The sequence below is a fragment of the Pinus tabuliformis genome, chromosome 1_2 (assembly GCF_031772625.1).
Source record: "Pinus tabuliformis cultivar Carrire ecotype Pingquan chromosome 1_2, CPIR1, whole genome shotgun sequence".
In the NCBI taxonomy this organism is placed as follows: Eukaryota; Viridiplantae; Streptophyta; class Pinopsida; order Pinales; family Pinaceae; genus Pinus; species Pinus tabuliformis.
Window position 1 is genome coordinate 746770689 of NC_142298.1, and position 72089 is coordinate 746842777.

The 72089-nt window shown below is 38.2% G+C and overlaps 1 protein-coding gene across 1 annotated transcript; it reads left to right on the forward strand.

Moving 5' to 3' along the window:
- Window positions 1-36229: 36229 nt before the first annotated feature.
- LOC149207919 (protein ASPARTIC PROTEASE IN GUARD CELL 2-like) lies at window positions 36230-37995 on the forward strand. Its single transcript, XM_089393963.1, has one exon. It carries the CDS (start codon window positions 36421-36423, stop codon window positions 37918-37920), a length of 1500 nt encoding a protein of 499 aa, XP_089250089.1. The 5' UTR covers window positions 36230-36420; the 3' UTR covers window positions 37921-37995.
- Window positions 37996-72089: the final 34094 nt, after the last annotated feature.

Sequence of the window (72089 nt, forward strand, 5' to 3'; positions counted from 1 at the left end):
TTCCTCAACTCATTTAGGGAAGGATATAGATCTACTACTGATAGGGAAGGAGACAACAATAGCTGAAGACAAACCACTTCATATAAACATTAATCATTGTCATTGTCATTATCGTTACATTTTTTTATCAATATATTTAATTTATTATTGTACTTAATTTCTTTAATAATAATTTATCAATGAAACTGTAAGGGATTTTTTCCTATATAATTAATTTTTCTTGATTCATTTGAATCTATTAATAAATTGATTTAATGAATTATACATTAATAACAATTAATTTTTGAATACTTTTTAAATTATTTTTTCCATGGAAAACAAAATAATTATATTCAAAAGATGAATGTATAGGTTATAGTATAAAAAGGACTGACTAGGCCTTACAACTTTCACCTAATGAGATATACAGCTTGAGTGGGCCTAATGGTTAACACCATGTGTTTCCTCCTAAGAGGCCATAGGTTCAAAACCAAATGGGGGTAGAGTATGTATGCCTATGTAGACTTAGCAGTCAAAACATTGTGCAGAGGTGGGTCCCTTGTCCCACAAACAAGGGGGTTTCATACACTAATTTGGTGTTTGTCTTGGTCGTGACCTTAAAATTAGATAATAATAATAATAATAATAATAATTTCATGTTATTAGTCATAAAAATATCCCATAGGCCCTTAGAAAATACTACAAGCTAACCACGCAATAAAATAAGGCCACTTATAATATCATCACCTTGATTATGGAGGAAAAATTTTGTCAATCAATGACTATTACAAAGAAGAAATAAAAAGCAATGACTATAAAAAAAAACAAAAAAAAGCAATGACCATAACTTCATATTCATAAAATTATGGACTTGTCCATTGATTAATTCTATCATCCCAAAGGAGGCTAAGGAATTCAAAAAGATTCTTTAGAAAGGTCATCATCCTTCAAGTTTAATTCCTTGTATATATGCTTAAAAGAAAGGAAATAAAAAGACATGAAAGGTCATGGTATGATATGTAATGGAGAGACAAGAAGTAAAGTTCCCATCAAAATGATCTTATAAGCCTATTAAATAATAAGTTAAAATTCACCATGAACTTGAAGCATTTTGATGCCTTTATCATGTGCAAGCTCAGGAAAAGTCCAAAGAACCATAAATTTAACCTTATTGTTAAACCTTACTCAAACAATATATTACATGAAGATAATGACACTGAGGGAGAAATAGGACGACTCTTACACCGCAATTTAGAGGATGGCCCTAGCTTGGACCATCAAACATTTCCTAGGGAATTTATCCACCTAAATAGTTATTGTTGTGTTGTGTTATATTCTTTCCACGACTAGCCCATGTAGTTAACTAGGGGGTTAGACGGGGGGCGGAGCCCACCCTTCATTGTGCCAATTGTGTAGTAGGGGGATCATAGGGGGTTTGAAGGGTGTAGGTAACCCCACTCTATGGGGTCCGGGGCAGCACCCTGGAAAATTTTGGTTTTGGACCCTATGTTAGGTTGGGCGGACCCACCTATGGTTTTGTGCATGATTTTTGCACATGGTTTTGGTCGCGATGGTTTTTGGATGCTTCGGCATGTATAAATATGTATTGTAACATTAAAATGAACATAATGAAAAATCAAGCTAGTAGTCCCGGTTTTGGGATCCAGGGGAAAATCTCTGTGTATATGTGTTTTATGTGTTATGCTCTCGCATTGTTTATTTTATGTGTTTTAGAATTCGTATGCAGGTAATTTCTGTATGGGGTTAAAACCTACATTTGGTATCAAAGCTGTTTTGGCTTCAAGAGGACGCCTTTGTTGTTGAGGGGTTTTGCTCAGGCCTATGGTAGACCCTGTTCAGTGGGAGATCTGCGAGATCGATTCTGGTGGTGAAAGAAGATGGCAAGCAGTGGAAAGATAGAGATCGAGAAATTTAATGGTCAGAGTTTTGAGTTGTGGAAACTCAAGATGGAGGATTTATTTGTGGATAAAGATCAGTGGATCGCAATAGATCGGGGTACTAAACCAACGGGAGTGTCCGATGAAGAAAGGAAGAAGTTGGATCGGAAGGCAAAGAGCACAATACGATTGTGTGTCTCAGATTCAGTATTGCTGAATGTATCAGGGGAAGCTACGACAAAGGCTTTGTGGGACAAGTTAGGGACTTTGTAGAAATATAAGTCTTTGGTGAATAAATTGTTCCTGCAGAAAAAGTTGTATAACCTGAGGATGAAAGATGGAGATTCGGTGATAGAGCATATAAACGCATTTAATAATGTGGTAAGTCAGTTAGCTTCCGTTGATACTAAAATTTCAGATGAAGATAAGTGCATCAGTTTGTTGTGTTCTCTACTAGATTTTTGGGATCGTCTGGTTATTGCAATAGGTAGCAATGCAACTGCCTTGTAGTTTGATGAAATAGTCTCATACTTGCTGACGGAGGAGATGAGACGAAAAATATGGAGAGCCAGAATGGTTATGCCTTGTTTGTATGAGGATGGTCCCAGAACATAAACAAAAATAAGTCAACGAGTGGGAGATCTAAATTTAGAGGGAGATATAAATCTCCAAGAAAACCTATAAAAGTGGTGTGCTAGAAATGTGGAAAGGAAGGGCACTACAAAAGGGACTGTAAATCTAAAGCTCCTGACAAAGGAAAGGGATCTGATGATGCTCCTTCTGCAGAGGCGAAAACCACCTCAAATGAAGGTGTGGATGTGTACTTGGCTTCTTCAAGTACACATGTAGATCATGAGGCATGGTTGATTGACTCAGGTGCATCCTTTCACTTCACTCCCCATAGAGAGTGGTTCTGCAAGTATGAGAAATACGATGATGGTGATGTCTTCTTAGGAGATGAGAGGAAGGCTAGAATCATTGGTCGTGGAAAAGTAAATTTGAAGTTGCAAGGTGGAAGGGTTAGAACACTTCCGGGTGTTCTACATATTCCTGCATTGGCCAGAAATCTGATTTCTGTAAGCAAGTTGGATGATGCAGGTGTAAAAACAGTGTTCGAGAAGGATACTTGCAAGATGATTCGGGGAGCACTAGTATTGATGTGAGGAGTTCGGATTGGAACTCTGTATAAGATGCAAGGTAGCACGGTTTTTGATGGGTGCAACAGTTCTGTGGTTCTTGAAAGTGGAGCAAAAATCTAGTGGTCTCTGGAGAGAAGACCATGTTGTGGCATTAAAGGCTTGGACATATTGGAGAGAAGGGCCTTCGAATACTTCATGGTAAAGGTATGGTAGAAGGTATGAGTAATATCTCTCTGGATTTTGATTTCTATGAAAATTTTGTATATGGGAAGCAGAATCAGGTGAGTTTCCCCTCTGGTGGTAAGAGGGTGAAACAGATATTAGAGCTTGTGCACAGTGATGTGTTTGGACCTATGAAGGTTCCATCATTGGGTAAGTCTGTGTACTATGCATCATTTATAGATGACTTCTCAAGGAATACATGGATATATCCTTAAGAAGATCTGAAGTCTTTGACAGGTTTAAAGAATTTAAGGTTCTGGTGGAAAACCAAACAGAGAAGAAGATAAAGGTGCTAAGGACAAATAACGGTGGAGAGTTTTACAGTAAGGAATTTGAAGAATTCTGTAAGAAGTGTGGTATAGCATGGTAGAAGACTACTCCATATACACCTCAGAAAAATGGAGTTGCAAAAAGAATGAACAAGACGTTGATGGAAAGGGCAAGAAGCATGCTCAGTGGTGGCGGGTTAGGACAGAAATTCTGGGTAGAGGCAGTGGAGACAACATGTTACTTGGTCAATAGATCACCTTCATCAGAATTGGAGGATAAAACTCCACAAGAGGTTTGGACTGGTAAGAAACCCTCTCTTTCACATCTAAGGGTATTTGGATGTGATGCATATATACATGTTCCAAAGGAGAAATGAACCAAGTTGGATAGTAAATATGAAAAGTGCATCTTTATTGGGTATAAGGATGGTTTAAAGGGTTATAAGCTTTGGAACCCAGTAACAAGGAAGGTTATGTACAACCGAGATGTGGTGTTCAAAGAGGTAAAATATGTTATTAAACATGAAGTCCAACCAAAGGAACTTGAAAAGATAGAGTTTGAGCTAAAGGAGGAAGAATCAGACTCTACAACAAAGGAGGAATCAAAAGATGAAGAGCCACAAACTCTGGCTGTGAGAAGATCAGTTCGAGAAAGAAGGCAGCCAGAAAGGTATAGTCCATTTGCTTTCTGTTCAAATTTTGCTTTATCTATTACTGATGATGACCCCAGAATTGTGAAGGAAGCAGTAGATTCAGAGGATGGAAAACTCTTGAAAGAGGCAATGATTGAAGAAATGACATCTTTGCACAAAAATGAGGCTTGGGATCTGGTGGAGTTGTTGACTGGAAGGAAACCCATTGGCAGCAAATGGGTGTTCAAGAAGAAGACAAATGCAGAAGGAAAGATGGAGAAATACAAAGCTTGGTTGGTAGCAAAAGGTTATTCCCAGGTGTCGGGAATTGATTTTGGTGATATTTTTTCTCCTGTTGCCAAGGTAACTTCTATTAGATTACTTTTATATGTTGCTGCTGCTTTTGATTTTGAGGTAGAACAGATGGATGTGAAGACAACATTTATTCACAGGGATCTGGAAGAGGGGATCTGCACGAAGCAACCTAAAGACTTTGTAGTGAAGGGTAAGAAAGAACTGGTATGCAAGTTAAAGAAGTCCCTGTATGGGTTAAAACAGTCACCAAGGATGTGGTATCAGAAATTTGATACATTTATAAGGGGACTTGGCTTCACCAGAAGCAAAGTAGATCACTGTGTGTATTTTAAATTAATTGGTGACCGTGTTATTTATCTGGTCTTGTATGTGGATGATATGTTACTAGTTGGAAATGACAAAGAAATTATCCAGGATTTGAAGACCCATTTGTCCTCCAAATTCGACATGAAAGATCTTGGTGCTGTAAACTATATTTGGGCATGGAAATTAAAAGAGACTGGGAAAAGAGGAAGCTCTGGTTAAACCAGAGGAAGTATGTCGAGATAATACTACATAGGTTTAATATGCAGGATAGTAAACCGGTGAAGGTTCCTATTCTTGTAGGTGTAAAGTTATCTACTGAACAGTGTCCCAAGACATAATAAGAGGAAGAGGACATGTCTCCTGTTCCATATGCAAGTGCAGTCAGTAGCCTGATGTATGCAATGGTCTGCACTAGACCATACATTGCACATGTAGTGGGAGTATTGAGCATGTTTATGTCAAAACCAGGAAAGGATCATTGGACAATAGTGAAGTGGGTTTTCAGGTATTTATGTGGCACTAGTGATTATGGTTCATGCTACCAAGGAAGACCAGGATTGGACAGAGTGTTGGATACTCGTGGCTTTGTTGATGCAGACTGGGCTGGAGATCTGGATCAGAGAAGATCTACAAGTGGGTATGTGTTTAACCTATTTGGAGTTGCAGTCAGTTGGATGAGTAAGAAACAATATGTAGTGGCACTATCAACTACAGAGGCAGAATACATGGCAGCCACTCATGCAAGCAAGGAAGCAGTTTGGTTGCAGAGATTGTGTTCAAGTATGGGTTTAGTACAGGAAGCTATGAGGATAGACTGTGACAGCCAAAGTGCAACTTTCTTGGGAAAGAACCCTGCATATCATTCAAAGACAAAGAACATTGATGTTCAGTATTACTTTGTGAGGGATATGATAGAAGACAAAAAGGCGTTGGTGGTAAAGGTGGACACTTTGAAGAATACTGCAGATGCATTGACAAAATCTGTGAGCTCTGAGAAGTTCTCTTGGTGTAGAGAAACAATGGGTGTTGCAAGGCTGGATAAATGACTAAGCTCTCTTGTGGCCCCCTGTGGAAAGAAAACAATAAGTGGGAGAATGTTGGGTTGTTTTATATTCTTTCCACGACTAGCCCACGTAGTTAACTAGGGGGTTAGAGGGGGGGCGAAGCTGCCCCTTTGTTGTGCCAATTACGTAGCGGGGGGGTCACAGGGGGTTTGAGGGGTGTAGGTAACCCCACCCTATGTTAGGTTGGGTGGACCCACCTATGGTTTTGTGCATGATTTTCACATATGGTTTTGGATGCTATGGTTTCTGGTCCATGGTTTTGGACATGATGGCTTTCGGTCCATGGTATTAGATGCTTTGACATGTATAAATATGTATTGTAACATTGAAAGGAACATAATGAAAAATCGAGCTAGTAGTCTCGGTTTTGGGATCTAGGGGAAAATCTTCGTGTATATGTGTTTTATGTGTTATGCTCTCGCATTGTTTATTTTATGTGTTTTAGAATTCGTATCCAGGTAATTTATGTATGGGGTTAAAACCTACAGTTATGATAAGGAAACATTGCATCTTACTTTTGGGCTCAACCATTTGTTCGTAGCTAATATAATAATTGAAGTTTTTGTATCTTCTAGGGGAATTTAAAAGCTTACAAAAATGCTAGAGTTCCTATCTCGTCAAATGAAGAACAAAAAAAACACCAAGAATTTTCAACTAGAGAAGCAACCTTACATAAAATACATTCCCACATACACTCACTAAGAGTGAAAGGAATTTTTATTGAACTCTTAAAAAGAAAACAACTTAACAGTGTAAGGAAATGAAATAAAGATATGAGAGGAGGAATTCTCATGGGACTTACAGAATGCGTGATGACTAGGATCAAACCATCCCCTCTTTACACCATTATACTAGACTAGCAAATTGTTGTTCAAAGAAAGCCATAAACATATGTTGCATTTCAATGGGAAATGAAACTTCCAAAGAGAGATTCACTATTGCTACACATAATCAAAGAATTGTGATTTGCACCAAGCTAGCCCCACAAATAATATCAACCTCATCTTCCTTTAAGTTAATAAATTTTAAATCTAGCTTGGTTACATATTCCTCCATTCCTCTGCTTCTTTGTAACACCCCCTCCCACCCCCTAGTTCCTTCTAGGATGAATGGGAGGTATTACTTTATCCTAACCTAAAATCTATGGTCTCATTATAGAAATGGGGTATAATAAAATTCCTACTTCATCAAAGCTTGTGGAATTAACTTTGGATTACACCACCATACTCAACTAGTCAAGTGATTTTCGAAATCACCCAACTACTAAACCAAACATGGCCATCAGAATTACCACAAAAAACCAAATTTGAACAACTAGACATGATCAATTAAAATGACTCACCCAGTTGACTTACTATGACCATATAGGATCAGTTGAAATGTCACAACCAAATGAATTACCATGGATAGAGAGGATCAGTTGAAGTAACCCAACCAGTCAACTTACCATGACTAGCTGACCTAACACAAGTAGCTGACTTGACATGACTAGTCAATCCCCTAATCTGGGTCGATGAAAAATTAATGCTGACAATGAGTTGAAACCCTCGTCTAGGATGACAATCAGTAATATTAATTCATATAATTGAATAAAACCGTCATAATGTCGGTCTAGGATAACAACATTAAATATGTCCCACTCTCTTTAGGAACCCCTACTTTACATTGACATCTTTATACATGTAAGTAACGAAAAAGTCACAACATCGTAGGTTGGTAACCTCGCATGAATTGGGTGCCCCAAAAATTTGGGTCTACCCATAATGGTTCCCATGCTGGCTATTGAGCACTCATCATGGAAATACAAAAACTTCCTAGTGATGAACAAGGGGTGACTCATTGTAACCACCCCTCTCACATTTACCCAAATTCACTGACCTATCATGGTAAAGATGAGAGGAAGAGCTACTATGACCTTACCTGACCTCCTAGATCCAATTAATGAAGTGGGGCTAACTACTGATGAAAAAATAACAACTCACCACATCTTACAGGGGCTACAAGTCACTCAGAGGTTGAAAACCCACCCCAGGTGGTCAAACCCTGAGCTATACCTTTTTTTCTAATCTTTAGGGCCATAACTGCACCCTCAACAAGTCATCGATGTGGTAGGGAGCCTCCAACTACATGCACAAGGTTGCATCCATGTGGTTGCAACCCAATTTCTCCAATTCAGAGGGTGCGGTCCCAAATTCTGAGCCTAGATTCCAGGTCAGCCTCCAAACCACTTCCCAAAACTCAGTGAGACTTTCCAAAATTATAATTGACATCAAGACAAATCCATTCATACAAAACTTGATCAAATACTTGACCTATCCAAGCCTAACCATTATAGTCCTTTTGTCAAACATATAATGAAATGTAATCTACAAGTCATGAATGCATATACGAACATAGGGGTCTAAAACTTATCTGAGAATCACCAAGAAGGTCTAATGCCCTCTCATAATAGCTGCAATAAAATTTGTTAGCTCATGCATTCATTAACCATTCATCAAATAATCAGAATATATCAAGAGACATAGACAATATACATCATATAAACAACATATTAACCTGAAAATGAACAACATACAAACCAGGATAGAATAACCATCAAAGTCACATAATCTCAAGTACAAATACTCATAAAATACAATACAAAAACATCTCTTATTAACATATGCACAATCCAACCAAGTCAGAGACTTCCACGTACCACCTGACCATGGATTGGGTTAACCAAATCTCTCTTTCAGCCAATCACCCCCATGCTATATTCCAAGCATGAATGTTGGATCTCATGGAATAAACCAAGTAGAACCAAACCAAGACTTCTAGAGGCCAAACCACCTCAACCCTCAACTAGTGATTCCACCTCACTAGCGAACATCACCAACAGCATCCATATCGGTCTCTATCCAAGTTGTCCAGGGTTCCAGGAACTAGTAACTCAACCCACAACCTTACAAGGCTCCAAATTGTTTGTCCAACCTAGGCTCCAGAACTAGTAACTCAACCCAAATTTTCCCAAGGCTCTAGATCGTTTGTTCCACCCACAACCATAAGGAAATATGAGCACCAACTAGAAAACAATCAAGTGTAGAAACCCACAACACCATGGTTATCCAGGAAATGACAAGGTAAGGATAAAACCATTCTCAATCTAAGAAATCCTCTACGCCAATGATAAATCATAACCAAATAATCACATGCATATACCATGCATTTATAAATTAGCAAGGAAATCACAGATGCAACTTGTTACCTGCAAAACAATCCAGTTGTAGTTACTGATCCACTTGTTCCCTTACACTTTCCTGCTTTTCTTTTCTTTCTTTCTTCAAATCCAAAGTATGCCAAAATGCTCCAAGAGTGCTCCAAGAAAAATCTAAGTGTGTAAGATTATGAGAGAATGAGAGAATATAGAGAGAGCTCCAAAACTGAACTGGAAAAATCTAAACCAACAAAACCATTGAACTGATCCTCATAAGCCATTTTATTATTGAGGCCTCTGTTTTCTTCAATTTCCACTATTTTTCCTTCAATTTTTCTCACATGCAATTATGTGACCTTTCACCTTCCTTTTCTCCTATTTTCCATTATTTTGGTAAATAAATGTCAACTAATGCCACTTTTCCATTTTCCAATGCCTTTTCCAATTTCCTTAGCCATTAATTAATTGTCAGTGATACCCCATCATTATGTTTTTCCCAACATTCAGCTTGGAATACATGTCCCATGACATTGGTTTATTTTTTCCTTTATTAACTCTATTACATGAATTTTTAACCCTAGGTTGTTATAGACCCCTTGCCCTTAGGGGAACATAGTCCTTGGTGTTCAATGACACCTATGACTAACAATACTGCTGAAACCAAAACATACTTCTCATGAAGCTTTATAACACAATTCAATGTAGTATTTACAATGAACATCCTGCTGAAAATAATAACTAACAACAACATGACAACATAACAACCATACCACTTATTGGAGCTTGATAACACAACTCATTGCGGTATTTACAATAACAACCACACACACATATATATACCAAAACTCCTTTTCCTCAACCGACAAACAATGAAGGATACATAGCCCACATTTGAACAGACATATCCCATGTAGCTTCATTGGGCCCAAAGTGCATCCACTCCACTTTAACTTACTTTATTTCTTGATTCTAGAGCATGGGCATCTTTCGCTACAAAATGCATTGACGTTCTGGCTAGAATTCTCCTTCTGGATCCACTTGCAATACAAACCAAGCAATCACATTATCAACATCTTTCACGTATGTCTTCATAAATGACACATGGAAAACATCATATAATTTAATTGTCGGAGGCAGTGCAAGTCTGTAGGCAATTAGTCCAATCCTCTCAAGGATCTCTAAAGGCCCACAATACTGAGGTGCCAACTCGTCACATGACCCAATCCTCAAGGAGATCTTCTCGAGATTGATGCGCAAGTACACATGTTCCCCAACCTAAAACTCCTTAAATTTTTGTGTTGTTCTACATAACTCTTCTTCCTATCCTGTGTTGCATTTAGATTCTTCTTGATAACTTGCATTTCATGTTCCATTTATGCCAACATGTCTGGTCCAATCAATAGCCTATTCATTGGATCACTCCAGCTGATAGGAGTATTACAACTCCGCCCATAAAGTGCCTCAAATAGACTCATCCTCAATGACTCTGTTACCCATTATTATAAGCAAACTCAACTAGTGGAAGGTACTCCTCCCACCTCCTCTGCTGGTGTATATCATACATCCTCGACATGTCCTCCAAAATCCTATTGACAGTCTTTTTTTGTCCATTCATCTGCAGATGATAAGTTGTTAAAAAGGTCAACTCTATACCCAAGCCTACAAATAACTCCTTCCAAAACCTAGAAGTGAACTTTGCATCTTTATCTAACACAATATTTGTAGGAATATCATGCAATCTCACTATATCCCTAATGAACACCTGAGATACCTCACTAGAGGAATTCGTAGACTTCACTAGAATGAAGGGATCTAAATTTTTCAACTTGTCAACCAAAACCATAACAAAATCATGCTTTATAGATGTCCTTAGAAAACCTGTAATGAAATCCATGGAAATGACATCCCATTTCCACTTTGGAATCGAAATCTGCTGCAATAAACCACCTAGATGCTTACACTATGCTTTTACCTGCTTACAATCTAAGCACAAAACAATGAAATATTCCACCTCTTTCTTCAATATTGGCTACTGGTATAACCTCTTAACCACTGTCAATGTCTTTTGATATCCCGGATGACCTGAATATGGATTGACATGAAATTCTCACAAGATAGGCTTCTTGAGCTCATTGTTGTCTGGCACATAGATCTTGTCCCTAAATCTGACCAAACCATCTATCGTGAGATGATAATCCACATCTTGTTCACTTTTACCCTGCTGCTCTAACCCGTGCCTAAGCTACTAGTATCTTCCATCTCATTGTCCTCCCTACAAGATTTGATCCTGTAAATCTATCCCATATGAACTCATAGTTGCAATATGATTTACCTACACTCTCCTACTAAGAGCATCAACAACCTTATTCTATTTTCCATTAGTGTACTGATCTCAAAGTCAAAGTCATTGATCAACCATCAAGCTTCCCTAGAGTTCATATTAGGTTGGTAAAAAAAGAATCTCAACCCACTGTGATCACCCATAAAAATGAACCTCATGTCAAGAATATATTGCCTCCACATATTTAATGTATGTATGATAATTGCCGACTCAAGATCATGTGCCACATAGTTTTGGTCATGCTCATTCAGTTTCTTTGACAAGTAGCATACTACCTTCCCTTCCTGCATCAAAAATCCACCAAGTCCTCTCTTGCAATAATCTATACACACCACAAACTCTTTATCTAGATTTTCAATATTCAAGATCGAAGAATTTGTAAGCAACTGCTTCAACTTCTCAAAACTCGCTACACATTCCTCTATCCGTTCAAATTTCCTTCCCTTTCTCTACAAGTATGTAATATGATAGGAAATCCATGAGAAGTTCCTAACGAACCTCCTATAGTAACCTGCTAATCCCATGAATGATATGACCTCATCCACATTTCTAGGAGCTGCCCATTCCATGATAGCTCTGATCTTTTCCAAATCCAATACTATGCCTTCCTTGGAAACAAAATGTCCCAAGTAATGTACCTTTGTCTAAAAGTAACTACATTTATGAAGCTTGGAATGTGTTATCCCCTGCTTTGACCTCAGGCTGAAAGAAGGCTATTCCCAGGGTAACCACAAACCATGCTTAACCTTGTAGCTAGCCCTACAAGGCTAGGAGAGGGCTCTCTCCTTCCGAATCTCATTCAAGATGACTGGATTAGGTGAAGATTTTAGGCTAGGTATAGTAGCTCAGGGGTTTGATTTGAAATTTGTTGGTGTTTGCTGGATCAGATGGAGCTGAGCAGTTTAGGTTTGGGGAAATTAGGTCAAAATGCAGGGTGTTCTATGGGGCAAGGTAGGTATAGCCTTTAGCACTTGAAATTAAGTGAGGTGAGGTGTCTAAGACTAGTGAGGAGCTGAGGAGGGCATGTGACAATCATGGATCCTTCTCACATAGTAGAAAACATAGAATATTGAATGATTTCCCAAGGTAGAGCACTGCAAATAATGGATTCTACCTATCTATCTTGATATCATTCAATTAGAGGCAATGAAATATATGATGGCATACATAAAATATGTAAAAAACTAATAACAAAAGAAGAAATTATGCTAAAACACCATACCACAGGGATTCCATAAAAATAGCTGCAATTCCTATTAATTTCCTTGCCAAACTACTTACAATGGTGTACAATCAAGCTCAGAGCATCCAAGTGAGTCCAACCTCACCAAATGACCAAGAAAACACATAATATAGACATCTAAACTACTCATCCTGACCTTCAGGGGTCGAATCCATGAGAAGAGGGGTTGTTTCAACCATTTCCCAACAAAGAACTGGAATATAGACTGTCAAACAACTTGCCTCTAAAAGAGGGGAAACTTATTCATTTGCCTCAAAACCACCTCTAACTAATGAATCTACCCTCTAGCACTATTTTACCATTACATTTACATTCCATGTCATAAATTACATCAATGAAATCATCCATAAGGAGAGAGAAAACAAATGCATAGTCAAAATAGGCGAATTTTGGCTTCTTGAGCAAAACGGACCAAAAGCGCAGCGCCACTGGCCAAAAATGCAGCGCCAATTTCAGGTCACTTTTGGAGGCCTTTCCCTTTGCCAAATTGAACCCATGATAGCTCATTGGAAAGGTATTCAAGTCTACTTTCTGGAACACCTAGAATTTTGGAATTGGAGGTAATTTTCCCCCTCAAAACTTGAATCTCCCAAGACTGCTTCTGTGTGTCCAAAAAGAGTGAGAGACGTCATTTTTTGGTAGTTTTTGGACCTTTTGGTGACTCAGATTTGCTCCAAAACTTCTAAAAATTTCCAGGTAGCATGTTCTCATCCTCTAAATCCAAAAATGTCAACCATTCCTCCATATAAGGCCTCTGGCCCTACACTTCTGGGCAAAATTCCTGTGTTACAAATTTCAAAAATTGTAAAACTACAAAAACTACCCAAAACTTGCCCAAATTTGGCATGGTACACCACCATCAACTACTTTGATGGGCTAGGGAGGCTTCAGAAAATAACTTCAACCTATCTTGCTCTTTTTTTCTTTCCAAAGCTCTCCTTAGCCTAGCCTTTAACTTCCTAATCCTTATGTTACATATTCTGTTGTGGGTCATGTAATGATATTCCATATGCTGGAGCATCTTCTTGTCCCTGTTGGCCTTCTCAATTAGTCTCTCAAGGTGTATGTTGACCCTCTCAAGCCAAATTTCCCTATCATTTTCAATCTTTTGCTCAATAGGGGTAAATGTGACATGAGTCTCTTTAGCCTTTTGCGTTTTTGCTTTACCTCTTTGCTTCTTTGTCACTTTGCCTCTTTGCATCTTTGTCTTTAGTATTTCAAACTCCATGAGAACTTGTTTGTCACTCAACTATTTGTTTCCCTGTTCCAAGTATCTAATGATGAACTTGGCTCTCTCTAAGTTATCTGACAAAGCTTGTATTTGAGCCTCCCTTTCTTTTTTGATGATGTCTTTGATGGTTTCTTCATCCTGGGCCTCCAAGTCAATGATATCATCTCCATGATGAGTATAGTTTTGTTGGGGATCCTCATTCTCAATCAAGTCAAAATATTTTCCTCCTCATCACCAAGATCTTCCTCCTGCACTTTTTCCTTGCCTTTGCTCAACTGCTCAACATGTACCTGTTTTGTTGATGTAGAAGGCAAAGCCCCTTCCACACCTTGTGGAGTAAACACTTGCCTAACAGCTGCAAAAAGTCTCCTTGTGCCTCTCTGATATGTTAAGTACACTGGCACCTCAGCAGTTTTGGTTTCCTTGACCTCTTCCCTTGTTTCTCCATGGTTAGAAGGCCCACCTTCTTCTTGATGCATTGGTGAAGGGATCTGTGGGTCTCCCAAGGAATGTTAAGAAGATTGAGATGGTGAAGAACAATGATTTTGATCAAAGAGTAATGGTAGATGTTGTTCAATTGCTGAGGGTATGGCTTCCTTTGCACAATGTGAGCTATTTGTCAATATTTCTAAATAAGAAATATGGGAGATTCGTCATCCTTACCCTCATGAAGTGCATGAGGACTCAGATATGGTAAGAATACAATCAGTAGAATCTGCCTTCACAAGTGAAATACTTGATGATAATCTTCATCAAGGGAGAATACCTGTTCTCCAAAAATTTAAAAGCGAAAAGCCTCTTCACCTGGTTTTTGTATTAAGGCTTGATGTAAGGCTCATAATAATCCTCATCAAGGTCCTAAACCTTGTACCATTTTCCACCAACATTAGGGATTCTAGTGGCCTCTGAAATGACAGTTGGTGATATAGTGAAGGTTACTTCGGCCAATGTCACCTCATTGTTATGTAAATGATCCACAAAAAATCTGGCCAATTCATGGTGAAATTGAACTCTTTCCACTAGTTCACAAAACTCAAAACATGCTTGGTGTCTGAAGCAAGAAACTGCAAATGGGCATGCCTGCAATTCTCTCAAACTGATGGGCTCCTCTCTGATGATTTTTCCTCCTTTATGAGGCTTCCTCTGTTGCCTATACCTCTCCACAAAACTATCACTGAAATTCTCCTCCTCATTTTCAAAATCATTGTCTCTATCCATGATTTGGATGACCTTAGTTTTCACAATTTGGGATAGGTAGTAGGTGCAGTGGTTTGGGAGAAATAGATATAAATGAGGCTATGGGCAATGGCTTGGATGAATGAGTGAAAATGAAGGTGTGGGCAGAATGTATGAGGGAGGGGGTTTGGGGAATGATAAGTGAGTGATAGAGTGTGATAGCAATAGTGGGAATGGTTTTAGCTTAGGAAGTGAGTGGTAGGAAAACTAGGGTTTATAGTGGTGTTTAAGGTTTTCATTCAAGAGAGCAAAACCCTAAAATTTCTTGACAAACACAAACTTAAGTAGCGAGAGGGACACAATACTTAATTGGGAACCTTTAAAAGGGAGGAAATTAGCATGAATCGGCAGTTGGGTGTGTTTTTGGGCTTTGCTGGTCAAAGCGCAGTGCCACTACTCAAAAGTGCAATGCCCGTGTAAATTTGCACTGGGAAAATCTGCCAAAAGCGTAGCGCTGGTCTCCAAAAGTGCAATGCCACTTCAAGGAAACTTTTTACTACCTTCCCGGTGTCCAAATTGGGCATGGAATAGCTCGTTGTAAATCTTGTCAAGTCTGCTTTCCAGAACATCTTGAATTTTTCAATTTGAAGCTTATTTTCCTGTCAAAAGTCCAATCTCCCAAGACTGGTCAAAATGTGGAGAATGAGGCTGACAAAATGCAGAGTGTTGTTTCAGTCAATGTTCAGAGGTCTTCCTGAACTCCAAATTGAGCTCATGATAGCTCATTGGAAATCTATTTATGTCTAGTTATCAGTTGACTCATCAAGCAAGTCATTTGGTAATTCCATCTAGGAGAAAAATTGATTTTACCAAGGTCACTCCAGAGGTGCAACAACCCTCTTGAGGCAAATGATGTTTTTGACATTTCTCCAAAACCATGAAACTTGTGTAAAAACTGAAAGAGGTTTTTCTTATTGGGTCAATGATGGACAAAAACCTCTCTCACGTTTGTCAAATTCATCTTTTCTTGCTCAGAAACATAGTTTGAAGAAAAACCATCCCTTATGTGGGGTGAATGACTTGTTCCTTGGAATGACTTCTCGACAAATGATGGAGACCTAATGTTTGATGATATGAAATGGCCTCATACCTTCTTTTATCTCTCATGCATCCTCTGCTCAGATATCTCTGCTCCCATAGCCAACTCTAGCTCAGTGGAAGAGGAATTTAGGGTTTTAGTGCTTGTTTCTCTTTTGCTTTTGCAGGTGAATTGGGGCTCATGATGACTTGATTTTTACAGTGGCGGGTGCTTGGAAACATCATTAGATGCTTAGGAGTAGCTGGGAACCAATATTACATATGAAAAGATAAAATTACATCATAAATGAAGATAAAAACAAAATACTTTGTTTTCACCTCAAAACAAGTTTCTGAGGTGAGAACTACATTAGGCTTTCAAAATAATAAATTATGACTTTGCTAATCGTTATTGGCCTCCTCATGTCCTTGCTGATCATTATTGGCACATAATTATTGAATTTGACCATGATGGAACCCTAAAGCCTAATGATACCAAACCTTAAGACTTAATGAAATATATTGCAGAATGAACTTGAACCATGACTGAAATATATGACAGAGGATCTGAAATTACAGATCACGAGGGAAAAATAGAATTAAACCCTATCATCAGTGAATCCATGACCTAATGGAATGCAAAATCATCAGTATGGGACTCTTATTATGAAATGCAAAAGAGTAGATTTTGATCACTGATGGCAGTGTGAAGACACTGACACTAACAGAATGCAACTAATGCTCTCTTAGTAATCTCAATACTATTGCTAAGTGTTCGACATGTACTTCGTCATTCTTAGAATATATCAATATGTCATAAATGAATACAATCACAAACTTGTCTAGATAAGGACGCAACACACTATTCATCAAACACATGAAAGTAAATGGATCATTAGTCAAACCAAAAGGAACCACAATAAAATCTTAATGCCCATATTTGGTCTGGAAAGAAGTCTTATATATGTCCTATTCTTTGATGCATACCTGATGATATCTTGATCTCAAGTCAATCTTTGACAACATTGTTTCTTCCTTCAACTAGTCAAATAAGTGATCAATTCGTGTCAAAGGGTACCTATTACTAATCGTCACCTTATTCAACTACCTATAATCAATGCATAACTTGAGAGTACCATCCTTCTTCACAAATAACACAGGTGCACCCCAAGGTGACACAATTGGCCTTATGTATCCATTTTCAAGCATCTCCTTAAACTATAACTTTAGTTCCATTGACTCCAAAGTGCTCATTATGTAAGGTGCCTTCTATGTTGGTGTTTCTCCTAGCATCAACTCAACAGAAAATTCCACTTCCCTGTGAGGTGGTAACTCTGAAATATCTGCTGGAAACACATCCTAAAATTGCTACAAAACTAGATACCTCTTCAAGCCTTTAGCATCCTCAACATCCTCACCTTTGTCACTAGAAATATGAATTGCAAACAATACACATCATTTACTACTACTACACTTGGCCTGCATAGATTTAACCATCCTCATTGATGTGGGATTATTCTTACCCTATAAGATTCTCTTCTCTCCATCATTATCTAGACACTCAATACCCTTATCATAGAAATCTACCTTAGTCCTGTGAATGTACAACCAATCCATACCCAACAACATACTGTAAGATCTCAATGAAAGCACATTTAGATGTGTCGATGTAGACATACTTTTAAGCTCAAATGACAAGATCTTAGCCATTGATGAACTATTTTCTTATCCCACTCTCCTTTATTCTTCTCATTACTTTTCTAATCATGCTTAGACTCAGTCTTTCGCTTCAATTGTTCATAACAGTGCTTTAACTTTTTGATGGATTCCTACAATGATCTAGGCTTATCAAACTCAATTTTTTCTTTGAATAATACCAGGAACCCACTGATGAATTTCTGAATCTTTTCTTTTTCCTCCTTAAGATAAGACACATATCTCAACAACTCTAAGAATATGCTAGTATATTCCTCATTGGTCATAGATCCTGTTGTACCTTAAGAAACTAATTTCCTGGTTGTATAGAAATTGTGCTTAAGACATTAATAATTACAAAGATTGTCACTTGTTTGTCACTCAATTATATATTATGTTCTCAAATGAAGGACCTGGGAAATCTGGTTCTTGATCCTCAATACTTAGGTGACATGATAACATCATAATGCCATTTGATTGTTGAATATAAATGATGAATGAAGAAAGATTGAATAAGTCATAGACAATATGTTGTTTAACACAGGATCCACTATCTGTGACACTGGGAGAAGTTATAGATAATATGTTGTTTTATATAAAAACTACTATCGGTAACTTAGAAGAATTGCATAAATGGGAACTTCAAGTATAGGAGTGCTCTTTAAGGAATTTAATTTTATTTACATACGAAAATAAAGACCTGCAACTTCAATTACTATACTCAAAGGAAGAAAACATAAGATGACACATAACAGAGAAGACACAAAATCATACCCAACAACATATGGAAAACTTTTGATTCTTCATTAATCAACAGTTGTATCAGGAATTCAGTAGCTTAGTCTCCAGGTTCTTCAAAATTCGAACCCCTTCTTTCTAAATTTACCTCTTTTTATACATTACAAGATAGTTGGTGATCACCAAAACTGTCAAACTGCTTAATTATTTTCCTAACTGTCTAGAGTAAAAATTATTACAAAACATTACACAGAGGGTAAAAGACACCTCATTCTAAAGAATATAGAATAACAGGAAGTAACAGAAGTTAGACAATAATGATAACTGCTAGCTTTTTGGCTCTGTTGTTCGGCTGCTGAGTTTCTCTATAGAAGCTTTAATAATGATTAAACCATTTTAATTATAATAAACTTTGACAAAACCCCGTGCATGAACCTAGGCTTACGTATGTATCGGGCACGTTTTGATTGGCCAAAACACAAGAAAACCTGGCCAATCACCTTCCTTTGGAGTTTTAGTCATTCACCGCTAATTCTAATTGTCTCACTTAAATATCGAAATCGACTATTTTACGCGAAACATTAGTTTGCCACAAAACTGAAAAGATTTAAAAAAAAAATTCATAAACCTGTTGGGTCTGCCTTAGTTGTGCATGAGCCATCTGATCATTCATTCAATCAACGGTCTGATCCTCTAGAACTCACAAGATTTTAAACTCATTTGAAATAAATCTTATCGAGTCCACTAGTTCAACGCTCCGTTGACTCCTATACGGACTCGATGGGAAATATATATCACCAGTTAATACTCTATCGGGTCCGACTTTAGTGTTGAAACCTAAGCGTTTCTTCGTCCGATATCTATTGGATCCCTTCTTTTTGGATGGATGGTTGAGATTGACCTGGACTTCAGCAAGCTTGAACTACATTTGATATACCGTCATGTCCGATAAGTTGTCACCCAATTACCGTTGGATCTGTGGCTTGTTGATCAACGGCCCAGATCTTCTCACAGGTTTACATTCAACGTCAACCTGTCAATCAAACAAAATACTTCATTTCTTTTAGACTTTGCGGGGGTAAAGCATATAAGGGAACTACATTGAGAATGAACCCCTGCAATGACTCTAGGCCACACGTTGTGTTCAACCATGCTCACGTCGCGGTCAACTGTGGGGGTTGAGCCTTAATTAACCTTCAGGATTATTGTTTTCCCACAGCACACCTCATCATACTCATCAAGCTATCGCTTGACCACGCCCCTTAAACCTGCATGGCCTTTAAACAATGGTTTAATTTTTCATTTCTTTTGATTTTTCTTTCACTTCGTGATAAAACTCAAAATAAGGCTTAAATCACAATATAAGCTACAACAGATCCCATCTTCAACTCTTAGATTTCATTTTCCCTGTCATCATAATATATCTCAGATTGATACTTCTTCTTGAAAATTCTCTTGAACTCACTCCAAGTCAACTCCTCTTCCCAAATTCCTTACATTCTTTACATCTTCCCACGAGATGTTTGCTTTTCCTTTAACACTGAAAGTAGCTATCTCGAATTTCATATTCTCTTAGTAAACATGCAATTTGAAAAACTTATTCATTCTAAGCAATTAGGCTTCTCCATCCTCTAACTTCTTCATTTATCCATCAAATGTGGGAGCCTTTTCTTTCTTGAACTCCTACAGTAAGCATTATTTCTCACTCCTCCTATACATATGGTGACAATGATGATGATGTTGTCTCTCTGAACCAGATCTAGAATAAATCCATGGTCATTACCCCTCCTATCAAGTGTGTCCAAGAACCTACCATATCTAATTGTATCATCCTTGTCAAACTTGTATATTGATTGAGACCTACTGCCATATACCCCATTGTCCATGACTGATCCTAAGTGGTCCATGTCTTAGCAAATTTGATCAACTTTGAAGGATGATTGTATTAACCTCTACTTGCTTCTCCTATTACCTAGCAAGTATTTCTCGTGACTGAATGAATCTGTCATTATCTACCTCAAAACTTCTGATCTTTGCTTTCAAAATTCTCAATGTATCTGGTATGTCAGGGGAGTACTCATCACCATGTTGTTCATCTTATCTATAGGGAAAGTCATGTGAACTGTAGTCCACCATTTTGGTTGTCATCTTTGATTCTCTACTTCTTACAAACATACCATTTCAAATAACCAAATATATACACGATCAAACATACCTGAGTGAAGTTCAAGGGAGGTTATCTCATCTCCACAGTCAATCTAGATTAGCATGACACATGTATATATAATAAAATCAACACATCAATTGTCTCAACATCAACATCGTCAAATTCTACAAGATGACACTGCTACACCAATGACTATCACAATGCATGCATAATGAACACATAGACAATGGACATGCATGCATGACAAATACATTCCGCCCATCTAGTCAAAGTGTTTGAACCTGGGAGCTCTAGTACCAATCAATTGGTATTAGATATCACCCAAAGAGCACAGAACCAACTCTCATACCAACCTGTAACCACCCCTCCCACATTACCCAAATTCACCATCTTGTCGGGTTCAATATGAGAGGAAGAGCTACTATGACCTGACCCAAACTCTTAGATCCAATTAAGGAAGTGCGGCCAACTATTGACAACAAACTGACAACTAACCACATCCTACAAGGGGTATAGATCACTCAGAGGCTAAATAACGACTCTATGTGGCCAAATCCTAAGTTATGCCTATTTTTCTTATCCTTGAGCCCATAACTGCACCCACAATAAGGCATCCATGCGGTTGGGAGCATCCAACCACATGCACAACACTGCATCCATGTGGTTGCAACCTAATTTCTCTAATTGAGAGGGTGTGATCCCAGATTCTGAGCCTAAATTCTGGGTTGGCCTCCAGACCTTTCCTTCATTTTCCCTCACATGCAATTCTATGACCTTTCACCTTCCTTTTATTCTATTTTCCATTATTTTCATAATAAATGCCAATTAATTCCACTTTGCCTTTTGCCAATTTATTTATCCATTTATTAATAACCAATGGTACCCCATCACTATGTTTTACCTAATAATCAGCCTAGAATATATGTCCCATGATCTTGGTGTTATTTTTTCCTTTATTAACTTTATTACATGAACCTTAACCCAGGGTTGTTACACTCATCGACTCAACTTGAACCTCAATTGAACATAAAATTCGAGTTCCATTTAGCAGACTTAAATTGAACCAACGTTAGTTTTCCCCAATGTCAACTTGTGCCTAGCCTCCTTCCATGACCATCTGGCAATGTAACAAACCAACCCTCTCAGCCAAACATTGAATTTACTTTCTCATTGAATGGATCCCTATTGATGAGATCTGACTAATATACCATGTGATGCATTATACTCAGTCCTACTCAAAAAAGACCTTCATGGTCTCAAAAATGCCAAGAGTTGAAATATTTATATCTGTCCAACTAATTGAATTCACACATTGTAACAAATTATTCAACAACATTATGTAGTCATACATGGTTAAAATAATAGTTGTGTTCTTCATGAATGCAATAACTAACAAAAATTCCTTCAAGCCCCCTCTTAATCATGAGAGTTATACATATACATAAAACTTCTGACCATAGATAGACAAGAATAACATAGTCCTCTATTAGCATTACTGACAGACACACACACATACACACATATGACATAGAAACAATACTCATATTTTTAATGAATCAAGTACACAAGTAAGAAACTTATCTTATTATCTTCAAATGACTCGTAAATAAGAGCGGGACTTCAGCTCTCCACCCAACCATAGACTAATTTCACTTCAATCTTTCTTACATTCAACCACCCTCAAGCTGGATTCAAAGTCTAAGGAGGTAAAATTTTTAGGAGTTCTCAACTATTCATACCTCGCAAGGGTTAATTTCTCATGTGATATCTCTCTATATCTCCCAACTAAAAACCATCGTGACCTCAACCAATCACACAACAACTAATAGGTCTCAAGAAAGGCACAAAGGGTCTTAGTTCAAATTTGGAAATGGGTGACATAAGCACAATGGGAGGTTTATCAATTGGATTAGCTATGGTATAATGACTAAAGAGAATACTCATCCAGGTAGTTTATCAGTGGGTTCTAACTCAAGCACTATCAACCCCAGGGCTACACTTGATGTTTACTAGCCCCAACTAGTGCCAGAGTGCCTCAACCTAGCCAGTTGTTTCTCAACCAAACAATTTCCCAGTGGTTTATCATCCATAATGAAAACCATTGTTCAGGTGGTCTATTAGTGAGCCCTCATGGGTTTATCAACTCAATAAGTGCCTAAGTGTCTCCAATCCACTGAAATATTTGCGACGTGCATAACACAAGAACCTACATTGGCCTTAGTAAAAAAAACATAAGGACATACACAGGTACAACATAGGACTCTGTAAACTTGGGGAATTTATTTCTCGAGTGTAGAACATAGGTTCTCAGGAAGTCTGTATCTTCTAGGTAGCCACACCAGCTACTAGAGTCACTATGTGTTCTTCCTACTATTATGGGGAACTGTCTCTCAATACATGAGCATCCATCCAATAATTCACCCCCATCCTCAAATTCTCGACTTCCAATTATCAGCTCCTAATGGTAATGATCAACAATCGGTCCCCTCTTGTCTCCGCACCAAGATTTTCTTGCACAATTTTTTTCTTGCGTGTTGACCCTGTTAGCAAGATTCATAATAGTAAGTATGTTGACTCTTCCTCCACTCAAGAGGCCCACATCCTCCTTTCAGTGATTGCATAATAGTTTCATTAAACCAACAAATATTTAGGTGATGAAATAGATGTAAGGTTTGGGTTTACAAGAAATATCCTCCTCCTTAGTCGTCTGAATCTATGTCCACTTCTCAGCCAGTCACTGTTTTACAATTCCACATAATTTACGTGAATTAGAATTCATAATGATATTTTCCTGAGGGTTAGCTATAGGGTTTTTCACACTCTCTTCCAATCAAGCCAAGGTTCTCAACCAACTTCCAACCTACATGACCAAGCACATGACAGTACTACACTTTAGCATATTCTAAACAATGAATCCTACCTTCATTTAGTGATTAGATCAAAACCCTAAAGAGCCTGAAATTTCCCTTAACTACTATCCAAGGATCCTCCTTTATCTTACCTATTTGGCCATTACCAATACTCCAAAACAACTAGTCATGAACAAGAGGAAAATATTTGTCCAAATCCTTCAACATGATAGAACCTTTTGAGGGATTCCTAGAACACCTCTACCAATATTTTATTGACTAATTTTGTAAGCACTTGGGTCACATCACCTTTCCTGATGGGGCCTCATTATGAATGAGCCTCCACAAACTTCTAGCTACCTTCTTCACAAAAATAATTATATTTCTTATACCCCAATCCCCCTACAATTTTGGAGTATCTAACTCGCTCAACTTAACAAAATTAATCCTCATATTATGTGAACCTGACCTAGGATAAAATACTTATTACATTTTAGACAATGGAGGTTTGAAAGGTAAAAATGCTCTCAAGGTCCAATTTATGTAGAACCACGCTCCCAACAATGGAAATGAGTCTACTAACCCTCAATGCAATTCTCACCTCAACGTTATTGAGAATCCACAACTAATGTACAACCATGAACCCATTAGGCTAATGAAAAAAGCCAAGATATTTGAAGCCAAGATCTATATTTTTCAAAAGAAATGAAAATAAGACATGTAAAATCCATAAATATAACATATCATTCGAACATTTCAAATAAAGCAAGTTCAATATAACTATGTTTGTTGGGATGAATGATTGTTATCCTCTCTTGATAAGTTCAATTTTGACAAATGAAAATAATAATCATTTATATTTATTTATGTATCTTTTATCACACTTATAGTAACAAAATGTGTTTAGAACATAATAGAAATATACAAAAAAAAAATTATGAAAATGAAAAATAAAGTTAATCATCATAACAATATTTTTTAACATTATATGTGGATGCACACTATCAAAAATACCAAAGATGATGTCTAGATCTTTTCGCAAAAAAGGAATAATAAACATATAGAATCCTTAAATATAACATGTGATTTGAATAATTCAATTAAACAAGTCCAATTACAACTATGTTTATTCGGAGGAATGATAGTTATCCTCCCTACACAAGTTCAATTTTGACAAATCAAAATAACAATTATCTATATTTATTTATGTATCTTTTATCACATAAACAATAACCAAATGAATTTATAGCATAATATAAATACATAATAAACTAAATTGAAAAAATAAAATTATGAAAATGAAAAATAAATTAATCATTATAACAATTTTTTTAACACTAAATGTGGATGCACACTATAAAATATATGTAACAAACTTTTATGTATCCCTCTAGTCAAATTGGAGGCCTAAAAATTGAATGAGAATAAAAGCTTATCTATAAATCACCTCTTAGCATAGAAGATCTCACACTAACAAAGGTCATTCACATAACATGAATCATCAAACATACCAAAATAATTGAGTGGCATATTATCCATGGTTTTAGTTGTCCTTTTGATGTCAAAAGTAAGAAAAAATTGTTAGATTCTATCCTTGCATACTTGGGAATATGTGACATGTGGAAGCTCCCTAGTAGTGAGGGAGCTGTACTATAGGGTCCCACTTTTGGAGATTGATTCCCAAACTAATGATTTATCACTATGGCTACTCCCAAACCATTTCCTAAGCTTATCACCACAATTTAGAATGTTTCAATTCACCTTCTATACTTCTTACAATGTTAGAACACTTTGAAATGAATTTATAGATAGGAGCATTTATTACCTAAACGAATTCAATAAAGAAAAAGAAAGTACCACAATTATTAATATTTATATAAGTTAAAAATTCTTTCATTATGATTACATCAATGATATTTTTTCCAATAGCAAGGTCTTCTTTTTTCGCTAAAGCAAGAGTCGATCCTTCTATTATCTTGTCACTAAAAATATGTTACATAGAATACAACGCACCCAAAGAGGAAGAGGGCTAAAAAATTTAGCAAACACTTCAATCTTTGGGAAAAGGGTCAACTACTCGAAAAGCGGGCCTAGGGCCCGAGAAAAAACTGAACACCCTGCCTTTTTCGCCCTAACCATGATCCGAGATCAAGCATTCGAGGAGCAAAATAAAACAAGAGAAAAACGTAACAAAAGCATGAGGACCTACCTAAACCTTTAAGCGGACTCGAAGAGGGGTAAAAAGATCACATAATAAAGAAATTGAGTCTGTTGGGGGTCTCCCGGACCCACTAACCTACTTATCGAACTTAAGCCGTTGATCTAGAGCATTATGATCCAACGGCTGAGAAGAATATCGGGCAGAGTAGAAGAAAGAGGAATACCTACTCGATGAAGGCAGTATTCACTCTCCCCCAAGAGCCATGTGTTGAACGCTAAGTGGCATTGGGTTCATTTCTGAAAAACCACTTCAGGTATTGAGGCCGCCCGATAACCCAGAAACTGCTTAACCGCCCAAAAACCCGAAGATGTGGAAAAAGGTCCACTTAATAAAGATTTCAGGTCCATTGAGACCTAGACCCACTAACTTGCTCCTCGTACTTGAGCCATTGATCTGCAGCTACAGGATCCCACAGCTGAGGACAATATCGAGTGGAGAAGAAGCAAGAGGAATACCTGCCCGATGAAGGCAGTATTCTCTCTCCTCCGATAGCCATGTGTTGAATGCTAAGTGGCATCAAGTCATTTCTAAAAAACAACTTCGGGTTTTGAGGGCGCCCAATGACCCGGAAACCGCTTTGACACCCAAAACCCCGGGAGTCAAGGGAACCACGAAAACCACGGGATTGCACCACCTATCTGAGCTGATTCCACTCCACTTTGGGTAGATTGTCACAATTTTCCAGTATACTCGCTTGCTATCCAATCTCCCTGCAAAACTAATTAGAAGGCGATCTGTGTTGTCCCTCTGCGAGAACCAAATAAGCCAAATCTCAGGTAGACTTTCTGTCGAACACCTATCGTCCATATGATTAAAGCTCAACTGGCAGATTCTCCTTCTTATGCTGATAATGTTCCCTGTCTGTGATGGCCAAAGTGGAGCATCCCTCTTGCAGTTGTCCTACAGGAACCGTCTCCCACAAGCAGCACTTATTATCTCCTATGCATCTCACTCCTTCGTTAGCTAACCAGTCCACTACTCTGTTGGCATCTCTGTGCACATGGAAAAAGCTGAGAGTTCTTAGAATTCTTAGGTGCGATTGAATCCGATGATAAACTTGCAATAGTCTCCAATGTCTCAAGACTTTGTCTGGTGCAGTGCCCATGCCTAGTCGCTTGACTGAATTAATTATTAATTACGAGTCAGCCTCAATGATTGTATTAGGTAAATTGAGCTCAATCAGAATCTCTAAGCATTGCTCCATGGCCATGAGTTCAGCCATATTGTTAGTCTCTCTCCCTAGATGACTGTGAAAAATGACTTTTATATTTCCCTCTTCATCTCTTATGACTCCTCCATACCTAGCATCCCCAGGGTTACCTTTTGATGCTCTGTCTATATTGAATTTTAAAAAGCCATGGGGAGGGGGTTGCCAGAAAGCCCGTCCTTTTGATTTGTTCTTTACTGTCTTATTAATGTTCTGAGGGATATGTGACTGGAGTCCCAACAGTTCCAGAATGTGAGCGTCCCGATGACCCGAGGGTTTCTCCAGAGGTTTCTTCTGAAGGGAATTGACCGTTTCTTTGAGATGTTTTAGGATTTGTGCTATGATGCTTTGAACTGATCCAGATTTATCTTTGAAGATCCTGTTGTTGCATTCTTTCCAAATATCCCAGATCAAGAATCCTGGAATCAGATCCCAGGTTGTGTTTACTGTTTCATTATCCGAGAAGTCCTTCCTCCAATTCTTTAAAGTACCAGTGATGTCATTTTCATTTTTTTCTGTGTCCTTGAAGATGTAGACCACCCAATTCCATAAGGTTGCGGTGAAATAGCATAGGTTGCGAAGGTGATCCATAGTTTCTTCCTGCAGGCCACATAGTTGGCACCTTGAAGGACCAACAAAACCTCTCTTTCTGAGATTGTCCCAAGTTAGAATCTTTTTGTGTTGAACCAGCCACCTGAACAGTTTAATCTTCATCCATTGTGGGTTGTTCCATAGGTATTTCCAAGTCTTCTCTGGGCTTAGGTAGTTAAGTCCTGTGGCTATTCTTTTGGCTTCTTTGAGGTTGAAGATTCCCTCATTGTTTCTACCCCATCTTAGTATATCATTCGAGGTTGAAGTTAAAATTTGTCTCTTTTCCACAATAGCTTCTAGAATTTCAGCCTGGGTCTTCAACAAGGTTTCTTCACTATAAACCAGTATCTTCCAACTTCTCCATTTACCGGTGTCCCTTGACTGATCCCAAAAGTCGCTTACTTTTTTCAGTCCTTTGTTAAGGGTATCATTTTTTATGATATCCAATTCTTCTCTACAAAGGTTATTCTCCTGCTGCCGGTCGTCCTCCAAGAACCAGGCAATATTCCCATTTGTTATCTCCTAGAAACTATGTTTCTAAACTAAGGCTATGTTCTCCCATGCCTTGTTCCAAATGTAAGAACCTCTGATGTGCTCAGTCATTCTGATGTGGTCCATCTCTTGCCAGTCCATTGCATATTTTTGTTTCCAGAGTTTAGCCCAGGGGTTTCTTATTTCTTTTAGCCATCTCCACCAAAGTTTTTCCCCCAAAACTTTGCTTAGAATGTCCGGGTCATGGAGACTCAAACCACCATGGGTTTTGGGTTTACAGAGCTTCTCCCATGCTACCAGAGCCCATTTCTTTTTCTCTTCCCCCCTTACCCCCAAGAAAATCCCTTTGGATATTGTCTGATCTACTGTAAGACTCCTGTTGATGCCGGAAGGGATGATAACATGTAGATTGGAATGGTTTGAAGAACTGTCTTTGTGAGAACTTTTCGCCCTGCTAAATTCAAGGATCTGCTTATCCACATGTTGACTTTGCCCTTAAATTTATTGGTTACCGCCTCCCAGACATCCTTGCTCAACGGTTTGTCAGCAAGGGGTATTCCCAAATATTTTGAGGGAAGATTATCTCTTTGAAAGCCAAGAATTCTAGAAAGATTTCTCTGGATTGAAATATCAGTGTTGAAAAAGAAAACTTTAGATTTTGAGAGGCTTACCTCAATACCAGCTACCATCGCAAACACATTCAAGATTTGTTTGAAATCCTTGGCTTCTTTGACTGTAGGAGTGCCCTGTAGCATGGTATCGTCCACAAATTGTTGATGAATCAATGCGTCTCCATTCTGAGTGAGTCTGAGACCCTGGATTCGTCCCTCCTCCTTGGTTGAGATGATTACTCTGCCCAATCCTTCCATCATGAGAATGAAGAGGAAGGGGGAGAGAGTATCTCCTTTTCTGAGGCCCCTCGATGGCCTGAAGGTTCTGGATGGAGAGCCATTAAGAAGAATCGAACAACTGGCAGTGGTAACAAGAGCCATGACCCATCTTATCCAGTTATGGTCAAAACCATATGCTTTAAGAACTTCCCTGATATAAGACCAGCTTAGCTTATCGTAAGCTTTCTCTATGTCTACTTGTATTATCATACTTTCTTGCTTATTGGTCTTGAGGGAATGCACCACTTTGTGAGCTTGAATGATATTATTGAGAATTTTTCTGCCTTCCACATAGCTAGTCTGTTCCTCTAACACTAGTGTTGGAAGAAGGGGTTTAAGTCTGTTAGAAATTACATTGGAAATGATTTTGTACACCACATTGGATAAAGCTATGGGTCTAAATCTGTCTGTAGTCATGGCTTTCTCCTGTTTGGGGATTAAGGCTATGAAGGATTCATTAAGCGCTCTTAGAACTGTTTTTGATTTTCTTGAGTCCTCCACCACATCCAGAATGTCATGTTTGACTATTTCCCATCATGTCTTGAAGAAGTCTATATTGAAACCATCTGGGCCTGGAGCTTTCCCATTGGGCATCTCTTTGATTGTTACAATGACCTCTTCCTCCATCATTGGCTTATTTAGATTTAGAGTTGTCTTCCCTAGTTGCCAGTTTTGGAATATGCTGAGCAAACCTTTTAGTAAAATGATTTTTGTCATTCATGGTCTCCTCTGCAATACTTTGAAAATTTTGAACTAGTACCTCTTCCATTTCCTTGTGAGTGCTTTGCTCCTTTCCTTGAGAAACTTTAAGTTTTGTGATCCAATTATGTTCCCTGTGTTCCATGGTAGACTTGTGAAAGAACCTAGTATTTCTCTCCCCTTCCTTAATCCACTACACTCTGGATTTCTGTCTCCAGCAAATTTCCTCCTGCTGGCATCTGTTGTCCCGTTCTTGTTTTCTTTTACTCCCTAGTCCTCTAATATTCCAGGTTGTAAGCTTCATAATGATGGTTTTGTAAAAGAGTAGTTGGTGAGATCTTTCATCTTACCTGAATTGATCATGAGTTTTCCACATTCTGTCAGCAGTTCATTCTGTATCTTTCTTCCTCTTTTCATTCCTGGTTGTTTGGTGGAGTGTCCAGATATGATCTCCATTGATTTAGCCCCTCTGTTCTCCTGGCTATCGTGGTTCCTTTTGACTCCTGCAGCCTTTGTAAGTGACCTTCAGAGGAATAGCTGTTGTACTCTGTCAAACTCCTCTTGTGGTAGAAAGTCCATTCCTTTGTTGATTCCTTGTTCTAGAAACTTTTCTAGTTCAAGGTTCTCCCTCTCAAGGATCTCCTTCACTTGGGGTCATCTCCTGATCCTTTTCCAGTTCCATAGTGCTTGGTATGTCCTCCGTACCTCCTTCACTTGGGGTCATCTCCTGATCCTTTTCCAGTTCCATAGTGCTTGGTATGTCCTCCTGTTGTCCATTGTATTCATGTATGATTTCCATGCCATCCTCTTCTTTTTCCTTCTTTAGTTTATAGTCCTCTGGTTTCTTGTGCATTCCAGTTTCTCCTCCCTCTTCTTCTAAAAGTTTGAAACTATTATGACTTGTTGTCTTACTGTCGTTAGGTTTCTTTTGGGTCTTTTTCCCCCTCCTTTCCCTTTGCCTCCCACTTTGGTAAAACCTTCAGGGTCTTTTCCTTTGTTTCTTTTCAGATAGTCCTCCCTTTTGTTGAGTGCGCAGTCTCTGAAGAGGTGCCCATGTTCATGACATTTATAGCATCTGAATGGGATGTGTTCATAGTCAACTGTCTGCACCCATTCCTCGTCATAATCTTCTAGGATGACTTCATCCAGGAGTGCTCTTGATAAGTCCATCTCTACATATATGCAAGCAAAGGAGGTATATTTTCCTCGCATAGTCGCCTCTGATATCTTTATAAAATGTCCTAATTTGTTGCCTATAGCTTTTAAAAATTCTGGGAGCCAATAATCTAGAGATAAGGATTATAATCTAATCCATACTGGGACCGATGTGAACGTTTCTCACTCTGGAACAAAGTTCATCACCCAAGGTCTCATATAAAGGCCTGCGGCAGCATAGAAGTATGGTCCTCCTTCGAAAACTTTGTCTTTGTCCTCTATGTTTATGAAAACCACAGTGAAGAAGCCCTTGGAACCAAGATGTAGAGTTATTTCTCCCTTTGGTTTCCAGTTGTTTCTTATCCAAGTATATAGTGCTTTCTCCGTGGGCCATATGCCCATAAACTTGAAAATGATCGCATAAGTCGTCATATGATCTCTGTGCACTTATAGTGCAGGATCATTTAAAACCACTCGAGGTTTTATGTTAGCCTTGGGCTTGCAGGGTCCTGTTGTTGACATTTTCTCAGTTCTCTAACCGCTATCGCCAAGATTTGTTTCCTTCCTATCTTCCGTGTGGGTCCCTTCCTTTTCATGGGTCTTGCTACTTCCCGGCTTGTGAGTTGAGTTTGTCTTTTTCTCTGCTGCCGGTGGTATCTTGAAATTGTTCAGACTCGCCTCTTTGCTTCTATTCGACACCACGTTACTGTAGGAGGGAGTGGAGCTCCCTCCTCCAAGCCCCTCCATCATTACCGGCTCACTTCTTTTCCCTTGTTCAAAACCCTAGTATCTCAGAGCTCCTGGTTCGTTCCCCGTTCCAACAAAATATTAAATGATTGGGTTTTCCCAAAAGCAAGGTCTTCAACATCACTGAAGTCAATTAGATTTTGTAAGTAAGATTTTTTTTAAACCAAATAATTTATAAAATCGAGTAAAGCTATGTTTTAGATTAGTAGAGGAATCAAAAGTTAGAGGGAAATAATTTTCATCATCAACCTTTTTTTTTGTCACAAATAAATTTATTACGGTTAAACCTATTTTATTTTTAGATTAGTGGAGGAATCAAAAGTTAGAGGGAAATAATTTTCATCATCAACCTTTTCTTATCACAGATAAATTTATTAACGGTTAAACCTATTTTATTTTTAAAATTTTATGACTATTTAATTCATATTTATGATGTTAAAAGAATAGTCATTACTATTTAATTAATATTTATGTAATTTCTATAATATTTCTACATCATATTAATTGGATATTTGATATTATAAATATATATATATATATATTTTGTTATTTTTTCCATCTTTCAATAGTTAAGAAAAACCTCAATATCTCTAATTCACATACTTTTAAATATATGGTGGGTCATTCTAAAAGAACTACTATCCACCCTATCTTTTTTTAATTAGAGAATTTTATATTATAATTTAAGTATTTAATTATCACTTTACACATTATGAAAGTGCCTCTATTTTTAAGTAAACTATTATTTCTAGGACAGAATACACACTATACCCCATCTGGTTTTGAATATGTGACTTCTTAGAAGGAAACACATACTCTTAACCATTAAGTTCACTCTTAAGAATGAGATATGGAGCATTAAAATTTAAATTAAAATAATAAGTTTTGAAATATCTTTTAATCCACTCAATCTTATTTTATCTCATAAAGAATATTACAACTCCAAACTTGACAACTGTGAAATTAACTATGATAAATTTGTATTAAATATTTTTTTCATATCTTAGATAGTTGATTATTTTTATATTTACTTTGGAGAGCCTAATAAGTTTTACTTGTGAGAAGACATCTATACAGGGGCATTATCATCTATACAGGGGCATTATCATCATAGCTAATTGGAAGATAATTTTTTCATAAATCTAAGTATCATAATTGGTGTTTAGTTTAGTTAATAATAATGGTGATGAAATCTCCAAATTTCTTATGAAAAATTCAATAATTGTTGTAAAGAAAATAATATCAATGATTTTTGTAAAAAAAAATTAATATCATCCATTAAAAAAAAAAGAAAAAGAAAAAAGAAAAGAAGAGAAGACAACGATAAATTTTACTGTATTCATCTCAATATATGTGTCTATATCTAAACCTTAGTATACTTTAGTTGTATAAATATTAAGAAAAATAAAAAAAAAATGCCACTCTTTCTAACAAATATACTATAATTAATATTCATTTTCCATACTTTGCTAAATTTTCTTTATTCATTTTCCATACTTTGCTAAATTTTCTTTATGAATAACATTTTCCCTTAAGTTTAAAAAAAAAACACTAAATTTTCCTTTCTACCTCTAACATCCAATAACTCTAAAAGTGAAAGTGGGAAAGTAAAAATAATTAATATTCATTTTCCATACTTTGCTAAATTTTCTTTATTCATTTTCCATACTTTGCTAAATTTTCTTTATGAATAACATTTTCCCTTAAGTTTAAAAAAAAAACACTAAATTTTCCTTTCTACCTCTAACATCCAATAACTCTAAAAGTGAAAGTGGGAAAGTAAAAATTTATAAAGTGAAAGTGGGAAAGTAAAAATTTATAACATATTGATTCAACAATTTTGTCAAATTACTTGAAATCTTTAAAAAATTTATGAAAATTTAAATAACTTTTTGTAATGAAAATATTAACGTCAATAATGAATCTTATCATATTCATATTAATGTATACTTCTTCTTTCTAAATATTATTATATTTTATTTATATAAATATTATTATATTTTATTTATATAAATATATGGAAGGGTTGGAAAAAGGATGGCATTTCTTTTAATATTAAAATTACAATTAGTATTTATTTATCATATTATTTTTTTCACAATAATGTTTATTTAAATTTTAAAAACATTCTCTTTAATATTTAAAACTTGATATTTTTTTAGCATAAAAAAAGTGAAATTCAATAATTCTAAGTATAAAAAGATTAAATCCGCTCGAAGGGGATTTACTCGCTACTCGCCAACTTATCTGGTCGGGCCTAATCCCAAGGACATCAAGGAGATTTGACCCTGTGACCTACCAATTAGAAAGGCATTTAGTAATGAGAACTTGACTAATTGAGTTATCCCTTGGGGCTTATCATTTTTATTATTATTCTTTTGTCATTCAAAATGGCTTTCATTAGATTTTCAAAATAGCATAGCATACAAAAATGATCTCAGCAGTCTCCCCTCTCTCATTCCGACTAGACTTTTTGAGATTGGGGATTGGAGAATACCAGGGAAGGCAGTTTTCATACATTATTTCTGGAGGGCATTGTGGCCTTAGCATACTAGGAGTAACACAAAAAGAGACCTGAACTGGCAACAACATATCAAGGAGGGGGATGGGTGGGCATTACATGGGGAGCTACAAAGCAACCAACATAATCATGAATATGGAAGTCAATGTGTTCCAATCGTGCTTGCAAGCTGCGAAGGTGGTCATTTGTTCGACAATGATTACACCAGAGGTTGTCCAAATGCTCCAGAATTGCATTTTTTCTATATTGGATATCAGTAAGATAGGACATTATCTCATTACGGTCTTCGTACCTATGGTCCCTAAGGATGTCAATGTCAAGTTGAATGTGTCTTAGCTACTCTGCAATGGATTCCATGGAAGCAGGAGCCACAAGGTTGCTTTGTGAGCTCATTGGAGAGATAGCCTCAACGTCCTCTATTTCCCGGCAAGCCTAGTTGGCCGAGGATGAATTGTGACCTAGGTCGGAATGCCGAGCATGGGCATGCGACCCCTCCCTCGGTGAGGACAACCTTGTTGGTGGGGCATGTTGAAATTGACAGAGGTTGACGACTAGCTACAGGGAGAGTCCATAGATAGTCCTTTGTTTAACCTGCAAAAAATACAATAATGCCCAATACCACGAAACCATTGCCCTGAACGAATATGAACCACCAAACCGACACCACAACCAAAGGGGTTGATCGGGCAAGAGTTCACCCAGATCAGAGAGCGAGGTAGAGCAACTCTCGTATACAACCCCGAAGCTTGGTGCAAACAGAGAACACAACCCCAATTACAAAAGAGGAGAATATTGTTAGCTTCGAACCAGAGAGGAGACCCAAGCCAATAGCACAATTTATGAGAGACATGAATAATACCCACACATCTATGAAGACGAGAAAGAGCTCTCATGGACGGGGGTGGTACCAAAAGTTGCCGCAGGTGCGAAGAGGGAATATAGCTTGTGAAGGCGTGGAAACTATACCAAACCACCACTGTCCGGGTGCCTGGATCCCAAGGGAAGACAAGAAGACAAGACCCAACCCACACCCGAAAATTGCAGTTGTCGTCTACACTCCTCAACCAAGGCCGAAACCCCAGTAATGCGCGATAGACCCAAACCTTAACACCTTCACTCTCCTTTCAACCCAAATTCATTGCCCAACCAAATTGAAGCGCACTGCTAACCAACTTTGAATTTAACCACAAATTGCATAAGGGAGATTATTACACAGAGGGAATGACTGCAAAGATGATGCATGAGATGATGCATGAGGAAGAATTAATACCCAAGTACAGGAGAAACAAGCCTTAATGGCCTTGCACAAGAAACCTGTACATCTTCGTGATCACCCATTGGAGGCTTATCATTTTTATTGCTATTCTCCATTTAAGTGATTTTTATAACAATTAAAAAATATTTCATTTATTTATGAGTGATTTCATATAATAAAAAGAATAATATTCTAAATCAATCCAAAACTTAAATAAAAACTTATAAACTTCTCGAATTTTGTTAATCCAATTAGATATGTGAAAGATTAGTAGGTGATGCACGTTACTTTTTTCTATAGTTTATTATATAAATTATTAGTAAGTGATGTACGTTATTCATACGCGTGCAAATGCATAGCAACCCATTGAGAATTGAGCATGCAAGGCACCTGATTAAGAGCATGAGTGAATTAACCAGACGAGGGAAGGTACAGGAAAATATGTATCTCTCACCAAATATTTTTTGCCCAACCTATTACGCTTTTTCAAACCACTACTTAATGTGAGACAGAAATATTTGTCTCGACTTGTGAAGTGATTACAGCCTTTGCCCAATAAAATTGTATTATTGAATGTAGCACCACTGTGAAACACATTGAACATTCCATATATGACATTCAGTTGAGCAATAGTTATTATTTGTCCCATCTGAGCATTTAATTCTCTCTTATTTATTTTTCCCGTGAACTTAGTCGTTAAAACGTTTTTTTCTCCATATGTTAGGTGAATGTGTTAGCTACAAACATGGGGTGGCAATGACATAGACTGATGATAATTTGCAAAAGAAACGACAAAGGAATGGCTGGGTTGGGAAAGTGGAAGGTAAGGAGAGGAATTCAGGGGGTGACAATGATAAATTCAATGGATGAGCAGCCATTAATTCCAGGCCAAGGAGTGGGAGGGTGGAGAAAGGATTTCAAATTGAAGTGTTTCTAATGTAATTCCTCATATCTCGGGTCTCTGATCACCGCACTAAATAGATCCACATTCTCGTAATTCGTTTATTCACCTGTCGTCACAGATCTGACACACTCCCCCACGCTCAGTTGGCTTCACCCTTGCAGCTTCCATTCTTACATTATCGCGCACACAAACGACAAGGAGATGGAGTTGCTTCGAATTGCAGTCGCTTTAGTTCCGTATTTGTTCTTGTTGTGTATACAGTTGCTTTTGTTCCTCCAATCTGCAGAGTCGAGACCAATTTCTGCCCCCGAGCTGCCGGAGTATCATTCTCTGGATGTAGCGGCTTGGCTCATTGAGACCAAGATGGCGCCCGCGCCGGGCGGAGTTGAATATGAAAAAGGAGAGACGAAACCGAGGACAGCCTGGAGCGTGCAAGTGATCCACAGGGATAGTCTATTGGTCAAGGACGCCACCAACGCTACGGCGTCCTACGAGCGCCGGTTGGAGGAAAAGCTGAGGCGGGACGCCAGACGGGTCCGTGCGCTTGAGCAACGGATAGAGAGGAAACTCAGATTGAAGAAGAACCCGGCGGGGAGATACGAGAACGTGGCTGAAACCACTGCCGAGTTCGGGAGCGAGGTCGTGTCGGGGTTGACGCAGGGGAGCGGCGAATACTTTACTCGTATAGGTGTTGGGACGCCGACAACGGAGCAATTCATGGTGCTCGACACGGGCAGCGACGTGGTCTGGATTCAGTGCGAACCGTGCAGCGAGTGCTACTCGCAGGTGGATCCCATATTCAACCCCGCTTTCTCCGCTTCCTTCTCCACCGTCGGCTGTGACTCCGCCGTCTGTAGCCAACTCGGTGCCTACAATTGTCACGGTGGCGGCTGCCAATACAAGGTCTCTTACGGCGACGGCTCTTACACCATCGGGAGCTTCGCCACCGAGATGTTGACATTCGGCGCCACGTCTGTCCGCAATGTCGCCATCGGCTGCGGCCACGACAACGTCGGTCTCTTCACTGGGGCCGCCGGGTTGCTCGGCCTAGGAGCCGGGCCGCTCTCCTTCCCCGGGCAGCTTGGCACGCAGACGGGACGCGCCTTCTCCTACTGCCTTGTCGACCGGCCGTCAGAATCCTCCAGTACTCTCGAATTCGGCCCGGAATCCGTTCCGGTCGAGTCTATTTTTACTCCCCTGCAGACGAATCCCTTTCTTCCAACTTTCTACTACGTCTCCCTCGTCGCGATCAGTGTCGGTGGCGTGCTCCTCGACTCAGTTCCATCCGACGTCTTCCGCATCGACGAAACATCGGGTCGCGGAGGGTTCATCATCGACTCCGGCACCGCCGTCACGCGCCTTCCGACAGCCGCCTACAACGCCGCGAGGGATGCCTTCGTCGCGGGCACCCAACAACTTCCGAGAGCCGAGGGCGTCTCCATCTTCGACACCTGCTACGACCTGTCGGGCCGGGCATACGTGATGGTTCCAACCGTGGGGTTCCTTTTTTCCAACGGGGCAACCTTAATTCTTCCGGCTAAAAACTTTATGATACCAGTGGATCTAACGGGCACATTTTGCTTTGCCTTTGCGCCAGCCACCTCAGATCTCTCTATCATGGGGAATATTCAGCAGCAGGGCGTTCGTGTTTCCTTCGATTCCGCCAACTCTCTCATTGGTTTCGCTCCCCACCAGTGTTGATAATGGCTTTCTCACACCCTGCTTAGCCTGCAACATACTATTAAATAAAGAATAGCGTGCATATTTATATGTCCGCAAACGCATGCGTTACATTAATTTAGATTTGTCTCGTCCGTAATTTATCGTAAAACGATGTTACAGTCCAAATCCAGTCTGCAAGTTTTCGTTCGTTCGGGCAGGAATGCGATTATTAGCTCGTAAAGCCAATTGCTTCGATTGATTTTAAGGCGCCAGTCCCTTTCAAAAAACAGAACCTCTGGTCTTGCTGGCAGAAGTAGTTTCAAAATGTAGAACTTTCTTGTCTGGTTAGGAAGATCAAGTTTCAAAATGTAGAACTTTCTTGTCTGGTTAGGAAGATCAATACGGACGGCAATTTAAGAGGTCATGAAACCTTATTTGTGAAGGTGTCAAATATATATCTATATATAAATCACTTCTTTCTACCGTGGAAAAACATAATATTTAAATCAGTTATTGATAATTCGATCTTACCTACCGTTGGCATGGGAAACATCTGGTATTGCTTTTTATATACAGATCTCAGTATTTTCCACTCTCGTGGATTATAGTGTCTGAAACTTGTGGAATCGGTTACACGGGTTAGGAAAAGGTCATTCTCATTTTACGATGATATTTTAAATGGGTTAGGAAAAGGTCATTCTCATTTTACGATGAGATATTTTAATGTCATATTACGATGATAAATTAATGTCTATATTATGTGACCCTGACCTTAGAAAATGGATATTTACCTTCTTAATTTTGGACAGAATACTTATTTGAATTGAGACGATGGAGTTCCAAAAGATCGAAATGCTTTTGAGTTCCAATTCATGTAGAACCACTCTCAATAGATGGAAAGGATTCTAGTAACCCACACGTTAACCTTTTTGAGAATCCACAACCAAGGTACAACTCTGAAGGTTTAGATCTTTCCACATGAAAAGAAAAAAGATATCTAAAATCTTTGAATAATATACATTTAAAATCCTTAAATATATTATGTGATTTGAATCATTTAAAAAAAATAAAGTCGAATTATAACTATAGTGTTTGTTTGGAAGGAATAATTGTTATTTTCTTTACACACGTTAATGTTAATAAATGAAAATAATATTTATTTATATATTTTTTATCACGCTTATAGTAGCTAAAATCATAGCAAGAACTATTTTAGTGTGGGGCAAGAAACGATCCCAATGAGCTCATTAGCTTTATGTTTAGTCCTTGGTGAGCACTCTATCTACAACAGAAAAGTAAGTCTCTCAAGGGTGCCCATCTTCAAAACTTTTCTTAGCAGTTCTTCATCTGCAGAATTGAAGCAGATTTCAAATATAATCCCAACTGCATAAATCCATAGCAATATCAGGCACAACTAACAAACTTCTAGCAACAATGGGTATGGTTAGGTCATGGCCAAATATGGAAGACTAGCCTTCTGAAATGACGGATAGTGCCTCCAAAACCACCAAAGATTATTGTACCATGTTTGTGTCCACACTAGGAAGAATCTCAATCAAATGAGGGACGACACCTACTTTGGCCATATTGGCTCTGTTTTTATGCATGGTACACAGAGGAAATAATTCCTTCCTCTTGAAACAACTTTAATAATTTTTTTGTGATTCCTTCTCTTGATCTAATTACTCTAGCATAATTTCTATCATTTTCCAATTTTCCACAATAGATGTTGTGTCCATTCTAGTTTTGAGAGTGTATTTTTCCAACACCCATTCTAGAGTGACAAGCACAGAAGGTCTAAGGAAACCTGTTTCGCTAGATATATCATCCATATAAAAGTTACCATATGTTGCAAACTACAAACAAGAAATGTTTTGCATAGAAACACTTTAACAATGAGAAAATTATTTTACATCTAAAGAAAATTAAAAATTGCTTGCAAATTAAATTAAATTAAATAGTCCATACATGAAAAGACAACACAAAAAATGCTTAAGAAGGAAAATATATGGAAAATTTGGATGAAAATAAAAAAAGTTCATAAATTCTAGAAAATACTAATAAAAACAAAACCTCCATCCAAATAAAGAACCTACTTAAAAGTTTCTAGCATATTTCGAAATATATAAAAAGCATGTTCATGTTACAAAAAAATATTTGTAACAATAAAAAATTATAAACAAAATCTCCATTCAAATAATAAACCTACTTAAAAGTTGCTAGCAAATTTCAAAAGATATAAAAAACATGTTCATGTTACAAAAAAAATATTTGTAACAATAAAAAAAACTATAAACAAAATCTCCATTCAAATAATGCACCTACTTAAAAGTTGCTAGCAAATTTCAAAATATATAAAAAACATGTTCATGTTACAAAAAAAATATTTGTAACAATAAAAAAAAAACTATAAAGAAATAAAATAAAATAAAATAAACTGAAAATTAGATAAAGAGGATCCATGATTAAATTATTTAATTTTAAACAATGAGTTAAATAACTGAAAATTAAATGAAGAATTTCAAAGATTAAATTATTTATTAAATAAAACATGACAAAAATATTATTTTGTTAAGAAAAGGTTTGCAAAGCAATAATATAAATCCAAATGTAGGAATATTAGAAAATAATGCTTGCAGATAAAGATATATGGGGCTAACCGCCCGGCCCCGTCCGTGGTTATGTTGATGGGGTGGGCGTTAGCCCCAACCCCGGGTGTATGACCCATGTGGCCCAAAATTTCTGCCATAGGGGTCATTGGGCTTTTAAAGCGTTCAATAATTTGCACCCGAAACAATGCAAATCTCGTCGGCGCTAGGTGAAAATGTCGTTTGGTGGTTCCTTGAAAGGAGAAATTCGTAGAACAGTTATGTTAGGATATTCCGACACATAGGAAATAGTTAAGTATAACTAGGTCTAGTGTAGAGTTAGGTAAAGTGTGTTTCTTTACTATGTATATTTGTAACTTACAATCCGACGGTCATGATATGTTCTAGACATGAAGTGATCCCATAGTTCATTCTCTCCTTGGTATTACCGACATTTGATCTGTGGCTTAACACCCGATTGGTCCATGATCTCTATTTAAAGAGCATGGATGGTCATTTGCAGAGTGATCGATTATGAGAGAAGCTTATGTAAATTTTCTTTCTTTTATTAATAAATTGCCTAAAGTGGCCATGTTGGCTCAGCTGTGGGTTTTTTCCCTCTTTTAGGGTTTTAACCACGTCAAGAATACTGGTGTATTGATATATGATCTATTTGTGAGAAATGTCCTTTGGTGTTCTATCTGAGAAACTTACCCTGTAAATTCCTACATGGTATCAGAGCTATTTGAGGGCTGCATCCATTGAGTTGAAAAGTGTGCAACAAGAAATGCTTGTTTAAAATGCAACAAGATGATGGAGCTTAGTGGAAAGGAGTCGCCTTCACTAAGTGGTCCTGCAGGCAAGTTTTGGCGCAAAGTCTATTTTTAGACTATGTCTATTTTTAGACATATGGATCATGGTCTATGAGTTGCAGTTTGTTGTTTATGGATGATTGGTCATGTTGGGAAAAATAGATGAACTTCTATTTTTGGATCACAGCAGGAGTGATCAGAGTCTATTTTTAGACTGCTAGTCAAAAATAGAAAAGTCAAATATTATTGTCTCATAATAATGTTTAGACTATAAACTTTATCTTGTTAGATTTTAAGCTTCTGTGGAAGTTATTTGTAGTTTCATGATGGAATTCAAATGCAACATAATGTTCCATATACTCCACAACAAAATGGTGTGGCTGAAAGAAAGAATCAAACCTTAAAGGAAATGGTTAATTGTATGCTTCAATCTAAAGGACTTAGTCTTAATTTCTGGGCAGAAGAAATTAACTATGAAAATCACATAGTAAATCGAACTCCTACTAAGGTTTTAAACAATATCACTCCAAACGAAGCATGGAGCTCAATTAAACTAGATGTAAGTCACTTTCATGTTTTTGGAAGTGAACCATGGGCCCATATTCCTGATGAGAAACACAAATCCTTAGAACCTAAGAGTGAAAAATCTATTTTTGTTGGATATTCCAAAGATGTCAAAGGATATGGACGTTTTTCACCCAAGTCCAAAAATGTTATCATTAGCAGAGATGTAAAGTTTTCTGAAAATATATCAGCCTATGAGCCTAGTTCAGTGGATGTGCCACCTCTCTCTATCCCTTCTACTTCTGAAAATATTTCTTCTTCAGATGATGAAAACGAGGATGAAAATCCTCCCCCACCTTCTCAGGATCCTCCTTCAACTCCTCAGCTTCCAAAATGGGTCCGTGCTACTCGGGATGTAGCAGGTGATCCTACAGATCAGTGATGTACACGTTCTTAGTTCGATAGAGCCTCTTCTTTACTGGCTCAAGCTTCGACGAATTGTGATCCTAACACCTTTGCAGATGCTTCAGGCCATCCAAATTGGGACACAACTATGAATGAATAATATTGTTCATTATTGGAAAATGATACATGGGATATTGTTCCTCTTCCAAAGAGACAAAGACTTGTTAGATGCAAATGAGTTTACAGAACCAAGTTTGGACCAGATGGAAAAGTTGATAAGCATAAAGCTTGTCTTGTTGCTAAGGGTTTTTCACAATTTGAAGGCATTGACTATACTAAATCCTTCTCCCCTGTTGCCAAAATGAACTCTGTCCGCTTTGTTCTTTCCCTTGCTGCCTCTTTCAAATGGGAAGTCCATCAGATGGATGTTAAATCTGCCTTTTTGCATGGGGAATTGCATGAAGAAATCTATATGGAACAACCTCCTAGCTTTATACAAACAGACTGCAGCCTTGTATGTCGGCTTAAGAAATCCCTTTATGGTCTCAAGCAAGACCCTCGGGCTTGGTATGCCAAAATGGATAGCTTTCTTTTAGATATTGGCTTTTCTAGGTGTCATTCTGACAATACTGTCTACACCAAGAAAGTGGGTAAGTGTATTATCATTCATGTTCTTTATGTTGATGATATTATCCTTACTGGTAGTGATCCCAACCTTATAAACCATGTGAAGTCGAGCCTTAAAAATAATTTTGAAATGACAGACTTAGGACACTTGCACTATTTTCTTGGTCTTCAAGTCTTGCAAACCAAGGAAGGTATTTCCCTTTCCCAGTCCAAGTATGCATGTGATCTTCTACGCCATTTTCACATGGAAGAATGTAGGCCAACCCCTTCTCCCTTTCAGTCTGGAGCCAAACTTTCAGTCACTTGTACTTCCCCTAAAGTTGATGCTACCTTATACCGTTAGCGTGTAGGAAAACTTTTGTATCTGACCCTTACTCGTCCCGACCTTTCCTTTGTTGTTGGCGTTATTGCTCGGTTTATGTAAAACCCGCATGAAAGTCATTGGAAAGCAACTAAAATAATACTTCATTATGTTCGATGTACAGTTCAGTTTGGGATTCATTACAGTGCAGAATAATCTCCTCTATTGGTTGATTTCACTAATTCTGATTAGGCTAGTGACCCTGATGATCGGAAGTCTACTGCAGGTTATGTCTTCACTCTTGGTTCTGGACCTATTACATGGGCTTGCAAGAAACAAAGTGCCATTTCTCTTTCTTCAAAAGAAGCAGAGTATCATGGCACCATAGAAGTTAGTAAGGAAGCCTTGTGGCTTCGTTAGATCCTGCCAGAGTTTGGCTTTCAGCAGCAGCATCCAACTACACTTTGGTGTGATAATCAAAGTGCCATTCAACTATGCAAAGATCCAGTCCAACATCAGCACAAAAAACATATTGAACTACACATGCACTTCATCAAAAAGCTCATTCATGACCATGTTCTTGAAGTGCAATATTGTTCCACCAATGATCAAGTTGTAGCCATGTTTACAAAGGTTCTCACAAAGGCAAAGTTCAATAAACATCGATTTATGGTTGGAGTTTAGGAAGTTGTCACTAGGGGGGGTAGGCTCTAATGACTCATTCCTTCTCCTATTGTGTCATATTTGTACATCCTTCAATCCTATCCCAAGTTGTTCTTAAGGGGGGATGTTAGGATATTCCAACACATAGGAAATAGTTAAGTATAACTTGGTCTAGTGTAGAGTTAGGTAAAGTGTGTTTCTTTACTATGTACATTTGTAACTTACAATCTGATAGTCATGATATGTTCTAGACATGAAGTGATCCGACGGTTCATTCTCTCCTTGGTATTACAGACACTTGATCCATGGATTAACACCCAATTGGTCCATGATCTCTATTTAAAGAGCATGGAGGGTCATTTGTAGGGTGATCGTTCATGAGAGAAGCTTATGTAAAATTTCTTTCTTTTATTAATAAATTACCTAAAGTGGTTGTGTTGGCTCAGACCGTGGATTGTTTCCCTCTTTGAGGGTTTTAACCACATCAAGAATACTGGTGTGTTGATCTGTGATTTGTTTGTGAGCGGTGTCCTTTGGTGTTCTATCTGAGGAACTTACCCTATAAATTCCTACAAGTTAGCAGGAAATTCCAGTTTGTAGGGCAGTCAGTAGAAAAACTTCTCTAGAGAATAACTTTCTTAGTTTTTGACCAAATTAAGCCCAATAAGAGCCCAACTTTGGGTTTTCTACTATTCTGGAGCCATTTGGGACATTATTTTTACATTTTGAGCATTGTAATTCCATGAAATTGTTGAGAAATGGCAACAAGATATTCTAGTTTAATTTGTCCTTGAATTAAACTGAGAATTAAAATCGAATTCTATTTGCATAACAACTTGTAAATAGTTAATTATGTTTAATTAACTTAATTAGCTTAGGAACTTCAAGTTGGAAGTCTTTTTGTAGTAATGTATATGTTCTCCCTAAGTTTTAGGGGTCCAATATGAGTTTAATTTTGAGTTGTAATTAGATCACTTAGTTTACTGAGTCATGTTCAGTTAAATTAGTTCCAAAATATTTGTGGAAGTAATAGAGAGTTAACAGTCAGTTGATGCACTGGTGCATCCACAAGTGTCACTCTAGTTAGTTGAAGATTCCCCCATCATAAACTCATGCATGTTGATTATGAGAAAGACCTAGTTGAGACTGGAGTGTAGGGACAATGTACTATCAATTGTATTATTTACTGCAGTGTAAATATCATACATGCAACAGAGATTGATCCTATGTTTGGATTGCACAGTTTTGGAAGCATGACTTTTCTTTAAATACAGTCTATTCATCCTAGTAATTATGCAATAGATTAGGGGCTTGGAGAGCTACTGAATAGGCTAAGGATTTTGCTTGAGCTAGCTTGTGAGTTGAGAGAGTTGAGCATACTTGTGCGGAATTGTTATAGTGAGAACAAGCTCTGTATATTCACTCACATTTTTTATATATGAAATATAGATAGCGGGGTTTTGAGAAGTGGCTTTCCCCAGCAAAACTTATTGTGTTATGTGCCATTGATTTATCTTCTTCTTGTTCATATTGTTTTCATAAATTTAATGACTTTCGCTAGTTGAAAGTAGAAGTAGATTCTTGTCTTTTTCTTTAGTACATTACATGAGCTTGTGAATCTACAAGATTTTCTACATGGTATCGGAGTTGATAAAAAAATAATAGAGGAGATTTCAAAGTTTTGAGTTTTGGGTTATAGGTGAAATTGGAATTTGCAATACATACTTCAAGATCGACATATGGCGTTCTACGGTTTGCGGCTTGAGTATGCCTTAGAAGGAAACTCAAATTTTATAGTCTTGAGGGACATAATGGAGGTTGTGCTAGAGGATAATGGCTTGAAGGAATTTGTTGATCAAGACATCCCTAAGCTAGCAGTATCAAATGCACATAATCTAGCCCAATGGAAGAAGTGTGTGGCGAAGGCGAGGCAGATAATCGTTAAGGGAGTTCGAGACGACATTGTCTTGAGTCTCCATGGTGAGGAAACTTTGTATGCTATGTAGAAAGCATTGATAGACTTGTATCAGAACAACAACAACCAAAGGAAATTGGCATTGAAGGACAAAATTCAAAAATCAAAATGGAGAAAGGCAAGCGTATTCCAAAATACTTGACCAAGTTCACTCAATATTGTGATGAAATTGGAAGTGTTGAAATCATAGTTACCGAGGATGATATGGTGAGTCTTTCTCTTCTACGACTCCCAAAGAGTTGCCATTGTTATCAAGACTCTGTCAATGGTCAGGAAGTTGCCATATTGGGAATGACTATGGTCATATTTGATGCAGGAGGAGAACAGGAGGAACACTAGGGATGGCTCTTCATTAAAGACTGACGATGAAGAGAACTATGCCTTAGTGATTAAGGCAAATAAGGGGAAAGGGAAAGCTTCCCATTCCAAATCAGATTCTTATCATGGAGGTAAGAAGAATGACATGAGGAAAGTCAAGTGCTTTCATTATCATAAGCTGGGCCAATTTGCTACAAATTGTCCACTCAAGAAGTCCTCAGGAGGAGCGACGGGTGAGGCTTTGGCCTCTCAATTTGAGTTGGACTTTTCCCTCATTGCATCCATGGTGAGATCAATGATGGGAAGTGTATGGTACTTAGACGATGGAGCTTCATCCATATGACTGGCGAAAAAGAGTTATTTATTGGCCTGGAGGAGAAATATCTCCATATGCATATCGAGATGGGTGACAACAGGAAATATAGTGTTACTAGATTGGGCATGATTACTTTTCAGACGGAGCATGGGGCTCCATTCACCTTGACGAATGTTATGTATGTGCTCAGGCTGAAGAAGAACTTGGTATCTGTTGCCATGCTTGAGGATAGAGGCTATGTTGTGATCTTCTCGAAATGGAAGGTGTTCCTTCGTCACATAGCCACGGGTCAAGTAAAGAAGATAGGGATTCTGGTGAAGAATCTCTATAAGTTGGAGGTAGAGGAGTGTGTTTCTTTGAGCACAAAAGTATAAAGGGTGCAAAGCCAAGATGTTGGCTATTTGTGGCACAGGCGATTGGGCCACTTGCATCATGGGGCTTTGAATATATTGCAGTAGATCTCTACCGGTCTTGCCAAAGGTACGCTTGAGCAAGTTGATACATGCAAAGGGTGTACTTTGGGAAAAATACACCAAGTATTCCTTTCACGACAGAGAGGGTCGAGCAAAGGACATTCTAGAGAAAGTCCCTTGAGATGCGTGTGGACCATTCTCGACAGCATCCACGGCTAAACATAGGTATTATGTTATATTTGTTGATGACTTTTCTCGAAAATGCTAGATATTTTTCATATAGAAAAAGGATCAAACTTTCAAAAAGTTTTCTGAGTTTAAAGTGTTGGTGGAGAAAGAATCAGGCAAGAAGGTTAAAGATCTATGAAGTGATAACGGTGGTGAGTTTGTCTCAAATGAGTTTAAGAACTTCTATGCAACGGAAGGGATTAAATGGGAGTTGACGACACCTCATAACCCTCACCAGAATGGGGTGGCCAAGAGGAAGAATAGAAGGATAGTAGGGGTAGTGAGGGTGATTTTGCATGATCAGGGCCTACCACTACACTTGTGGGCTGAGGCACACAACACAAAATTTTATGTTAAGAACCGTAGCCCACATCGGATACTTGAGATGAACACACCAGAGGAGGCTTATTCCGGTAAGAGGCTAGATGTTGGTCACGTCAATATTTTTGGGTCATCTATATATTTCCATGTGACCAAAGATGCCTGAAAGAAGCTTGAGCTGATAATAAAGTTGGGGATATTTGTGGGGTACATTGATACACCTCACAACTATTTGGTGTACTTGTCGACCAACAGGATGATAGTGGTTCGTAGAGATGTCAAATTTGAGGAGGAGAAGGCCCATGTGAGTTTTCCTTGAGAGGGATCTTGAGCTACATGTGGATGAGGAGTTTTTAGCTCCTAAGGTTGAGGAGCCTCAAATTGATGTGGAGCAACCACATGCAGAGGATCTGGGAGTGGAGACATCTACTCAGGCAGAGTCTTCTAGAGAAGAAAGAAAGCACACTAGAGAGGCTGACATATTGCTAGATGATGCATGGGAAAATGTATCTAGTTCACCTGAGGGGTACACTAGATACATGGCTCTTATGGGTGAATGTGTTGTAACAGATTCATCTTCCTTTAAGGAAGCAGTGTAGCAGCCAGTTGGGTTGTTGTTATGGTGGAAGAGTATGACTCCATAGTTCGTAACAGTATTTGGGATGGGGTTCCGAGACCGAAGGACAAGTCAATGGTGAGCTCTCGTTGGCTTTACAAGGTAAAAAAAGTTGCAAATGGTAGTGTGGAGAAGCATAAGGCAAGATTTATGGCCCGTGGCCTTTCACAGGTAGAGGGGATTGACTATGATGAGACCTTTCCTCCTATTACAAGGTACTCTTCAATCAGATCTATATTGGCACTATTAAAACAGATGGGTTGGAAGATACATCATATGGATGTGAAGACAACCTTCCTTAATGGCGTGATTGAGGAAGAGGTGTACATAGAGTAGCCTGAAGGTTTTGAGACCTTTGACCATGAGTCACATGTGTTCCGACTCAAGAGAGCATTGTATGGGCTAAAGCAATCACCTTGTGCTTGGTACACCAGGATAGATAGCTACTTCACCGAGTTTTGCTTCACGTAGAGTGAAGTGGATGTGAACCTGTACCACATAGTGGTGGAAGGTAAACTGTTGATCATTATACTTTATGTTGATGATCTCATACTGATAGGTGATGATCAGCTGATCAAGTCTTGCAAGGAGGACCTTGCAAGAGAGTTTGAGATGAAGGACATGGGGCTTATGCATTACTTTCTTGGCATGGAGGTATGGCAGGGAGATGAGGAGTTGTTTCTGTCTCAAGGCAAGTATTCCAACAAGATACTCAAGAGATTTCGCATGGAGAGCAACAAACCCATGGAGACTCCTCTATCAGGTAATTAGAGGAAGGAGGATGATACTTCAAGGGAAGTAGTGGAAGATATTGTTTACAGGAAGCTTGTGGGTTAACCCATTTACTTCGTGAACACACAAATGGATATGGGCTATGCAGTTAACCAACTTAGTGAAGTGATGGTTAGGCCTACCAAGCTGTATTAGAAGGCAACAAAGCATGTGTTGATAGACCTCAGGGGCACTTCGTAGTATGGATTATGGTACAGACGGATAGAGGAAGTGAAGCTTCAAGGCTTCACTGATGCAGATTAGGCAGGGAGTCCATCTGACTAGAAGAGCACATCAGGAGGGATCTTCAGTATTGGGTCAGCGACAGTTTCTTGGTACAACAGGAAATAGAGATTAGTTGCACTTAGTTCAGCAGAGGCAGAGTACATGGTTGCGAGTCAGGCAGCATGTGAGGCCATCTAGATGAGGAAGATCTTGGTTGGTTTGTTTATTCAGTAGATGGATCCAACTGTGATTTATTGCGATAATCAGAGTTGTATCAAACTCTCTGAAAATCTAGTTTTTCATGATAGGTCCAAGCACATTGATATCTGATATCATCATCTCATAGATTGTGTATTGAGGTGGATTGTGTTGTTAGAGTACAATCCCACGAAGGAGCAAGATGCTGACATTTTGACAAAGGAATTGTCAAGATGTAAATTCGAGTTTCATAGAGACAAGATTGGGGTAGTTGATAATCCCTTTCTTTTTGGGAGGGAGTGTTGAGAAATGGCAACAAGAAATTCCAGTTTAATTTTTCCTTGAATTAAACTGAGAATTAAAATCGAATTCTATTCTCATAGTAACTTGTAAATAGTTAATTAAGTTTAATTAACTTAATTAGTTTAGGGATGTCGAGTTGTAAGTCTTTCTATAGTCATGTATACGTTCTCCCTAAGTTTTATGGGTCTAGGATGAGTTTACTTGTGAGTTGTAATTATATCACTCATTTTACTGAGTTATGTTCAATTAAACTAGCTCCAAACTATTTGTGGAACTAATAGAGAGTTAGCAGTCAGATGGTGCACTAGCACATGCACAAGATTCACTCTAGTTAACTGAATATTCCCTCATCAAAAACTCATGGATGTCGATTATGAGAAAGACCTAGTTGAGACTAGAGTGTAGGGACAATGTACTATCAATTGTATTATTTACTAGAGTGTAAATATCATGCATGCATCAGAGATTGCACAATTTTGGAAGCATGAATTCGCTTTAAATATGAGCTATTCATGCTAGGAATTACGCAATAGATTAGGGGCTTGGAGAGTTGCCAAATAGGCTAAGGATTTGGCTTGAGCTAGCTTGTGATTTAAGAGAGTTAAGCATGCTTGTGTGGAATTGTTCTAGTGAGAACAAGCTTTGTATCTTCACTCATATTTCTTATATATGCAATACAGATAGCGGTGTTTTGAGTAGTGTCTTTCCCCAGGAAAAATTATTGTGTTATGTGCCATTGATTTATCTTCTTCTTGTTCATATTCTTTTCATCGATCTATTCACTTTCGCTGGTTGAAAGTGGAAGTAGATTCTTATTTCTTGCTTTAGTACATTGCATGAGCTTGTGAATCTACAGTATTTTCTACAGAAATCACATCTTTGAGCAGCTAATGAAAGAGGATCAACATTAGAACATGGACCAGGAGATGTAGCCGAGGAGGGGTGAACTCCTTTATAATTTTGTTATCTTGTGTTTTTATGTATGGTATATTTGTCGTTGTTTTTTTGCTGAAAACTAAGTTTAAAAGCCATTAATTTATGTACTTTTGCAAATTGATCCATTGCCTAAAAGATATAAAATTTACTTGAAAATTTTAAATAAACCTTCAATTTTGTAATACAAATTAGTTTGGTATCAGAGCTCAAGGTTATTTTGAAGGTTTGATTTTCTTTGCAAGTGTTTTCTGATGCTTACAAGGTTGAAGCTAAAAAGAGGAGTGCTTGTAGAGCCAAATCCTCAAGTGGGTTCAAGGAAGCCAAACATATCTCAAGCTTCACCAATCATGGCACATGAAGAAGGTCATGAAGGGATGTATGAGGATGAGAAAACTTTTAAAAAAGCTTTCTTTGAAATGTTTGAAATGGTGAAATTTCTATATGAAGAGAGGAATACAAGTTGCAAGGAGAGATCTCAAACCCTCCAAAAGGTAATGGAGGAAATGGTGACAAACCTCCACCTCCACCTTTTTCTTCACCACCATCTTTACCCTCATCTTCTTCTACTTCAACCCCTTCACATACTCCTCCAAGAACTCCAAAGGGACATGGTAAAACTTCTTTGTTAAACCTTGATGTAAAATTTCAATTGCCTATGTACAATGGGGAAGTAGATTCTAAGAAATTGGATAATTAGGTTCGTCAACTTGAAGTTTATTGCAGGATTCAACAAATTGATGATGATTCAACTAAAATTAAGCTTTCTTCTCTAAGGTTGGAAAGTGCGGAAATCATTTGGTGGGAGGGCAAAACTGAAGAGGATATCAGGAAAAGTGGTAAGATTATTTCCTCTTGAAAAGATTTTGTAGTTCCATCAAGAAGACAATTTCAAAGGGACAAAGAGTATCAATATAGTCTAGATGTGTTAAAGGAAAAGATGACGACTATACCTATTTTGGTGTTTCCCAATTGGAAGAAATAATTTCATGTTCACGTGGATGCCTCCTGTATTGTGTTGGGTGCGGTATTGACCTAGCCAGGGGAAGGCGAGATAGATCACCCTATAGCCTTTGCGAGCTAGAAAATTTCAAAGGATGAGAAGAATTATTCAACTACAAAGCACGAAGCATTGGAAATGGTCTACGCATTGCAGAAGTTTCGACATTATTTATTGGGAACACATTTCAAAATGTATACAGATCACTCCACTCTCAAGTACCTGGTCAACAAGATTGTGTTGGTGGGGAATATCTGTAGATGGTTATTGTTGTTTCAAGAATATGATTTTGAAGTGATTGTAAAGCTTGGACAGTTGAATGCGAGACCATATCATTTATCCCATATTGAGATAGATAAAGAGCCAACTAGTTTAAAAGAAGGGTTTCCAGATGCGCATCTCTTTGTTATATGGGTCGCAGATGATCACTTTGCTAATATAATGTAGTTTCCAGCTATTGTAAAAACCCCAGAAAGGTATTCTACTTAGTAGAAGAAGGAATTGGTGGTCGGCGCTGCCGATTTTTCTGTGATTGCGAGACACTTGTATAAGATGGGTGCTGATGAAATACTTTGCCGCTACATTCTGGAGTTTGAATGATCTAGTATCCTCACCGAAGCACATGGAGAAGTGGCAGGAGGACAATATGCAGGTAGAGCGACCGCGCAAAAGATTCTGCACGTAGGATTATGGTGGCCAACACTACAAAAGTATTCTAAGGCATATTGCAAGGCATGTGATGCATGCCAGAGGATGGGAAATCCATCACGAAGGGATGAATTGCCCTTGAATCCTCAGATTTCATTACAGGTATTTGACAAATGGACAATTGACTTTGTGGGTCCAATACAGCCACCAAGGAAAAATACTGCCACGCAATATGTTATTACTGCGATTGAATACTTGATGAGGTGGGCATAAGCAGAATGGGTGAAGGACTGTAGTGTTGCTACAACCGTGAAGTTCTTATTTGAGTATGTCTTGACAAGGTTTGGGTGTCCTAAGATACTGATGAGTGACAGGGATACACACTTTCTTAATGAAACTATTGTCGCGATGCTCGAAGAATTTTAGGTTTATCATCAAAAGAGTATGGCCTATCATCCTTAGGAAAATGATATGGTTTAAGTATTCAATAAAATCTTGGAGAATGCATTGACGAAGGTCTGCAATGCGCAGAGAAAAAACTAGAATGTGCGCATACCAGTGTTCCTATGGGCATATAGGACAATTTTTAAGAAGTTGACTGGACAAACCCCATTCAGACTAGTCTATGGGATAGAGGTTATGATGCCTATGGAGTATATTGCGTCAAGATTGCAAATTGCAATATTAGTTGACATGGAAAACAATGAAACTATGGAGGAACGCCTCATGCAGTTGATGGAATTAGAAGAAAACCTATTTCTAGCTGGGTTTCACCAGCAGAAGCAGAAGGAGCACGGGAAGGCCTGGTGTGATACACATATTAAGCTGCACGGCTTCAAGGTAAATGATTTAGTGCTACTATATGATATAAAGTTCATGAAGTTCTCTCGGAAGTTTCAAATGCATTGGTTGGGGCCCTATGTAGTCAAGGAAATTACATATGGTGGCGCAGTTTAGCTAGCGAAGTTGAATGGGGAAATATTTCTGGGAAGAGTCAATGGGATTCAAATGAAGTTATATCAAGGGGATCCTGCCCTTGCACAATCACTATATGATAGTAGGACAATCTTAGTACTCCAGGCAGCTGCGAGGGAGTATGGGACTATAAACTACATTACGAAGACTGAAAAAATGAAATAATGTGGATGTGTGAGGGGAGCCAGAAGTGCACTAGGAGGTGTTGCACCAAAAGTGTTGCACCATGGAGGATGGTTCCACACAGATGAGTCTAAAACTAGCCATTGGATGCAATGTAGATGATTGGATGGCAAAAATCCTACTAGGAGGAGCAAGTAGGCTACATTTATGGCGTAAATATTTGGCAATCTACTGCTAAAGATGTATTTATGAGTAGAAATTAGAGGGAACGGTCATATTTGAATTTGAAATTCCCTACATATCTGGCATGCTGGCCTACATTTGAACAAAATGCTTTCATAAAATTCAATGCCCTCTCTGTATGTCTAAGAACGATTTGGAGGAACTTCTGTCGCAGCAGAGTTCGCAAACTTGGCTCAGTGGAGTTGTAAGATCTTCCTTGAGAAAATGATTGATCCCGAAGAAGTCATTGTCTCTGAAGCCACTATCTCTAATGTCGTAGCCCCTGAAATTATGTCAACAATGGAAACTACACCACATATTCCTATGGCGCCGAGGTTGCCTAGGCTTAAACCATCCGCTACTAAGGAGAAACAAAATAAACCATAGGCTGTATCGGTGAGGCAAACACCAAAAAAGAACTCTATGGAGGTTCGACAGAAAGGGAAGATGGATAAGTCGAAACAACCATATGGAACCTTGGATCTTGACATAGAGGAGCCTCGCGATGGGGTTGAAGAGTTGGATGCTGAGGAGGGCAATCCTATCACTAGGCTCTCGAAATATATCCCCTCATGAAAGGGCAAAGCGAAGGTCTTGAAAGATCCTGATTCTAGCAAGTTTATGGTCTCTGCACCACTATTATCAGAGAAAGTGACATTTGAAGGCACACTATTAGGGTGCATCCCTGCACTCAAAATGGAGGATTGGGATCTAGCTGACCATGAGAAATTCCTGCACATGGCGACAAACATATATTTGGTAAAGATATACTATGAGGAGACCGAAGTCATGTGACTAGAGACTATGAAGTGGGTCGCAGGGGTTAGAAAAGTTGAGTTGTTGAATATGTTGTGGGTACCAAACTTTAGCCGAACCACTATCAACACTGTGTGTGTATGCCAATTCCTTACACTAGTTCATGATGGGTGCCTTTGGTTGGGAGAGCCCATCCCCATCACAGATATGTTGATCCACCGTATCACAAGGTTTCCCTACCAAGGGGTGGATCCCGCCAAGGAGTTTGGAGGCAAGAGTAAAAAGAAACAAATCACAAACAAAATGAAGTGTGAGTATGGCTTAGTGAAGAAGTCGCATGGATACTCTATATGTTCCATCACTGATAGGGCGGTGCAATTTGTTGCCAATATATTAGCTTGTAATATTATGAGAAAGTGTCGCTCGGATGAGGTGTCGGCACTAGTCATTTCCTTGGCTGCACAATGCGCGAAGGGGGTGTAGTACAACTAGGCACAGTATCTCTGCAAAGAGTTTATGTTGAATTGTCACGAAGCATAGGATGAAGAAAAAGCATTCCATTATCCCTTACTGTTGTTATTTATTTCCCTCATTGCATGGAAGCTCCCATAGGAATGCCAATTCCCTACACAGGAAGATGATTTACTGGAGGTCACAAAGTTCACTTTGCTATGGGCAATGAAGGACCCAGAGAGGGCCATGGAGACAAAAGTATTATGGGTGCTGGTCGAGATGGACCTTTGCACTATGATCAACCAAAGGCCAAGGCTGTCACCAACATTGTTTAGGAAATTGGAGGCCTCCGAGGACTTTAAAGAGGATTTTCATAACATATCCATATGTGCAAGGCGTGATCCTAAGAAAGTATCATACAAGTTTCCATACCTATTCACAGATTCATATGCACAGGAAGTCGTGGGAAAATGGTCAAGTGACTAGCGGTAGCCATCAGATCTTGGCACAGGAACCAACACGGTCAGGGAAAATTCCTCTGCGCAGGCCACAACAGTGTAGAAGAAAAAGGAAGTTGCACAGGATGCTACTCGAGAGAAAACAATACAAAAAATGAAAGAGGCTGAGCAAGCCGCAACCCAAGAAAAAGTAGCACGACAAAAGAAGGAGTTGCTAATAAGGTAGCCACTGACAAGGAGCATGCCACAAAGGAGGCCACACTAGAAGTTGAGGAGTCTTTTTATCAACATACTGCGGACAAGGAAGGCTCCAAGGAGGAAGGAGGCGGTGGCGAGGAGCAGAGAACTCCCTTTAAATTGTAGAAGAGGACCAAGGAGACGACTTATGGACCCAGCAAGAAGAAGAAAGCGGATAAGCATGCACATGTGGATCCAATGGTCCTCATTAAGGGTGACTTGGATGATATCAGAGACAAGGTCTACGACACAATGACAGAGTTGTGGACACAGTGCGAGCATCAATACATGCAAACGCTGGGGAGCATGCATAAGTATCTACATGAGTTTCAAATTCAAACAGGTCGAATTCAGCCAAGCGTGGGATAGGTGAGCGAGATTCAAATGAGCCTGCATCAAGCAAGCATGTCGATGCTAGACACAGATAGAACTCTGGACCTCAGAGTTATTCCTTTACCAGATGGTTCACTATGCGTAGAAGCAGATGAAGCAAACACCCAACTCAGACAGATAAAAGATGTGGGTGTCAACTTAGTCATGCTACCTATTCAGACCCTCCACGTGCTTCATTAGGGGGTATAAGATGAGCTCAGGATCAGGGAGCAACGTGCACTATCATTTATCAACAAATTCAAGATGAATAATGAGCATATTTTAGCAAAAAAGGCTCATACGCTGAAGGAAAAGGAAGATTCGGCCGTGCAAAGCCATAACTTGGAGGAAGCAATTACGCAAGCATGTCAGATACTGTCAGAACTTCACATTCCAGACGATGCTGCAGTAGCAGTGAAAATTCGGTACTTGGCTGCAATAGTTAAAGAATTAAAGGATGAGGTCAGTCGAGTAACATTTAAGTTCCAAATGAATATCTTAGAGCTCAAGTTGAAATTGAAGCCAACAAATCTGCTAGAAGTCAGGGAACAATGCAGAGTAGCTATTAGGGAAGGTATGACCACTTTGGATGCAGTCATCACAGTCTGCACACTGATGTTCGAGCAGGTAATGGAACTATGGACGAATCTGTAGGAGGACCCAAACCTGCAGAAACTTAGAACAGATATCAGTGAGCTGCAACAACAGTTTGATGAACTCAGGGTGACTTCACGCACTTTGGCACCAGTCCAACACTTCGCTCACCTAATAGAAGGAAAACAACTTCAAATTCAAATTGAGGAGCTGCAAAGGAAAGAGGTTGTCTTAAAGGCCAGAATACAACCATGGACAAAGGAAGCAAGTCATCTTACTCTGTCAATCCAAGAAAAATTGAAGACACTCTAGTAGACTCAATGGACGATGTGCCTCGCGATGGAGGGGTCGAATACAACAAAGCTGGTAGAGGAAGTGCAACAGGTCGTGATGTAAGGTTCTACTGACGTAGTTGTGTTGAAGATGGAGTTCAACAACCTTCGTGACAAGATAGAGGTGCCAACTAAGTGACGCAAGGGTGAGTCACCCACTTTGTGTTGGGGGCCCGTTGGGATGGGGTCCTTAGGGTCAATTTTGTTAATTTTTGAGTCAATTTTGTATTATCTTTTATAGAAAATGTAAAGTCTCCACGAAATATGGAAGCAGAACATGAAGCTAGTAGGAGTGAAAGGGGATTTAGTCCCTTACTTGGGTAGGTAATAGAGTTGTTTTTAGACTTGCCCATGGTTCACGAACCATGGTATTGTAAAGAAAAGGCTATATAAAGTTGATTCATAGCGAGTCTTAGAGGAGAATTGAACTAGAAGAATCATTGTAAGAGCAAGGTGCTAAGCCAAGAACAGTCTGTTTCTTGTACTTAGGTGAAAGGGGAAGGCTCCTACAGCTGAGTGTGCAGAAACCTTGGTAAGTCTGCAAGTTGAGTGCGCGGACCCTTGCAGATGAGTATGCAGGGATAAAGAGTATTTATCTCAACGTTTACACTTAATAAAGATTGTTTTGGGCTAAAAATGATGCATATTTGTCCTTTTATTTCCTTCTGCTAATTTTATATACATTCGCTCTGTAATATGTTTTATATGAATGAATGCTTATTTATTGCGTGAACCTAGTAGATCTATAATATTTATGCATAATAAGTACAAATAAGTACCTTCACGAAGATCTAGACGTCACTTAGTTAGGTTTGCAGTAGTTGTCTATTCAAAAGGGATAAAATTGCCCGAAGGTAGATCTGAGCCGTAGAACTTCAGGAACCTATCACACAGGCCTTTGGATGCACAAACCTGGTTCTAGCATCCCCCAATACTACTTCGAGTGAGACTGCAACTTGTGCTATATGGGTTGTTTCCGAAAGGGCTAGCAGGTTATGGTTTTGTTGGTTGGTGCATTTAAAGCTAAACCTAGGTCAGGCCTCATCAAGACAACACTAACATACTTGGGAATGATAGCTTTCATGAAATCAAGATCCATAGCTCTTATTCTAATTTTAACTCTCAAGTTTCAAGTAAACAAACTTCCTTATTGTTAGCACTCCGTAGTTTTTCTAGGTTGAAAAGAAAGCTACAGAGGTAACCAAAAACCACTTTTAAAGTTGGGATCTAGCCCTTCTAGCTTTAGAGAGAGATCTCTCTATATGATTTTAATTTTATTGTTTAGATCTTAGGCTAGATATGAAAGGTCAAGGTATGTTTTTTCAAATGGGCATGGAGTCATAAAAATTTTCAATAATCAATCACAAACAAATAGAGTAGCTGAACAGGGTGAGGTAAGAAAGCTCTTGGATCTCGTGAATTATGTGTGGTATGAATAAAATGAATATAAGATAAGAAATAATTAAATATAAAGCATACTTAAACGAATTTTATATTTAATCTCAAAAGGAAAAAATTAAGATTGTTTAAACAAGCCAGAGTAGAGTACTGCAAGTAAATTCAACTCATAATCTTTTTGTAACAATTAGGAAAGAACATCCATATGAAAACTTAGAAATAAAAACACATTAACAAAGAGGAAAACACCACCATTTATTTGACACAAGAATCTTGAAACAATATTGCCTCTGTATTTATGAATTGATTACCTCAAAATAAAGTTCACAACTTACAATCAAAGAATGATATTCTCTTTTACATAATCCAACACTTTCTAAATCTTTTTACAAAATACTTATAGATTCTATCTTGAACTAAATTCGACTTCAAATAAAATTATTTGCAAAATAATATCTACCAGAAAATGTAGATATTTCAAAAATAGAACTAAATTATATAAATGTTGGACTAATTTGGATGTTATGTTCACACTTTGAGGATTTTTGTTGTTGAATGTAGCTACATTTCTACATCTTCTGTTTGACCTCTCTGAGTCTTTAGTATTTCTATTTGATTTTACTCAACAAGCTATTATGAAACCAGCTCACAAAAATATAGAAAAGATAGATGAACGCCTTAGAAATAAGCCTCTTCAAGGGGGAAACCTCCTTTACATTACAAAAATGAAAAATTCTTTGATGATACAAATGACAAGACCTCCTTTCTATATATAGGAGTCTAAGGGGTCGTAATATAATCAGAGCCGACATAAAAATAATAATGTAAGGGCACAATAATAACAATAGTGGGCTTGTATGGTGCACAATAGTAACAATATGGGGACTACATGGGTACAACAATATAATAAGGGGGTTGTACTAATAACAATAAGGGGTTACGCTAGTAGTATAGGGGCCTAACATGCTCCTCTCCTTCAAAAAGTGTTGTCCTCAACGCTTGAGTAGTTCTTGATGATTATGTATAAAATTCTTGTTCTCCCATGTGGAATCTTCAGCCGATAAGTTCTTCCACTTGATGAGATACTCTGAAATTGATCGATTTTGTAGCTTTTGGGTTCTTGTTTCTGTGATCGCTCTAGGTTCCAATATGATTTTTCCTTCCTCTCCAAGTTCTGGCAATATTGTTTGAATTGGTATCTTTTGTAACTTTTGAATGAGTGACCACACTTCTTTGTCCTTCTTCCATTCATCCCTTGCTTCGTTTATCCAATCTGGTTGGATAATAGAAATAGCACAAAACATTGCTTCAACATCCTCATCCTTTCTTGAGAATGCATCTGCAACAAAATTTTGCTTCCCTTTTCTATAGATGATGTCAAAGTCATAACCCAACATATTTGTGACCCATTTTTCTATTCTTCTAAAGATAATATTTGTTCTAAAAAGTATTTAAGACTATAATGATCCATTTTTACCTTGAAGTGTCTTCCCATGGGGTAAGGTTGCCATTTCTTAAGTGCATGTAGTATTGCCAACATTTCTTTCTCATAAATAGCTTGCTTGAGATGTAGCCATAAAAATACCCAATCACCTGCATCAAAACATTTTTCACTGCGATGTTGATTTACCTGTTGTTTCATTCGATTCTGCAACAAAGTGGCATTATCCTTTAAAAGTTGGAGAACTTGTTGTTGATGCTCGATTTGATCTTTCACTGCTTGAACCTTTTTCTTCTTGATATGTCCTTCTATCTTTAGAGTTTGAGGAGTGGTAATTTCTTCCAATGCTTTACAAGATATGGTCAGATTCATTTCTTGATGCTCGATGTGATCTTTCACTACCTGAACAATTTTCTTCTTGATATGTCCTTCTATCTTGATAGTTTGAGGAGTGGTAATTCCGACCAATGCATTACATGATATGGTTGGATTCATTTCTTCTTTCTCGATGTGATCTTTCACTTCTTGAACCTTTTTCTTCTTGATATGTCCTTCTATCTTGAGAGTTTGAGGGGTGGTAATTCTTGCCAATGCTTTACAAGATATGGTCTGATTCATTTCTTCTTTCTCTAGGGTTGGTTCCTGGTATATATCCTCTTCTTTTGATGTTTCTTGATCCTTTTCTTCCTCCTCTTCATAATCTATGTAAAATAATTTCTTCTCAACACACTTATGACCTTTAGTGCATTTGCTATCACAATTGTAACAAATCCCTTTTTCTCTTTTTTCTTCCAATGGTTGTGGTGTCACCCTTGTAGGTTGTGGAAGGCTAGGAGAAACAACACTTTCCTTGTTTCCATAATTTTGCTTTCCACTTTTCTTGCCAACCTGAATGCCTTCTCCAATGAATCAGGTTCCCAAAGACGAACCTCATGTTCAATGTTATCCTTTAAAGTCCCTATGGATACATCAATCCTCTGCTTCTCTGGAATATCATTTTCCCTTATATTCAATTTTCCCTTATATTGAACACTTTTGTTTGAGATTTATCAATTGGATAAATAAGGTGTTTCTCTTTGTATCCTCATAATGTGCTATCATTTCCTCCGTGAAAATTGATCACATGACAAGTGTTTTACGAGAAAAAAGCCCTTTATACCATAAAAAATGATTTGGTTCTAAAAATTAGATGCAATACATGCCTTTTGTAATAGTGGTACACCATTTAGATCAAAATATTTCTCCATCTGTAGTATCCAATTTACCGAATCCTTGCCATCAAACTTCCTCATCTCGCTTTTTCTTGATTTTAGGAGCTCGATATTGAAATGACTATAACTCTGTAATTTAGGATCTTCTAGCTCTAAAATCATGATTTGCAGTATCCCTCTGCACCCTCTTTCTAATGCCACCAGTCTGGTCGAATTTAGATTCTCCAAGAAAGAGTTATGCACAATCTCCCAAGATGACCTGATTATATACCTTTCTAGAAGAGCGAACTTGTATGAAGTGCCACATGTCACTGTTTTGATCTTATGATCTAAAAAATATATACAAGAAACTACAGTCCATCCTCTTTCTGTAACTTCTTACGAAATTTCAATTTGATGCTCAAAACAAAAGTTATGACTATTTTCCTCGGGTCACCTGTTTGTAATGTAATTCGGGAGTCTACAAAAAGGCCAACTTCCTTAGATCATATCTCCGCAAATATAGCGCAAAAGCTCTGAAATTCAGACCTGAGGTTGAGAACAATTTCAACCCAAATGGGTTGTTTTTTTAGCGTCTGTAACATCGCAGAAAAAATGTTATAGCGAAAATTCCACGATGACCTGTTTGGAGCAGCGAAACCCTAGAATCCAAAGCTCTGATACCAAATGTTATGAAACTAGCTCACAAAAAGATAGAAAAGATAAATGAACGCCTTAGAAATAAGCCTCTTTGAGGGGGCAACCTCCTTTACATTACACAAATGAACAATTCTTCGATGATACAAATGACAAGACCTCCTTTCTATATATAGGAGTCTAAGGGGTCAAAATATAATCAGAGCCGACATAACAATAATAATGTAAGGGCACAATAATAACAATAGTGGGCTTCTATGGGGAAAAATAGTAAAAATATGGGGACTACATGGGTACAACAATATAATAAGGGGGTTGTTACGCTAGTAGTATAGGGGCCTAACACAAGCTCCAACAGTTTATCCATCATTCTTCATTGGGAATAGACAAATTTACCATACTTCGAAATATTTCATCTACTTCTGTATATGTTTGAAAAGTTGGTTTATTGAGAAACAGATGATGGACTTCATGCTAAATGTAGAGGTCATATTTTAGGCCTTCCATGAAGTCTTATCCACTTATTGTTCCTCTCAGTTTAGTGAATTTAGATGTATCTGCATCTATATTGCACAACTGTTCTTCATAGTTCTCTAATGGAATCAATTTTCCATTAGAAGTTCTCAAAGATGGAAGCCCTTTCTCCTGTAATCAATTAAACTTTATGTTGAATCTTTTCACTTGTAGTTCTAACTCTTTGCATTTGTTTTCAAGTCGTATCATGAGGTTGTTCTTTCTTAGAACTCTTTTCACTTCCATGGTTGTTCATGTTATGTCTTGTATTTGGAGTTCTTTGAGCTCATCTTTGGTCTTGGAATTCAACATATTGATAATTCTATGTGTTTCTACTGGCCTATGTTCAATTTCATTCCTTGTTTGTTCAATTGTCGCTTTGAAATTATGTACTAGTTCCTCCTACTCAAATATAATCTGAAATGATGACCACAATTCTGTAATATTTACATTAATGTTATGCCATATTCTTTTCTTGAACTCTGCCAACATTTTTGTTGTTAAATAATGGTTTTCATACTCTACAATCTGTTGAGTTAGCTTGAAAATTTTATGTACATCTGCTAAATATGCATTGTCAGCTTTGATCTTATTTTCCTCCATTCTTATCAATGATGCTAATAATATTCCATTTTCTTGGTTAGTTAATGATAAATCTCCCAAATCCTATATTAACTTATCAGAAGAATCTGCAGTGGATTCTTCTTCCCTTTTTGTTGAGGTCATTGTAGGAATTTACAGGGTAAGTTCCTCAGACAGAACACCAAAAGGACACCGCTCACAACCAGATCGCAGATCAATACACCAGTATTTTGACGTGGTTAAAACCCTCAAAGAGGGAAACAGTCCACGGCCTGAGCCAACGCGACCACTTCAGGCAATTTATTAATAAAAGAATGAAAATTTACATATGTTTCTCTCATGCACGGATTACCCTACAAATGACCCTCCATGCACTTTAAATAGAATTCATGGACCAATCGGGTGTCAAGCCACGGATCAAGTGTCGGTAATACCGAGGAGAGAATGAACCGTCGGATCACTACATATCATGACCGTCAGATTGTAAGTTACAAAATGTACAACGGTAAAGAAACACACTTTACCTAACTCTATACCTAACTCTACACTAGACCAAGTTGTACTTAACTATTTCCTATGTGTCGGAATATCCTAACATCCCCCCTTAAGAACAACTTGGGATAGGATTGAAGGATTTACAAATATGACACAATAGGAGAAGGAAGGAGGCACTAGAGCCTATCCTCCCTTAGTGACAACTTCCTGAACTCCAACCATAAATCGAAGTTTAGTGAACTTCGCCTCTGTGAGAGCCTTTGTGAAGATGTCTGCAACTTGATCATCTGTTGAACAATATTGCACTTCAAGAACATGGTTGTGAATGAGCTTTCTGATGAAGTGCATGTGCAGTTCAATGTGTTTGCTGTGCTGATGTTGGACTGGATCTTTGCATAGCTAAATGGCACTTTGATTATCACACCAAAGTGTAGTCGGATGCTGCTGCTGAAAGCCAAACTCTGACAGGATCTGACGAAGCCACAAGGCTTCCTTACTAGCTTCTACAGCACCACGATACTCTGCTTCTGCTGATGAAAGAGAAATGGCACCTTGTTTCTTGCAAGCCCATGTAATAGGTCCTAAACCAAGAGCGAACACATAGCCGGCAGTAGACTTCCGATCATCAGGGTCACCAGCCCAATCGGAATCAGTGAAACCAACCAATAGAGGAGATGCTTCGGCACTGTAATGAATCCCAAACTGAACTGTACCTCGAACATAACGAAGTATTCTTTTAGCTGCTTTCCAATGACTTTCACGGGGGTTTTGCATGAACCGAGCAACAAGGCCAACAACAAAGGAAAGGTCAGGACGAGTATGGGTTAGATACAAAAGTTTTCCTACAAGTTGACGGTATAAGGTAGCATCAACTTCAGGAGAAGTACAAGTGATTGAAAGTTTGACTCCAGACTGAAAGGGAGAAGGGGCTGGCTTACAGTCTTCCATGTGAAAATGACATAAAATATCACAAGCATACTTGGACTGGGAAAGGGAAATACCTTCCTTGGATTGCAAGACTTGAAGACCGAGAAAATAGTGTAAGTGTCCTAAGTCTGTCATTTCAAATTTCCTTTTAAGGCTAGACTTCACATGGTTTATAAGGTTGGGATCACTACCAGTAAGGATAAGATCATCAACATAAAGAACAAGGATGATAAGAGAGTTGCCCACTTTCTTGGTGTAGACAGTATTGTCAGAATGACACCTAGAAAAGCCAGACTCTAAAAGAAAGCTATCCATTTTGGCATACCAAGCCCGAGGAGCTTGCTTGAGACCATAAAGGGATTTCTTAAGTCGATATACAAGGTTGGAGTCTGTTTGTATGAAGCCAATGGGTTGTTCCGTATAGATTTCTTCATGCAAGTCCCCATGCAAGAAGGCAGATTTAACATCCATCTGATGGACTTCCCAGTTGAAAGAGGCAACAAGGGAAAGAACAAGGCGGATAGAGTTCATTTTGGCAAAAGGGGAGAAGGTTTCGGTGTAGTCAATGCCTTCAACCTGTGAAAAACCTTTAGCAACAAGACGAGCTTTATGTTTATCAACTTTCCCATCTGGTCCATACTTGGTTCTGTAAACCCATTTGCATCTAACAAGTTTTCGTCCCTTTGGTAGAGGAACAAGATCCCATGTATCATTTGCCAATAATGAGTGATATTCTTCATTCATAGCTGCTTCCCAATCTGGATGGCCTGAAGCCTCTGCAAAGGTGTCAGGATCATAATTTATTGGAGCTTGAGCCAGTAAAGAAGAGGCTCTCTCGAACTGAGAACGTGTACGTCGCTGATCTGTAGGATCACCGGCAAGATCACCTGCTGCATCTCGAGTAGCACGAACCCATTTTGGAAGCTCAGGAGCTGAAGGAGGATCCTGAGATGGTGGGGGAGGATTGTCATCCTCACTTTCATCATCTGAGGAAGAAATGTTTTCAAAAGTAGAAGAGATAGGGAGAGGTGGCACAACCGCCGGACTAGGCTCGCAGGCCGATATATTTTCATCAAATTTTACATCTCTTCTAATGATAACATTTTTGGACTTAAATGGAATAAGTCTATAGCCTTTGACATCTTCAGAATATCCAACAAAAGTACATTTTTCACTCTTAGGTTCTAAAGCTTTATGCTTTTCATCTGGAATATGGGCCCACGCTTCACTTCCAAAAACACGAAAGTGACTTACATCTGGTTTGATTGAGCTCCATGCTTCTTCTGGAGTGATATTCTTTAAAGCCTTAGTAGGAGTGCGATTTATTATGTAATTTTCACAGTTAATTGCTTCTGCCCAAAAACTAAGACCAAGTCCTTTAGATTGTAGCATACAATTAGCCATTTCCTTTAAGGTGCGATTCTTCCTTTCAGCTACACCATTTTGTTGTGGAGTATATGGAACAGTATGTTGCATTTGAATTCCATTCTCAGTGCAATAGTTGATGAATGTGTTTTTAACATATTCTCCGCCATTATCAGATCTTAACTTAAGAATTTGATGTCTAGATTGTTTTTCAACAAAGGCCTTGAAGGCCAAAAAAGTGTTAAATACTTCACTCTTGAGTTTTAAGAAGTATACCCAAGTGCGTCTGGAGAAATCATCAATGAAAGTTAAGAAATACTTGCAGCTAGAGAATGACACAACTGGAAGTGGACCACATAAATCACTATGCACAAGCTGTAAAGGGGCTGAGGCGTGCCAAGAGGCACGTTTTTCAAAACTGTCCCAATGATGTTTTCCGAGTACACATCCGGAACAAACACCATCTCTGCAAGATACCATAGGAAGACCTGTCACCATATTTTCTTTACATAGATGCTGAAGGGAGCGATAGTTTAAGTGACCAAATCGCTCATGCCAAAGTTTGCTCACTTCATCGTTATGAGCAACAAATACTGAGGGAAGATTTGATGACCCAAAGTTGTGAAACTTATACAACCTTGTAGAATCATCAGCGATGCCAGTAGCCAAAATCTGTTTAGGATCTCTTAAGTCCTTGATTACAACATCATGAGGTGAAAATTCAACGATTTTACCTTCACCTGAATGAGTTATCTGATATACAGATAGAAGGTTGCAGGATAAGGTTGGAACACATAATACATCATTAAACTGACCATTGTCTAGATGAACAGTTCCAGTCCCTACAACATTAAGAGATCTATCATCACCAACATATATATTTTTGGTGTTACAATCATTTAAAGAAGAAAACATGGCTTTGTTTTTGGCCATGTGATAAGAAGCTCCAGAATCAATGAGCCACTCATGAGAATGAGAAGAAGAAGATACATTTAATGCATAGCTAGACCGAGATGCTTGACAACCACATGCAGAAAGTGCCATTCCTGAAGATGAAGTTGAAGTTGAAGATTGCCCCAAATGGATGTTATGCTTCTTCATTGCTGCTTCCAAGGCTTCCATCTTCTTAAAGCATTTTGATTCTAAGTGGCCATCTCGATTACAAAAATTGCAATGTCTATCAGTCTTCTTCCCTTTGTTTTTATTTGTCTTATCATTTTGTTGAAATGATTTTTCATTTTGTGGCTGAAATTGCTTAGGACCCTTGTTTGGTTTAGGACCATTCTTTTTAGGATATGACTTCTTGGGATTCTTTGAATTTGGTTGCTGCTGGGCGGCTAACGCTTTCTTGGAAGAGTTTCCAAGATTAAAAAGACCAAGGTGTAAGAGTTTTTCTTGTTCTCTTATTAAAGAATCACAAAAAGAGTCAAAGGAAGGGGACTTGTAGTCTGTTCCTTGAGAAATGAAGGCTTCTCTTGTAGAATGGAAGGTGGAAACAAACACAGAGTAGGCTGGTCCCAACTTTGTAAGAATGGAATAGATAAGATTACTATCTTCTTTCTTAACTTTAACACCTTCCAAAAGATATCTAAGGGTCTTGAACTTGGACAAGAAATCTTCAATGCAAGAAAAATTATTAGGGTCCAATGTAAGCAACTCATTTTCAAGTTGATGGGCTCTAATTTCATTTTTAATGCCAAAAACTTTATTGATTTGTTTCATTGCTTCATCAGGAGAATCAATTTCTGCAATATGGAATCTAAGATCTGGAGAAATAGACATCTCTATCAATCCACGTGTTTGATCTTGCCTATTTTCCCATTTAGCAACCTTATCTTCATCCTTCGGTTTCTTTTCTTGGCCTGAGGCTATTCTGAAGAGACCTTTACTTCTAAGTAAATCCTCAATGTAAGCCAACCATTGGAAGTAGTTGGTGTTGTCAAGGGTAACTTGGTATTGACTTTCCATTTCAATGGAAACTGAAGCTAAAGATGCTGAAAATAAGTGTTCCAATGGATAGATCTCGAAAAATTAGGCTGGTTTAAAAAAAACGGCTCTGAAAACGGCTTCCGGATGAAGAAGTTATGGCTTTTTGAAAAAAAGTTGTTGAAGTTGCCGACGAAGTGCGGGAATGTGCGGAAATGAAAAAGTCCGCCCCCACAAAATGGAGACTTGAACCCAAGACCTCTACTCTCTTAAAATAGCTTTGAACCAATTGATCTATACAAAAAATTTGAGAGAGAGAGAGAGAGAGAGAGAGAGAGGGGGGGGGGGGGGTGCTTTGGGTTGCGTGCTTGCCTTGAGAAAGCTCTTTTTCCCTACAAAACACAAAACACAAAACCCAACACGAACATGCAAAGAAAACGATCCTTATGGCTCGAAGTTAGCTTTAGCCGAAAAACTTAATATTTTCAAGAATGAACCTTGCGGCTCAAAGTTAGCTTTGGCCGGAAACTAAATATTTTTCTCAATGTTTCTGATTTTCCGAGATCACCCTAAGGCGCAGGGAAAAGAGCATACGCATGAGAAAAATCCTTCCTTTCTGTTTCTGATTTGCCCAGATCGCACAGAGTCGCAGGGCAAAGAGCATACGCAGAAATGAAAGGTATAGATCGGTAATAAAAAGGCTAAATAAACCGAAACCGAAATAAACAGAGAGAAAATAACAGTAAACTGCAAATAAACACTGTATACCTCCAGATCTTAAAAATGACGCAGCTAGGGCTACCAGAAACCTTTTCATGTGAAACGAAAGGGGTTCCTCACTGGAACAGATGCTCCGAACACAACAGAGCAGTCCTCTCGGCCCGAAAGCAGTCAGAAACAACAGATCTAGGAAACGACAGTCGGATGCAGTTCTACTGGCTTCAGATTTGGATCACCAACGGACGCGACCCTCAAATAGCTCTGATACCATGTAGGAATTTACAGGGTAAGTTCCTCAGACAGAACACCAAAAGGAAACCACTCACAACCAGATCGCAGATCAATACACCAGTATTTTGACGTGGTTAAAACCCTCAAAGAGGGAAACAGTCCACGGCCTGAGCCAACGCGGCCACTTCAGGCAATTTATTAATAAAAGAATGAAAATTTACATATGTTTCTCTCATGCACGGATTACCCTACAAATGACCCTCCATGCGCTTTAAATAGAATTCATGGACCAATCGGGTGTCAAGCCACGGATCAAGTGTCGGTAATACCGAGGAGAGAATGAACCGTCGGATCACTACATATCGTGACCGTCGGATTGTAAGTTACAAAATGTACAACGGTAAAGAAACACACTTTACCTAACTCTATACCTAACTCTACACTAGACCAAGTTGTACTTAACTATTTCCTATGTGTCGGAATATCCTAACAGTCATTGTTGTTTTTTACTATACCGTCTACTGTGCTAATGTAGGTGTAGTTGCCAAAAAATCCTTTTCTTTCAAAATTGCCTCCATTTCTGTCTCCATTTTCTGAATTTGAATGTTTTTTTCAACTATCAACTTGAACAAATTTTCTTTCTCTACCTCTAGTTGAGTGATTTATTTCGTCTATGGGTGCTCTGTGGTTGGAATTTTGAGCTTCTTTCTCAGTGCTTAAATATAAGAATTCTTATTTTTTATCATCTCCTTAGATGCTTTGATGTCACTAGGATCATATGCTAGTTTAATTACAAAATCTTCAAGAGATTTGGCTCTGGTGTCTTTGGCCAAGGATGACATTTGCTCTATCTTTAGCTGTGAATGCATGTTGTTTAGAGAGGCTTGCAGCTTGGAGGATGCCATGGCCGAACTTGTTAATATTGAGTATATCATTTCTCCAGCATGTTTATGTAGATCAATTTGGTCGATTGCATGAATCCTCTTGGTATCAAAATAAAACACAGAGGCTTTGTAGTCTTCTGCACCTTTAGGGACTGGAACTATAGATTCTAAGGAGGATAATTGGAACGCCCCTTCTTTGTTTCAAGGGCAGACAACAACCTATACTGAGTAGTAGAAGTCTATTTCCAAAATTCTGAGTATGTTGTAGCCTTCAATGCCTCATTCTTCTTCTTAATCTCTCTATATCTGGAAAAAATGTTTTGCTGTGTTGCAATCTGGGATGTAGAAGATATAGGTGACTCTGTTCTCTCTTCAATTTTTGAGAAGGAAGTGGTAGGAAGACCTGTTAAAACAATTGTAGTTTCCTCCTGTGAGCCCTTTTCTTCTGACGATTGTTCCTGAGTATTTGTCTAGGCATAATTTTTAGTATCAATCTTAGTATTTTTCCTTGGATTTGTCTTCCTTCTCCTCTTGAAAACCCGAAAGTCTGTAGCTTGAGAACCTAAATTTGTAGGAGACATGCTTTCCCTTTATCTCTTAGCTTCTTTGTCATTTGAAATAGGAGTTTGTAGAGATGTCCAACTGACAATTTTCTCTTTAGCCTCTTGCAGTGTATTCTCTATCCACTCCTCTTGATTGGAATACTTCTCTATTTCTGGTCTAGGTGTATGTGCATACGGTGTCGTCTTCTTCTCAACTCTAAATTTTGAAATAATCCTTATTGGATCATAAGACCATGTGAAACGTGGCTTGAAATTCCTGATTTTAGTAACTCATCTACTTCCTTTGTTTCTGCTCCAGTGTTGACGATGTAAGGACCAATATGTGCCTTCAATTTAAATTGTGCTTTCTTCTTTCTTGACATAAAATGTAGGTCATACATATTTAACATTTGCTTGATATACTCAAAGTAAAAATTCTAATTGGTACAAAAACTGGCAACTTGTAGGGAGGGAGTTCACATTCATAAATTTGAATTTCTGTATAATTATGGTAAAGATACCAGTCTCAAACCTTGGCTTGTTCTTTAAGATGCAAAAGTCTTTTGATTTATGGTGAAATCCTTGGTATAACATTGTTGAAGACACAAGAATACATGCAAAAATTGATCTAAAAATTACTAAACAAATATTCTTCTATATTTTTTCTGACTAAGGAAGTTTAGTGAATAACTGATAGTGGTAGTCCATGTTCATCCACCTTCTGCAACTGAAATTTGAACCTTCCTTCTTGATAGAACAACATCAAATATGCTAGGACTGACTGGTGTTTGAATGCACCATCAACAGTAAACTTCAAAAATTAATCATGACTAACATTTGATAGTTACTGATTGTAGTTAAAAATGACTTATGGCTTCTGACCAATTGAAAACACTGACAAAAATCCTAACACTACTTCATCTACCCATTTATCTGTGGGATAACGTAATAGGAAAGTAACCATAGAAATAACTTTCCTTGACATTTCAAAGAAAATAGAAGCAGAATATTGGGGATTATGTCTGAGCAATTCAGAATTTTCAGGTAGAAAAGACTAAAAAATATGGGCTCGTTGAGAGAAAGTAAGCTTCTGGTATATTTCCATGAGTGAATCAGTGGAAAATGGATGTAAGGGAGCTTGAGGATTAATCTGAAGAGCTTGGCAGATGGCTTCTAGTGCAACTGAGAATAAGATTTACAACTTGCTGGCTAGGGAGATACCTAAGATGACACCACGTAACAAATTCCTAGAAAACATGAGTCTGGGGAAAAATAAATTGAGGTAATAATGGAGCTCATACAAGTCAAACTCACATTGGGTTTATGCTATTTTATACTGTGTGTCATGCAAAGGGAATTCATATAAGTTATGAACAGGAGGCAAAACATGAATCTCAACAACCATTTTCACCTTTCCTTTATGAGAAGACATCTTCAACTGTAATAGAGTCTTGGGAAAATATATTACCAGACTAAAATTGATCAGTTACAGGAGGGGAATGCTACTGCAGAGTGGGCTGGCGCACTTGAAAACCTTTGGGCCTTAACTTGCATAGACCAAACAAATGGAAAATTGAAATAATGCAGGGTGATATGGGATTTTTAAAGAAAGAGGGGCGGGGGTGATTAACATAAACATTACCATTTTGGAGTGCCATATTAAAGGAATTATACATTGGCGGGAGTTATTAATGACCAACGTCCATATGACTATTGGAAGGATAATTGAATAACCAATGGTACTGTGACGTGGATGGTAAGGTGATGTCAATGGTTGAATGGACAACGGGAGGCATGCAATGGATGGAGTGGTAGCAGGCGGGAGCGGGCAGTGGTTTTTGGGGGGGTGCAAGCACTAAGTGGTAAAGGGGGAGAGGTCCTTGAAATCATTTTGGAGCCGCCACGCAACGTTCGACAGGTTTTTATAAACCATATTTTGGACCCGCCCCCTTGTTAAGTCCCAAAAACTTGGGGGGGTTGGGGGGGGGGGGGCGAACATCATCTTCCACTATTGATTCGGGCAAGGACAGTCTCAACCTTTCAAACTTGTGAACACTTTATCAAAAGTGAAAAAACATCACATCCGTTTTAACAAAGCCTATTTCTAATTAATCATCATTAACCATAATAAAAAAAATTAAGGCGACATTTTAATTAGTGTGCCCCTTTGGAGATTTCTATTTTTATTTATTTTTCACATATTTTTTTTATTCCCCTTTTATTTTTTCTCCATTTTTATTTCTTTTTATATTTTCATAATTTTTCTATTTTTCTTTTTTCTTTTCTTTTTCTAATTTTCTTATTTTTTCTTTTCTTTTCTTTTTCTACTTTCCTTATCTTTTCTCTTCAAAAGCTAAAAACAACTTAAAGTGAAAAATTAAGTTACAACAACCCAATGGGATAAATAACTAGATAATCATACCTTGATCACTATATTTATAGGATCGTAACACCTGCAAATGCCATCAAATATGAAAATAACTCCATACAAAGAAACCTAAAAACTACAATCATAGCCCGATATGGAAGTGGAATTCACGGGGATTCTTATTTACATGAAAATATGAAAATTACTATTAGCATAAGAGTTGCGGATCTTGAATTCTTGAAATCTTGCAGGGACAAGAGTGTCATTCCCAAATTATGTTTC

Bases quoted from the DNA above. Each gene is read 5' to 3' on its own strand.
- LOC149207919 (XM_089393963.1), top strand. From the start codon at position 36,421: ATGGAGTTGCTTCGAATTGCAGTCGCTTTAGTTCCGTATTTGTTCTTG.